Raw genomic sequence first — 57,562 nt, 5'->3', positions numbered from 1 at the left:
TCAACTTCTTGGCGCAGCCCTCGACAAAAGTCTCAGTTTCTCATGTGCCCCTTTGGGAATATTTCCCACCCCGGCTCTACAGCGTTCACTCACACAGGCAAAAAATGCTGAGATTAGTTTTAATACTTTGTCCCTCCTAAAATTAACCCCTATGGAAATCTTAACCTGAAAACAAAGTACTTGCCCTCAGACAGCTGAAGCTGTCTCAGGATGACCCAGCGTCACAAACAGGGCCGGCCCGTGGCATAGGCCGTATAGGCAAATGCTAAGGGCGCCGTCCATCAGGGGGCGCCACGCCAGGGCCACAAATGTTGAAAAAAAAAAAAGTTGGTACTATTATTTCTAAATACAAAAAATAATCCCACGTTAATTAAAATGCAAAGTAAAGCTTATTTAATAGAAATATTATTTGTTACAACATTACACTACACTGCTGATGTAGGGGGGCGCCACCTAAAATCTTGCCTAGGGCGCCAGATTGGTTAGGGCCGTTTCTGGTCACAAATATGATATTCCACAGGATGTCCCAGACATAGAGCCTTGTACTGATGGCAGTGAATAATAAGATGGCACACGAGTGAAGCAACTAATCATTTCTCAAAGAGGAGCATGTTTTCTGTCTCATTACTAACTTCTTTTTTTGGTTTTGTAAGCACATCCTTAGCAATAATGAACCGTTGATGCTACTGCAATATACAGCTTAATGCACAGGACATTAAAAAAAAGACTTTCTCTATAATTTTAGTCGGACAAACTAAGATAAAAACAGTACAGTAACTCTGGGGGGAGTATTATGCAGGGCTGAAGAGTTTTTGTTTTTTTTTACATGTCTGCAGCAACACACACACACACTTTGTCATATACAGTTTGCGCACATTGTGAGGCTTGAATATGTTAACAAATCCCTTCTCCTCTTCAAGTTTCAATAATTTACTTTTGTCCCTACATATTTTATAACTTCAATCTCAATTGAACCTGGATCTATCAAAACGTATTAAAATTCAAGCAGGCTGAACGAATCCTTTCCATCTTTGTCGACGTCCTCCTTAAAAAATTAATATGCAAACAAAGAGAAGAAGAAGAAGATTACCTTTTTTATAGTCTAACTGACCTGGGTACAGGTGATGCAAACACGGCTGGAGTGTTTGGTTTAAAAGGTGCAGCCATGGTTCACAGTTTATAACAGAAGAGATGCTAAATTTAAAACACACACACACACACACTGGCCAAGCCTTTAAACAAATGATGAAAGACCATCTGTTTGTCACTCAATGTAACAGCACCCCTAATCAGCCAAGTCTCAGTAGAATTTAAGGTAGCACTTCCGTGCTACCTTCACTTTTCAATTGCAGAGGTTTTCACTGGTGCAGAACAAATTAAATTTCACAAAACTGATTTTTGTGAAATTTAATTTATGACCAGGCTGAATGTTGGAAAATGTTTTTGTAGACATGGAATCACTGAATATAAAACAAATAATGAAGCAGTCTAAAAGTTTCAGATGTTCAATTTTACTGATGAGTAATAATTTTAAAAAATGTTGTTATTTGGTGCTTCGGTTTCCAAATGTCTCTTGTCATTTTCAGGTTACATTCATTCACATTTCCTGAACAGCAGATGAGTGTGTGTCATTTTATCTATCTTAGCATTGATTACTTTGCGTCCAAACAGCAAGTTGCCTTCATTTGCGGCTATAAGAACAGTAGACTTTAGTACTATTTTGACATGCTGAATAACGAGAAAAACAATATTTCTCTCAATGGAGGTTGGAACTTTTAGAGGTGGCAACAATAACATGAACCAAAATTTTGTATTTAAACAGGAGCTTGGAAGGTTGTGTCCGCCCTTGAAAAAAAAGTAACTTTTTTTTTGGAGTGGGGCAGAAGTCAAACTTTCGGGTTATTATCTCTTTGTTTTTTTCATGGCGGAAAGATGCTTCCCTACTAAAGTGACTGTTTTTAAAAAGGGAACGATAAACACAATGGAAAATATATTCTAGAACTAGCTGCTTCTCCCATTTCAATATTAAAATGAAGCAGAAGAGAACAAGATCAGTGTTTGCTGTGTTGGTGTACCCGAGAACATCGACTAGGATAATAAAAACACACCTTAGTGAGGAACATTTGACAAATTTTAAACAAAACAGCTGATACAGTCACCACAAAGATACTTTTTTTTTTAAAATCAGGGATTGAGTTATGATATATTTTCATCTCTTACAGTGTATTTGTTTAATTTAGGTGTAACAAAACTGGTATTAATCTGCTGTGTTGTTTCCAAATGATGCTTATGATTCATCTCATTCTCATTAAAGAAACAGCTGGACAATGTAGGAAGGATTCTGTTCTTTTTTTAATAATCAGAGTGTGTATGATAAGGGTTGTTTAACAATTTGCCAACACAGACACACACAAACACACTACATAAACTGCTTATGCCCGTACACAGTTGGCACACTACAGTATCACGGTTTACACATGTATTCAATGAATGAACACATTTTCAATAAACTTGAGTGAATTTCATACTCATGCATGTGTGCACTCCTACTGTACACACACACACACAACCTGTCTCCCTCACTGACTACCACTGAGCCCTCCCTGCTCCACTTTTTTTGTATCTGTCATCCAGGAGCATGTCAGTGTTTAACCCCCTCCCACGCTGTGACACACACACACATATGCACACATGCAGCCATTTTCCTTTACAAAAAAAAACTGCACAAAGTCACTCAAACATTTTTTTTTACCCTTCTTTCTGTGTTAAAACACACATACACAAACCAGGACACTAGTTTAGACAGACACAGACAGCTGGAGCAGGTATTATAAGTACCTTTCCATTCCTTCTCTTTCCCTTGTTATGCCATTACTGAAGCTGATAGAGTCGGAGCTGTCGTTTTCAGCTTGTGTGTGTGGCCACGTATATGTGTGTGCATGTGTTGAGAGGTGTCACAGGCTCGCTGCATATTTGCTTTTGGCTCGCAGAAATCATTTAGTTGTCTGGTCAAAAAGGGCATCTGCCATCCAGCCACTCTCCTTTTCTCCGCAGGAGAGCACTCACAACAGTTTAAGAGGCTGCGGGGTTTCTTCCTCATGACTGCATCCAGCATTTAGGCTGCTCTTGGATATTTAAATACTAGAGTGTTGCAACCATAGCTCAAAATAAGAAGGTTTAAAAATTTTAAGCCTAAACTTGCACTTTCCTTGTGAGTTGGGCTGAGGAGATGCTCAGGCTTTTTTTTAATCCCTGTGGTGTTTATGGAAGAAATAGTGATGTGGTCTAGCAAGTGGCGAAACTAGAGTGTCAGCTGCAGTCAGCGATTATCTCTCAGTAATCACTGCTCTGTTATATTTCAAAGTATCAAGTCATGTGTTTTCTTTGTCCTTTTGTTGTGTCAGGATGTGTAAGATATATTTATGTTGCAAAGATGTGAAGAAAACAAATCAACTCTACTCTGCAGGTGATTGAAAAAATAAATAACACGAATTTTTCTCTATGCATTCACACTTAAAAAATCAACATGTCCTTGGTGTGTCCTTCAAATCCTTCACTTTGACACATCCAAAATGTGTTAATTTTCACAGTTGAATGTTGGTTAAGGTAACATAAAATGCTTTGGACCATGATGAAAATGGCAGGCATCTCACATGTGTAATAGCTTTATGGGGCATGTGATAGTCTGCATGCACGGGGGCCAAGGTGCCTGCAATAGGGACAAGTGCTTGGCCAATTTGCAGCGTGTTTATTTATGTGTGTGGGTGTAAGAGTAAATATCAGTACACCTTCCTAAACCAAGACTGGCCATAGAACAATCAAATAAGCTCACAGTTGTCTGGGGGAATTAAAAATGCGCTATGCGTAAAAGAATTAGCGGAACATATATGATAAGGACGCAGAAACATGGCACTAGACAGATTAGGAATAAGACGCACAGGAGCCAGTGGAGATAATCCCGTTATCTCGTTGAACGTAAAATGCCAATGTGAAGCATCCTCGGAGATCAGGATGAACTGAACATGAACTAATGCTGCGGATATACGGCAGGAGGAGTGGGGGCAATCAATACTGGGAAACTGAGGTAAACACTGTTATTCCTGACCTTAAGGAACATCCACGCAGTTTACCGCAATGTCACTGACGGTCTCCGTACTCCACTCATTGCGTGTTCCGTTTGACACCAGTTCGATGTCCCCCCCGCTAATGACATTGTTTCACCTTTGAGAATTCCCCATCAGTACCAAGAGCGCGTCTCCAATACATAAGAGATTATTGATGAATGGTCCCTGTCAAGTTGAGGAGAAAGGAAGCCGGGATTCTGCTCATTAAAGGCTCGGGATAACCGGGTGCCTGTGGAGACGCACGCCGGTCATCACCTTTTAACCAGAGCGCATTTAACATTACGCGCGACAGGAATGCGCGCGTGTACACACGCAGACACGGACACAAGAGATACACAGATAACCACGAATTAAAAAAGCAAAAATACAACACGAGTATAACTCAAATGACAAAAAGGAAGACAAGCAGACTTACAAAATGACCCTGGGCTCTGTTGGTTCCTCTGTGCGACCCATTGTGATATTTCCGTTACTCCGTTTTAACGGAATCCTCAAATGCCGTGGTCGCAGTCCACGTCTCTGCAAATGTACCAAAGGATCACATAGAGAATGAGGAGAATGGCGAAGATGAAGAGCGCTACTAGGATGGCCTTGGTCACCGGAGAGATGAACGACTGCATGTCAGGAGCAGAGCCGGGCAGAGCGGCGTGGAGCTCCGCGTCCGTCCGTACTCAGTCTGCTATCTCTCTCGCTCTCCTCCTCTCCTCTCCGCCGCTCGGGTGGCAACTGTTGAGGATGGAGCCTGGGGCTTTGCCGTGCTCAAGTACACACATTTATAACCTGACGCGCATGCACACGCACTCCGCCACGCGAATAGCCTCTCTACCGGCGATCTGGGCGCGCAACGCGTGGGGGCTTCCCTTGCTAGAAGCGGCACAGCAGTGGGTTGTATTTCCCCGGATCTACACTCCCTCACTGCCTGTCGCACATCAGAAGACGCAGCGACAGGTGAGACTGGACTGATAACACCCGCGCTTCCTGCAAAGAGGACGGCAAAAAACAACAACAAAAACAAAAACACTTGAAATTCACCAATACAATACAATAAAATAAAAGCCCGCACAGATGTTTCCAGACACAGAATGGAAAAGTGCTAAGTTGCGCGTCGAGCTGCTGCACTTGTCGGCAAACAGGTTGATTAGTATTCCTCACAGCGGCGTGTGTGAGTGTGCATGCGTATGTGTGAGATGGCTGGGGATGACAGGCTATCATCTTATCACGACCCTTCGAACCCCCTTTTTGGCCAAGCTGTCAGTCCAAGGATTAAAATATAATTCTACATTTTTAATGTTTCCATTTCCACCTGATGCGCGCTTTATTCCTATTTTGTTGTATTACTAATCAGACTAGCCTAAGCGGTTGGTACCTCTTGCGCATCTTTTTATAAGTATTAATCCTATAATAAAAAGAAGATGGTGTGCAAATGCCATCAAAAACTCTTGTCACGTATACTCCATCTGGGCTAATTAAGACAAGGTCGTAACTGATAAGGCTAGAGGATATGCGCCTTTCCTCACATAAAATGCAAGATATCCATGTTTAAACCTATATGACCGATATACGTTAAGAAATTGGGAATCTGTTTTATTCAGAAAATACAAACACTACATGACAGAAGAGATGACTGCATTAAACAGCTTTTTAATGTGAGCAACAGTTAATAACCCCCGAAAAAGGTCGTGTATTTCTGCATGATATTCCTATCAGATCAGCACGGTTACCCACCACCCAAGCGATTCAAAGACATTAAATCACTGAAAAAAACGCGCGCTTATTTTAAGTTGCCATTTCCAAAAACGGTGCAAAACAATAATGGGATCAAAGTCTAGAAATAACTGGGCTATTAAGGCACCACTGATGAACATTTAGGCTGCAGAAGTAGGGCACCGAAAGGACGTTATCAGTTGCATGATGAGAAGCGCAGCGTTCACCTCGAATACCACCGTGCACCACTAGATGGCGACAGATTTAAATTTCCATGTCCTGATGATGGTGTATTTGATTATTCCGCACACCATCACTGCACTGTAGTCTTGGATAAGAATCATGACAGCTAAACGGGCTTAATACGCGTAGGTAAGGAGAAATAAAATTAAGTTTTCAATTATTTTCATATCAAATATGCACTACTCACGCGTATTATTGTTTGTCGTGGTAGAGAACAAGGTGGTTAGCGAACGTTAGCTTGTGAAGATTGTGGCCTATTTAGCAGAGTGGCTGAGGAAGCTAAAGCCAGTTATCACTGCTAATAAGTAAGGGAAAGTTGTGTTATGTGTCACATGTGTCGTTTAGTGTGAGCTTAAATTTGCTGTTGAATGCCACATATAAGGAGGTACCGCAGCTGTGAAGATGCAGTTGCAAACGAATGTTATATCAAAAGAGAAAGACCAATGTTTGCAGCACATTGCTAGTGGTTAGCTCACTAGCTTCAAATAGGCCGTAAATGCTCGCGAAGTAGGTGCGTGCATATTGGAACTTCCGTTCTGGGCCTTCAAAGTAAAGTCCCAAGTAATGCGCTTTATATTGCAAGGTTGCGGAAAAATACGAGTTCGTAAGGTTCAGACGAACTACACGGTTTGTTTTTCAATGAGAATGGTAAATACTTAAAAGCCTGTTCCGGTATTGTTTACTTAAAGCGGTGAGGAAGCTTTTAATTTGAAGACGCCGTCGCCTGTCTTCCTGTGTTTTCTCCTGCTGTTGTTATGAATGTTTTTGAGGTTTGACGAGCGTAGCAAGCTAGCTTGCAGCCTATCTAGTAAGCGACTTAAAGCCATTTAACCAAAGCGACACAGAGGGTGCGTTTGCATATGGTACTAAGTGGCTGTCAGCGTGTGTTAAAACCCTGACAGATATTTACCGGCCCCGCTGTTTCATTGTTCAGTTTGTGTTAGGAACAGCGTCAAACCTGTAACCAAAGTGCAGCGGTAGCTAGCTTTTTGCCAGGTTGAGCTCAAGTGATTGTCACGTTAGTCAGCCATCTAATCAGAGTGCAATGTAACTCCGAATATAGGCAACATCGGCGTAATACAACAGTATAATGTACTGTGGTGGCTGATTGAAATAATCTATTCTCGATATGTAGCTGTGTTTGTAAGAAATATGCCTATCTTATGGTTTGACGGTGTAGGTTTATCACTTTACATATACTTGTAGTTCTTTTAAAACATTAGAAAACAGAGTTTAGAGTATATTAGAATATATACAATCATAACTGCTACACTTGCATGAAGGCAAAAAAAAAAATGGAGGAAGAAGGGCAGAATGCAAGCGTACCTGTGCACGTCAAAACACAAGCATGTAAACATACAGACGGCGGCATGCTTCATGTGTTCACATGCTCAGAAACAAAAGAGACTGAAAATAAGCACAACAACTTTGAACTGAGACGCCAAACTGGCCAATTTCTACAGATCAGTAAAGATACAGCTTATCTGACTTGGTATGCAAGACTTTTCTTTATGTTTTTAGATTTAAATAGTCTATTGTTCGTGGTGTAGTGTAAATCTCTCTTCTCATGGTTTCATAGTTTCACTCCGCAATTGGTAATCGTTTTTTAAGGTAGTCAGACCCCGACCCCCCCCCCCCACACACACACACACACACACACACACACACACACACACCAGAGGTGTGGACTCGAGTCACATGACTTGGACTCGAGTCAGACTCGAGTCATTAATTTTATGACTTTAGACTTGACTTGAAAAAATGTTCTAAGACTTGTGACTTGACTTGGACTTTTACACCAATGACTTGGGACTTGAATTGGACTTGAACCGGTTTACTTGAAAAGACTTGATATTTTACCCCAAATATAAAATTTAACATGCATATTATATAGAGATTGAAAATGTGACGTCATTCACGGGTAGAACCGCAAAGGATTCTGGGAACTCGTGGCAAGCGGTACTAGCGCACGCAGGCTTTCAATTAAAATCAGTTATACAGCGATAAAAAGAAACACAAAAATGTCAAGAAGCTGTTGTATTATTAACTGCAATAGCCGGTCGCATGACAGCCACGGGAAGCCGACGGGTAAAGAGATCGGTTGTTATCGGATTACGTCGTTGAAGAGAAATTGTTCAAGCCATGTTTCCGAAGTAACAAAGATGCGACGGATGGCCTGGATTGCAGCCATTCAAAGATCAAATATAACGTCCCAGAACACTCCAGCTCACAGGTTAGTCTGCTCCAAGCATTTACACGAAGGTCAGTGTTTTTTAGTAGTTAATACGTCATTTTCATAACATAATTGGTGATATAGGTTACAAGCAAGTCTGGCGCTGAACAGAAATTGTCGCGCTATGCTCCTTTATTTATTGTGCATAAATAGTGAATTGTCCTGACACAATATTGCGTTTCGCTTCTGTTATTATGGTACATTGACAAAAACATATGCTTTTATTCACAGGATAAAACAGGTTTTTTGTATCACTAATTGCCCAGTACGATTACAGCATACAATATTATTGTCACTGCTACATTTCTGTGATGCTACCAGAAATTATTTCCACTACTAATTAATTACCGTTGAGCTCAAAGGTCCTATTAATAAACGGTTAAGGAATGTATATTTATGACGACGATTTGTGAGACTGGTAAACTTATGATACTTACGATGGTCTTTCGTTCGACACGGTGCGTTTCAAGGTCCTGCACCCATCTGTCGGTAAACTGTACCTGGGCTTGTTGCAGTGACCGGAAGTTACTAAACTTCATGAGTGTGTGCACTCACTCCAAGAACCGTATGATTATAAATATGCATATAAATATGCTAAGATGAGATAGCTGACTTCATCTAACTAGCAAATGTTGTCCAGGCTATGTTGGTGATACAGTTTTTTTTAAATGTGTATGATATTTTTGTCATGCGATTTTAAAGCCGGTCCTACAACCGCATCCAAGAATAACATGCAGCTTATCTCAGAACTGTCGGTGAAAATTATTCTTGGAGCTAGGTTTAATTGAGCTGCATTTTAAAGAGGTGCAATTTCACAATTTGTGTATATTTTCTAAGTTCACTATTTTGTCATGTGTTGAGAAAAACACAGATTTTAAAATTACATGGTCTAATATTTACATTTAGCATATAACTGCAACATTATTTTTTCGTTTTTGTTTTTTTTTTAAAGACTCGAAAGGACTTGAAATTCAAAGTTTCAGACTTGTGACTTGACTCGGACTTTTACACCAGTGACTTGAGACTCGACTCTGACTTGCCTGACATTACTTGAGACTTGACTTGAGACTTGAGGATAAAGACTTGAGACTTACTTGAGACTTGCAAAACAATGACTTGGTCCCACCTCTGACACACACACACAATCACAATCGCTCTTCTTAATTAAATTTAAGGTCATAAGTCTTAAATTTGGTGAGGTAGCTGTTACTTTTAAAGAGCTTGGTTAGGCGTGTGTGTGTTTTTTAGTGAATAAAAACCAGTGGGATCTGAAATATAAGTGACTATGTAGAACAACAGTCTTGCTACCTATCCTCAGGCTTAATATGCAAAAATGTTTTTTAAATTAATGTTGATTTTTTTTGGATCATTCCTAATAGTGAACTTATGTCTGATTCATAAAAGATGCTTAACACAAAAAGCCTTGCTTAAGCAGTTTCTAATAAACCCATAAATAACTCATTTTCTTCTGTAATCTATGAAACTGAAGTCAGCTTAAATTACCAGCAGTGGCCTGGGGGGGTCTCCTATTACAAATATCAGAGATAGCCGTGAAGCAAAAGGTAAAAGCAAACTCTTTGGAGAACAGGCTCATAGTGGTGGTTAAGGAGAGTGAATCCAGACAACAAATATTATCCAGTGGACTAAATAGCAGGTGGAGGAATCCAAACAAGCAGCCTGGAAATGTGTTGCTCCTGCACTGACTGGGGTTGGATAGAATTACAGAACTGTAAAGTACACCAGTGGCTTTGAAAATCGCTCCAGTCTAGACTTAAGATTTGAGATATGGTCACTTCTGTGCGTGGTAAGGTTTTGTTTTTAACAGGTTTTTCTCTTTAAGCATACTTAAGATAGTTTTATATGTTTTATAAATGGGGCCCTAAAGCTCGTTTTGTTGGTTGCCAGGCTTCATACCACCATGGGTGTTTATTTTTATATTCTTTCATATTTATTTTTGGTTCAGTGTTGTGGGGATTGAAAAGAGCTGCCGATTTGCTCGTTTAAAAATAAGTAACTATGACTTATGGGAAACTCAGTTAAAAGTTACTCACATGCAGCAAGTTCTAATCTGTAAATAGACTTAATCCATGCTTGGGAAAGTGAGCCTTCATGGCCACAAAAGGGATCTTGGTGAATATAATTATTTCATCCATGATAGTTTACAGTTGTATTATGTCCCTTTTTGGGGGAGTTTAAATACATTTTACTCAATTTGTACATTTTACATTTGTTTTTTTGTAACAGTGTTTCTTTGTTTTTATGTTATAGACTCAAGAGCTACTCTATGTAAGATGAACACTGAGGACAAACTGGAAGGCATGCTGCTGAAGTGCAGCAGCGGAGGAATAGACGGAGGAGGGAGAGTTGGCCTGGGCAGCGGAGGAGGACTGGTGGTGATGACACTCGGGGAACGATCGCTGGCTAACCACCCTCTGCTGGCCGAGGATGACGACGACGAAGACGACGACGAGGACTTGACTCGAAGCTCGCTGGTCACTCACGACCTGGTCCCTCCAGAGCAGCTGATGATGCAGGAGGAGATGACGAAGAATAGCGGTGGAGGAGAAGAGGAGGGAGGAGCCGAGGTGGGAGAGCATTTCCCCCTAAAACTCACGAATAAGTTTCCCTGCTTGCTTCATATGCCAGTGAGTTCACGCTGGTTTAGAAGTAGATCAGATTTTGATAAGCTCATTTCTGTGAGTGCATCTACAGTCTCCACTTGATCAGAGTGAGTTTGCTTTTATGCATGTTATGTTGACTTAGCCTGACATTTTGGACTGTTCAGTGCAATCAGTTCTTTTAACACACAAAAAGTACTGTTAGGTAGCTGCTAATACTGCAAACTACTTTCACACTAGTTATTTTTAGGTGCCGGAATTTTCTTAAAAATTGGTCAAAAATAGGGAGCTCGCATTAGTGTTTTGTTTTTTTAATGAATGACAGAGATTTTAATTAAAAATTTTTCTGTCACTTTGACCCACTTGTTCATATTCAGAAACAATATATTTGTACACTCTGATCTTCTGAATCAGAATAAACTTGCAGCAAATGTGAACTTTAAAATAGTAATTTCTATTCTAAGAATACAGCATAATGAGGATAATCTGAATTCACCCTCAGGGACAGGTTTAAAGCATTGCTTCTCCTTGGGAACTTTAAGAGCTGGAATTGTATGGTTTGTGTTGTTTGTCTGTCTGTAGTTATTACAGACAGGTTATTTTCAGAAAGCTGAAAAGTGGCTACATACATTTTAAAATGCCAGTCAGAGGATTTGAAAACGCTGTCCCTGGCCACCTGGCAGATGTAATCTCTCAGCCTGTTCTGGGTTGTAAGGGGCTGAGGCTTCCCTCTGGTATTTTATGCCTGAGGCAACTGTATGGTGAGATGCCCTCACATTGGTTGATTATGCTCTGCTTGCCCAGTTGCACCTGTCTGACCTGGATAAAGTGGTAGCTGGCTGGGTGGCCCTTAAAGTAGGTCATGTGCGATATTCAATGTATAAATGACTATGGTCCTACTTTTACAGTTGAGCATCAAGCAGGAGCTGAAGTTGTCTGAGCCAGCGGTCTATATAAAGAAAGACAAAAAGGCAATCAAGGATCTGACAATGTGTCCCAAGAAGAAAAAAAGGAAGCAGCGATCACCAGCAAAGGTGAATTCCATCTGTGGAATTTTTATATTTTTAAAATACCAGGGACAGTTGTGAAAATTCAACACTACATGTGTTCTTTTTTACCCCCTTTGTAGATTCTCAGCATCAATGACGATGGCTCATTGGGCATACCAAACCCCAAGTGTCACGTCTGTACTCACTGTAATGCTGCGTTCAGAACCAACTACCATCTACAGAGGCATGTCTTCATTCACACTGGTATGAATAAGCCTGGCATGTATACAAATATGTAAAACATGTTGCTGTGAAATTAGATATGTTGACAGTAGGGGATCTTTTAGTCATCAAAGGAAGCTAAAAACTAAAAACAACTGGTTTTCATATATGTTACTGAAAACCTAGGTGAGAAGCCGTTTCAGTGCAGCCAGTGTGACATGCGCTTTATTCAGAAGTATCTTCTCCAGAGACATGAGAAGATCCACACCGGTGAGTAACAAACAGTTTGGCAAAATTCTCAATTGTTTTTATAATTATTGCTATGTTAGCCTGAACTTTTTTCTTTTTAAATACTTGTCTCTAGGTGAGAAGCCTTTTCGCTGTGATGAGTGTGGGATGAGGTTCATCCAGAAGTACCACATGGAGAGGCACAAAAGGACTCACAGTGGAGAGAAGCCCTACCAATGTGACTATTGTCACCAGGTACTATTCTTTTGATTGCTTGTAAATTAGTGTATTCGTAAGGTCCAAAATTGGTAAATATTTTAATTAGAAAGACATGAAAGGTCTATTTCAAACCTTTAGTTCAGTCATTTTGGTTCGGACAAAGGGGAATTAAAATGTGTTGGGGTTTTTTGGTCTTCTGTTCACTAACTTTGAAAAATAAATTTGTGAACTAGTTTTCTTTGGGTTATTTCACAACGACACTGTGGTCCCTTTAAATTGAGCTCTGGCTCATTTTCCCCCTTAGTGCGGTTCATTTGTGCAGATGTCAAGATGTGTGCTCGGCTGCTGACAACCACACCGAGACCCTTTGAAAAGGGTGGTCAGTGGGAGGTTCTAGCTAAATACATTCTTGCATTCTGGGATGTGGCAGAGTACACAATCTGTACAATATTGCCATTTCCATGCAACCCAAACTTCAGGTGGATTTCAAAACAGTATAATAGGGATGACAACTTGACCATCTCGTATAATCATGGCTTTAGGAGTAAATTTTCAGTGTAGTCCAGTTGTCCAGACCTTAAGCACCTTCCTGTGTTTCTGGCCAGTAAGTGGACTGATCATTCTCACGTAGTTTTTAGTATCGCGTTTTAGTTAATTTGGAGCTAGCTTGTAATTTTCTTTGAAAAGAAAGCAGAATATGTGAACATATCAAACTCATCAGTTGAACAGATGAACTACAAGTGTGAAGATCTCCTGTGTGTGGATGTATTTGTGTATTTGAATAGTTTGTGGTACAGTGGTTGGCTGTAATATAAAACATGTACGAATATGTGTTGAAAAAGGATGAGGATTGTAAAGCGCTTTCAGTGGTCAGTAAGACTATAAATGCACTGTGTAAACGCCACCCTATTTCAAGAAAACACAGGTAGAGACAGGATGATCTTCTGTCTTTTATTTTGACTCTGTGAACTGACTTATCACAAAAGAATACAAACACTAAATATTGCAGTGTAAACTGTCATTGATTGCTTAGTCAGGCTAAAATTATTTGCTGACATGTTAACAATTTGCTTATAATGATAGGAATGCCTGCTAAACAGTTATTACACAAGATATTTTTTAAGTAGTTCAGCTTCTGTGAATTTGTTGAGTGCATTAAACCTCTAAATACTGTGTTTAAGACCTTTAGACTAAAAAGAGTCTGCTTAAAACTTAGTCTGGTTAAATGGTGTTTTTGGCATTCAGCTTTTTTTGCCGTCCTAAAAAGATTGTGTGATTAAAAACACATTTGGTGTGAAAACACTGTCACTAGTGCTCATATTAAAGATCGTTATGGCTGTAGAGAGTAGACAGGAAGCGTAAAATTGTGAACTCAATATTAGAGCCAGTAATGAAGGTTCATGTATAAAATAAATGCATTGTGTCCTCTTTCTGCAGTACTTTTCCAGAACAGACCGGGTTTTAAAGCACAGAAGAATGTGTCACGAGAACAGAGAGCGAAAGGCGAACAAGACTGCCGGTAAAGTCGGACCTTTACGTGAAGCAGACTCTTTAGGGCCCCCCTTTGTTGCCAAAGAGTGCTCACTGCCCAAGAAAAAGCGCCAAAAGTGTACAGACAAGAGTTCAGGAGCTTCCACTACTGCCCAGACAGAAGGGCACACTTTTACCGTGGTAGAAACAGAAGAGAAAGAGGAGCAAAAGGGAAGTCTTTCTCTATATGCTGTGTCCTCCAAAGTCAAACATGAGTACGTGATTGCTGACTACTCTGTGGACCTTCCTGAAGAAACGGCTAACCAACACCAAGATGGCGACGTCTCTTCGGAAGAAACAACTTCTCCTAAGCTACTTCTGAAGAAAGTCCGCAAGCGGAGTCTTAAGCAGTCGACTGAACAAACTCCTCCTTGCTTGTCCACTTTACCCTCCTTTGAGGAAAATACTAAGGTGGCACAGTACACCTTTGAGATCGTGGACAAGCAAGGCCTCTTAGACGTAGAAGGCAACAGTGAACTCGAATCAGTTGAAACTCTTCAAGGAGGACAAACAAAACCAGCAGCCAGCAGCACAAACTATGACGACGCGATGCAGTTTCTCAAGAAGAAACGTTACCTTCAAGCTGCAATGGCTAACAACAGCCGGGATTATGGCCTGAACACGAGCAGCATCTCCTCTCAGCCACCTGTTACACAAACTGTGGTGTCAACAGTCATCGACGAAACTGTTCCCGCCACCATCCTGGAGCCCCAACCCATGAACACAGAGATTAAGACTCCTCATGACAAGAATGTTTTGCCTGATGAGGTTCTTCAGACACTGTTGGACCACTACTCCAACAAAGCCAATGGGCAATCAGACATTTCTTTCAGTGTGGCTGACACAGAGGTTACCTCAAGTATATCTATCAATTCCTCCGATGTTTCTGACAGCAGTCCGGTCGAGAGCCTCGGAACATCCAGCGCTCAGGCTCAGCCGCCTGCAGAGAAAGTGAGTCTCTTGCAAGAATACTCCAAATTTCTCCAGCAAGCACTGGAGAGGACCAGCCAGAATGACAGCTACCTGACCAGCCAGAGCCTCAGCTTGGTCTCTGAAAACCCCACATTAGCTGGACAGCCTCTGTTCTCCACAGAGAAACAGTTTCCTTCCCCCAGCAGGTTCAAATCAGGGATGAGCTCTCCACTAAGGTCCACCTTAGAGAAACCTCACTATGGGTTGCTGGTCGGGGACTCCCAGCACTCGTTTTCCTTTTCAGGCGACGAGACCACCCCTCCCTCTGCGGTGTCCCCAGCTGAGGAGGACTTTCTGGAGCAGGTCTCTCCCTCAAAAAAGACTGACTCTTCACAAGGGATACTACAGACTTTTCAAATAAGCTCCTTTGAACAGAACTTCAAATCTCATTTCCAGACGTCAAGATCTGCAGCCTCCTCGCAGTTTACGGTTGCCAACGGACAAGTGAGTGTTCGAGGACACAGCACAGAATTCTCAGAGTTCCCTTTAGTCCGAGTCACTGAGACCAGGTCTCAACTGAACTCATCCCCTGACGTTTCGACCAGTGAATCGTTTGGCTGAAGAAATGGAGGCGGGAGCGTTCATTTCTGTTCATCATTTCTGTGGCACTTTATCTCGTCTTTCCTGTGTTTTTGCCAAATCAAATCCCACTGCAAACGAGGGGTCTTTCTTTTTTTTTTTCTTTGTGTAAAGCAGTTATAATTTTGTGCTTTTACGTTCTAAACTTCTTAAACAGGAATACTGAAAAATGATAATCATACTATAATTAGCATTTCCCCTTTTGGAAAAAAAAGTCAAACTTCCTCCAGAATGTACATTATGAGATTAAGCGACCAAAGTGTAATGCAGGAGATTAATATTCTCTAATTCCATTGCCATTATTTTTAATGTTTGTGTCAATCATTTCGCCTTGCACACTTAATGATCAAGTCACACTTGCTGCTTAATGCAATATTTAGACTTATTAAAATGTAGTTTGCATCTATGTACACTCCCCCCCTGAGTTTTTCAACTGCACTGGGGGTTGGGTGGTCCAGAGCTGCACAAACCTACTGTTATTGATACTTTTTCCTTATGAACGCGTTAATTTTTTTCTGCATTTTAAGATCAAAATCTGTGATTCAACTGAGCTGAAATGAATTGGGGCCACATAAGTTTGTCCTGCTCCCGAAAATCATGCCCCCTTCCCCCATGGCGGTGGTAGATTTTTTATTTTCATTTTTAAATTTTTTTTTTCTTTAGCTACTTCCCCTTGCTCTTTGTTTAGTTTTTTTTTTTTTCAAAAAATATCACTTAGAGCTTTTTTCTTTATTCCAGCGGTTAAACTGTCTGCTGACATGCACGGTGACACAAAGTTGTGTTACCTATTAAGGGTATTTCTGCAGGATTTATATTAGATTATCACAGTATGTATAAGTCACCTTTTGTTAAGAGATTAGTGAGACTAACCACTTAATTAGTTTAAGTAGAAATTCAAACTAATTCACTTTTTCTTTGATCACTTAAAAGGACGTAGCTCTTATAAGGGAAACAAAATTAAAGTTCATGATCCCTTGTATTCAAGAGAATTTGATTAAAATGAGCAGTTTATTATTTTGTGCCTTCTTTTAAAAGAAATATTACAATTTCCTTTAGTCATTCCTGCACAATGCATTTATTTCTACTTGGTCTACGCTCTAAGGCTACTAGTTCCACTTGCACAATACAGACAAGCACATAAGCTATCAACGTGTTCACACCTTCATACGTTAAGAACTGGGAGCTTTATTTAGTTTTGCCTTTTAATATTGTATCATTTTTAAAATTTTAGCAGAGACATATCACCAAACTTAATAATCAACATATTATCTGTAGTTGGGAGGAGTTAACGTGTCATGGACTCTTCTCCAGTATGTGTGTAAGTGCAGATTTAAGTTGTAGATGTCTAGATTTGCTGATAATCACTGATTTGCTGGAATTTTCTGGTCAGACTCATCTGTACGGGCCTTGTTGAAACCATGCAGTTTTAAACGGGAGTGGCAATGAGTTAAGTCTTTTCTGTACTTCATTACACTGTTGATTGTCGTTCACGTCTTAGGTGCTGTTGTGTTAAACGATGTTTTTATCTTTTTGTTTTTCGTGCACCATCCAGTTTAGGTTTGAAACCAATGTTGAGCTCCCTCTTGTTACAGCTCCTCTGACAATCAGGGACACACAGAACCACGTTAATCATCGAATACTTTATTCTTCCTCAATGATCATTCCCTCTAGAATGTATAGAAGATATCCTGCTGTAAATACATTGTATATTTTTCTGCTCTGAGAAGTACTGTTAGGTTTTATTTTGGTCCATAGAAAGACAAGGCGTGTGCAAGAAACACTTTTGTCAGTGAATTTGGCAAGTTAATTTGTTTTTAAGCATTTATGAGATTCAATAATGAAACGGTCCATCTTCCTGAGAAAATGTGGCTTTTGCAGAAATCTCACCACTGTATCAATATTATATTTTCAGTTTAATTGGTGATTGATCAAAGTGAATTTAGATTTTTGTGAATGTTCATTATGATGGGTTTTACTGTATAACTATCATCCGTATGATATATTAAAATAAAATTCCTTTTCAACATATTTAAAGTAAAAGAAAAATGTTCTTAGTGGTGGAAACAATCCTCCATTCAACAGCTATTAGAGTCTTGAATTTGTGTTAAAATATCACTTAAAAGTTATAGTGTGGTTGAAATACCTCACTAGCTGCCCTTTTTTTTTTTTATTGTAAGCAATCTTTAAAAGCACAGTGCAGATAGAAACGATGGTTTTGTAAATTGTACCCCATTTAGTTCTTTGAATTTTGAATTCAGTTAAAGTGGAAACCTATTGGAAATTAATGAAGTATGTGAGCAGTACGATGAATATTTCCTTTTAATTAACTATTGTCAGTAACCTGACCATAAGTGTCCTTGTATAAGCTAGAGAAATCTCATTTGTGTGCGTGTGTGTGTAAAAAGATCAGAATTTTTTGATAAAAAGCTATTTTTGAAACGTCATTTAAAGCACTGATATGTACAGTATATCATATGCAGTCATTCTCGCTACCCTCATTTATCTCTGTATAAGTCGTTTGTGTCAAGGTTTTTCAAATACAGATGGGAATCTGAATTTTTTCTTGATTTTAAAGAATTTGCTTCACAGTAAGGTTGGTCTTACGTTAGGTTTATTCTGCATGGTCTCTGACTTGTTGGGTCAAGTGAACTTGTTTTATGGATAATGTGCAGCTTTAATTGTAGCTGATTATTTTCAGTCAAGTAACCCATATGATTAGACTTTTGCAATATACAATGATTTGTAAGCAATCTGATTAAATTGTTTTTGATTGTTGTGTGTCATGTCCTTATAAATAAATAATTCACAGCATGTGATCTTGAATTGTTGTTGATGTACAGAAGGCGTGCAGCTGCTGGTGAAACTGAGTGTGGGTGGGTAAATGTGTTTCCTGATGGAAAGCAGCCAGAAAAGACATAAAGAGACGCTGGGATATTTGTTATGGTGTGTTAGGGGAATTCGAGGAGAGTAGAAGTGCTGCAGAAGACTGTTTTCATAGGTACACACTCGTACAGTAACAAATTGAAAATCTTTCACCATATCGTGGTACACGGTGACATCTTTTTCAGCAGGTCCAAAACCTGAAGATATATTCAGTTTACAGTGATATAAAAGTGCAAAGCATAGAATTCTCACATTGGAGAGCGTTGGAAAAAGAACTATTGATGTTTATCATGGAAAAATATGTGGAAAAACGTATATCAGAATAGTTCTGTCTTAATTTTCTGACAAACTGTTTGTCCAAGCACTGTAAGCCTTTATCACAGCCCAGTAAACCATGAAGGTCAACCAGCATGCACAACAACAGGACCTCCCCCCACGTGAAATGCAGCTATCAAATACACCTGTGCTTTCCTGCTACCATACAGTACTGTGGGAAAACCTTCAGCTACCCCTCGTTTCGTTATATTTTGCTTCCATTTAGCCTGTCTTTCTTGTAATTTTCAAAGTGGTGTTTAGCGGGTGTTCTCCAGACTTTCTGAAAGTTCTCTGGACATAGCTACTTTTATACTCTATTTAAGCATAAAAAGGCACCTAACTCAAAGGATGAACCAGTGTTGTGTCTACATATAACAGAAAACTGAGCAAAGAAGTGTGTTTAAATTGTATCTTTAGGCACTTTAATATTAGCAGTCTGTCCCAAAAACATTTCTTTAGCCAAATCTACTAAAAATTCCAAAGCTAACACAGACTGGCATAAAAAACAGCAAGAATGTTATTCCTTAAAATATGGGATCCAGAAAAGATCTGAGAGATTCATCTGGTCCTTCAGCTGAATTTCAGTTGTTCACTGAGGCCTCATTAGACATTGTCTCGGTGGAAGGGTGGCTGTCAGGAAGCCATTTTTTAAGGAAGAGGAAACTGGAGGGAAAGGGTGATGTAGTGATGAACCCAGATATTCAATTTTTGGTTCAAATCATCGTCAGTATGTGTAGAGAGGGCCAGGAGAAAGGTAAAACAGTGTATATAGCCATCTGTGAGATGCAATGGAGTCTCTGCCCTGGCAGGATTTCAGCCAGTGGGGACTTTGATCTTTAATGGGAAACAGCTGATTGGTAATGACTTTATTTCTCCCCATGGCAATGATCCAAAACACAGTCTTCATGCAGTAAAAGAATACTTGGATGACAAATCGGACTGGCCTCCCCAGATCACAGAGAGCCAGCCAACATCCAAAAAGAGCGTTTAATGTCCTTTAAGAATCCCAGAGAACTATTCCTGAAGGTTATTAAAAGAAATTACAACAAAGTTTGCCTAAGAGAGTTCAGACTGTGATGAAAGATGGCCATACCAATGCTTGACATAATCATCTTAAACCATGAAAATGTAAAATATTTTCATTGTGTCATTGTACAGGGAAACTCTTCCAAGTTTTGTTTTCTCTTATTTATTTTTGAATATGTGTTTAGACTGATGTGTTTTCTGATCTGATTGGTAACTTATTGACTGGAATAAGACTCAGAAAACATCCCCACAGTCTGAAATTCAAACGTGTTTCAGGAAATAACTCCATAAAAAGGATCAAATCCATGTGGATGCATTTTTCAGCTAATCATTACTAGCATTACCTGCTGCAGGACTTGCCAAAGCAAACACGAGATCCTTGTGCAAATGCTCCAACACATCCCGGAAAGGTGAGCAGTAACCGCATGCCTAAGTTGCCTGCTGGCAGCTGACGTATCCATATGACGAACACGTTGTAATACTGAGAGGATTTAAAGAAAAGTGGGAAAGTGGAATGGATTTATTTTTTCTTTAATTTTTTAAAAAAAAAATTACAAGCAGTGGATGAAATGAGATTGTGAAAGGTAAGGTGTCGCTGAGTTAATCTAGCTAAGAAGCTGTTTGAAAGAAGACCGCCACTCACACCAAACTCTATTGAGAAAACTGCCAATTTTAAGACTAGAGCACATCTCGGTTTTCATAATAGCGTATATCACCAGGAGCTTATTTTGAAATTGATTACACTTTCTGATATGCTGTCTTTCCATAAACATAACTATTATTATTGTTATCATTCATTTCAACATTTTGTTTTCTAACTAGGAAACAATGAATTCACATGTTTGTTATAATTCTTCGTTTATTTATCTGGAAACAGAAGCCTCTGAGGTAAAAGCAGTGACGCTAACAACTATTTACTGTTTGTCGCATCGCAGAGGAGCACACCCTGCTGCATCCGGGTGTCCTCAAGCTGCACCTGTTGCTGTTTAACCAGGATAAACAGTGCTATTCTTTCCAAGACGACCGCTACAAATGCCTGTGCTACCGTACTGTTTACTATGCCAGGAAAAACCGTATGCTCCAATCATAGATTATATATCTTCACAATTATGAGTGTTTTGAATGCGGCATGCCAGAATTACCCAGTAACATGCTGTGATATTTCAATTTCTCAGTAGTTTCTGAACGGAAATGTATTAGACTAGTAAGTAAGAAGGAAATCCAGTTTTATCGGATGTTTTAATTGGGATATTATACATGTTTTATCCTCTTATTCCTTTTTCTAGTTTTAAGTCTACACTTTACGATATTTGCCGAGGAAAAATCATATACATGATAGTACATCATTATGTAAAATATGTTTGGGGGTATTTTCTGTTTTGGGGTGGGTTTTTTGTCTTCTCGGGGGATTACTTCTTATAAAATACACGTTTAAGACAGAAATGTTCTAAAATATAAATTAGAATATTTGACAAATCTGTCACAAACGTGTTTAAATTTAAAAATATATTGTTATTTAAAACAAACTGTATTGACTTTTTTCCCCCCAGATGTGAAATCCTGGACTTTAAACCTCTAAAACTTTTTTTTTATTCAGGAGTGCCGGGAATTAACTGTAAGTTGGAAAATTTGTAAATTTCAAAACTCATAGATAACATTATAATGATATTTTAGCTTTAAAAATGCGGATGGGTTAACCATTATTGAAACTGATTTTTGGTTCTTACCAATATTGTTATTTTAGGGCACAGACCTTACATTGGGTGGTGATGTAATACATTTGTTAAGCACTGTACCTCTAGCATCCAGTAACTCACTAAGACCATTATTTTGGTACACTATATGTCTTTTAGAGTGAATCTAGTAGTATGTGATCAAAAAAGTTTTTCAATATTAAAATGCAGATTTTATTTTGTTGTTTTACATCCAGCCTGTAAATATAAACACTGTAACTCTCCAGGCTGCAATGGAAACCCTGCCAGCCGGTTGGACGGTGTACACCTGTGAGCAGGAAAGAGCTGAGACAGGCCTGTTGAAGGGAGAATCTGATGATACTAAAGAAAACACACATATTCAAGATCTGTTCCATGAAGATGCAAAGGCAAGATGTTCAGTGTGTCAGCTCAAATGAAACAATTTGTAGGATCATTGCAGGCTGTTGTTAAAGTGACTTCAGATAAGCCAGTGCTGCTACGGTTGTATTTCTGTGTTTAGGGTTTTCAGCAGTCTAATCAGCCATGGTGGAGGATCAAAGTATTTGTGTGGGAGCCGGTGCTTTTTGGCACCTGGGATGGAGTCTTCACCACCTGCATGATCAACATCTTTGGTGTGGTTCTGTTCCTGCGTACTGGCTACCTGGTGGTTAGTAAACAGACTATCTTTCACTTTGTGTATTGTAGGTAATAGAACAGCTAATCCACTTTAAACTCTCCCCACGCTAATAAGATGCTAAAAGGCTGAATTCTGTTAAATGCAACTGCCATAATGGGGCTTTAAATATGAGTCTAATAACCGTGCATGGTGGATACACTGCAGTGGAAAAGGATTTTTCACTTCTTGATTTCTTATTTTTGCGTATTTGTCATGTTTAAATATTTCAGCTCAGACAAAATACCTGAGTGAAAATAAATGCAGTTCTTAAGGGTTTTTTTTTTCTCATGGCCCTTTGTGATAAATAATAATAATAATAATAATAATGGATACTTTATTGATCCCCATGGGGAAATTACTTGTTTTTTCTCTGCATTTGACCCATTCACTCAGGGCTCTAATGACTATGCAAATGTAATGCTGTACTGTTCAAACACCTGGTATATAGTGCTCTATGTTTTTCCTTTCTGTATGCTGTGATTTCTTATACAGTTGATCTAATTTTCTGCACAAAGCGTAGCTTAAAAAGTCAGGAAAAGGCCAAATATGGTGACTGCTTATTAATCTAAGAACACATTATTAATCAATTTGTGAGAGTGATGTGTTTTAAAATCATAAGGTAACTGCTGGCCCTATGTAGCAGCTACAAACATTTTAAGATTGGACTAGACTGCAACATTTGTTGGGTTGTATTAATAGGAAGTGAGAAATAGAAACTCATTATTATAATTGTTCCTTAAACATGTTAAAGAAGCAAATGTTTCTTCTTCTTTATTTTTAAACCAGTTTATTCCCTTATGCACTAGAGAAATAACCATCATTATTCCAGGTGGAGCTGCTATGTGTCCCTTCATGAACTGATTTCAAACAGATGAATGTTACATAAGATAGAAAGTTAAGTATTGGAGACGACGAGGGAGACGACGGAGCAGTTCAGGAGGCCGGCCGCGCGGAAGGCAGCGGCGGCGGCGAGGGAGACGACGGAGCAGTTCAGGAGGCCGGCCGCGCGGAAGGCAGCGGCGGCGGCGAGGGAGACGACGGAGCAGTTCAGGAGGCCGGCCGCGCGGAAGGCAGCGGCGGCCCTCCAGTCCCAGGCGTGCCGGCCATGGCCTGGTGGGCACAGGACCAGACGAGGCAGGACCAGACGAGGCAGGACCAGACGAGGACGGACCAGACGAGGACGGACCAGACGAGGACGAAGACTCTGAGGCCGGACCAGACGAGGACGAAGACTCTGAGGCCGGACCAGGCGGAGCTGCAGAGGCTGAGGCCGGACCGGGCGGAGCTGCAGAGGCTGAGGCCGGACCGGGCGGAGCTGCAGAGGCTGAGGCCGGACCGGGCGGAGCTGCAGAGGCTGAGGCTGGACCGGGCGGAGCTGCAGAGGCTGAGGCTAGACCGGGCGGAGCTGCAGAGGCTGGCCCAGGCGTAGCAGAAGCACAGGCAGAGGCTGGCCCAGGCGTAGCAGAAGCACAGGCGGATGCAGCCGGACCAGGCGACGACGAGGCGGTCGCAGATGGCGGCTGGACAGGCTCCTCGGGCCCTCCAGCTGATGCGGCGTGAGGCTGAACGGGCCCCTCGGACCCTCCAGCGGAGACAGGAGGCTGAACGGGCCCCTCGGACCCTCCAGCGGAGACAGGTGGCTGAACGGGCCCCTCGGACCCTCCAGCGGAGACAGGTGGCTGAACGGGCCCCTCGGACCCTCCAGCGGAGACAGGGAGGTGCTGGCCGGGCTCACTGGAACCCCCAGCGGACGAGGTAGATGGCGGCGTGGGAGCCGCAGAGTCCTGGATGAGCTCATCCGAGCTTCCAGCAGGAGCTGATGTAGAGCCAGAGAGGTTTGGGACCCCTGGCTGAATGTTAAGCCGAACAGAAGACCGTATTGCTATCGGGGACTGGGCCAATGGTTCAGGTGCGAGCTGAGCTACTGGAGATGCGGATGAGAGTGGGAGCCGAGCTACTGATGGTGGTGAAGTAGATAACTGCACGGGAGACTGAACTGAGGGCGTCTGCACTGGCACAGGGGACTGAACTGATGTCTGTTGTAACGGAGGTGGTGAGAGTGGAGTAGGCAGTGGAGTTGATGACTTCACAGGAGAATGAACCAGAGGTGAGTGCACAGGAGACTGAGCTAGAGGTGGTAGTGGTAGTTGAGGGGAAAGTGGAGCTGGTGATTGAGTGGATGACTGTGCTAAGGGATGCTGCACTGGGGACACTGGAGACTGCACTGGGGACACTGGAGACTGCACTGGGGACACTGGAGACTGCACTGGGGAAAGCAGAGCTGCAGGAGACTGCGCTAGAGACTGCAGTGATGGTTGTAGTGGAGGTGTAACGGGTGGAGGAGTGGCTGAAGTGGCTGTGGGTCGGGCGGCTAGTAGCTCAGCTACAGAGTATAGTAACGGCAGGGCTATGGGTTGAATGTCTGACTGAGTAGCAGCCTGAATGGCTGGGTGTAGTGATGGTTGGGGTGGAAGGGAAACAGGTGGTAGTGTGGATGACGGAACTAAGGGCGACTGAGTGGCAGACCGAACTGATGACTGAAGCGATGGTAGAGGTGAAAATGGAGCGTGTGGTGGAGTTAATGGCTGAGCTAGCGGGGACACAGGAGACTGAACTGAGGGGGACACTGGAAACTGAACTGAGGGGGACACTGGAAACTGAACTGAGGGGGACACTGGAAACTGAACTGAGGGTGGCTGCGAGGGAGCTGACTGAGCTGGGAAGGGCTGCGAGGGAGCTGACTGAGCTGGGAAGGGCTGCGAGGGAGCTGACTGAGCTGGGAAGGGCTGCGAGGGAGCTGACTGAGCTGGGAAGGGCTGCGAGGGAGCTGACTGAGCTGGGAAGGGCTGCGAGGGAGCTGACTGAGCTGGAAGTAGCTGCGAGGGAGCTGACCGAGCTGGAAGTAGCTGCGAGGGAGCCGACTGAGCTTCTGGTAGCACAGCAGGTGAATTAGAAGGCCGAATGTCCGGCTGTGGGGTGGCGCGTCGGCGGCGTGAATGCCGTTTTCTTCGGGAAGCCGAAGGTGCGGTGATGGAGGAAACCGGCAACGACGGAGAGATCACGGCCGGCTCCTCATCCTCCGACCACATTGCTGCGAGAAAGGCAGCGGGTGAGTGACAGTCAGAGTGGAGGGTGGATGGAGAGGAGTCCAGTGGCAGCAGCGTGGAAACGTTTCCCGATTGTGGCGGTCACTGTTGCGGTATGACGAGCTCGCGAACTTGTACTGTCTCCTTGGCTTTCTGCAGATTGGACAGTAGGCCCGAAAATCCTGAGAGCTCGTGAAGATGGGGATTCCCCTTGAGAATTGCCTCGATGGCGTTTATCCCAATGGACATCGCTTTAATGTCCGAGGCGTGGGAAACTCGCTCCCACAGGCTGAAGATGCGGGCCAAATCGCTTTCCCGGGAGGAGCCTGCTGGGTCCATGTCTGGTGACGTCGTACTGTCAGGAATCGCTGTGCGGCAGGCAGGAGTAGGACCCAAAATGCAGGACTCACAGGCACGAGGGAATGAACTCAAAAGGCAGCTTTATTGCGTAACAGAAGATGATAGGCGATACAAAACTAGACTGGGAAAAACTAACATAAAGCTCACCAAGGAACACAGGGAAATCCACACAGCATGAGGGACGACGTCACGCTGAACAGAGGGAGACGCAGACAGAAATACACAGAGGGTTAACGAGGAAAGTGGGAACACACGGGGAACACAGGTGACACTGATAATCATAACGAGACAGGGCGGGGTGAACTGAACATGACATGTACGGGCGTGAGAGTCACAAAGTAAACAGGAAGTGCACAGAGGTTCAGACAGGAGGAGAGAGAGCACGGGGAAAACACAGACATAACGGGCTGGGGAAACATGAAACAACCACAAAGGGAGACGAGGGCTCATAAATACACAGAGGGGCACACAGGGGGTAAAAGCCATGAAGGGAAAACACTTAGGGAACAACACAACAGGGCAACTCAGAAAACATGGCCTAAGCAAGGAACAAAATACAAACATACAAGGAAACTAAGAACACTGGGCCAACATGGCCCAGGACCATGACAAGTATTCTTGTTATGAGTCATTTACAGCCTGGGATTGTGTGTTTGTTGCCTAAAATATTGATACATAAGTAAAAGCCTAACAGAGAGCTGACTTTTCATGTCTAAAGAAAGACCTGAAACTAATTTTCATACCTCTAGCTAATGGAGTTTGCATAGTTTCTTCCTCCTTCATCATCATTTAATGTTCACAACTGTTTACTCAGTGAAGAAATGCTGGTAATTCTCACATGCCTTTCTGTATTGATGTGCTTTATGTGAGTTTGTCTCCACTTTCAGAGCACGGTTTCATTGGTTATTCAGCTGGGCTGCTCAGTAGCAACACTATGCCAGATTATACCACTGGGGAAAACTTCTTTACAGTATTTGGGGTTTTCTTCCCTGCTGCTACAGGTGAGTAGATCCTCAACAACTTCTTTTAGATTTCTGTATTTCACACAAAAAGAAAATCCCAGAATAGGAAAAGCATGCAAACATTCAAATCCTGCTTATCATTCTTTGCTTCATATGCAATGTAAAAATGAAGTTTGCGTTGACAAGCACCTTGTGTACATTTTGTGGTTTGCCCATCTTTGTGTGTGTTGTAGGGGTTATGGCAGGCTTCAACATGAGCTCAGACCTTCAGCGACCTGAGCACAACATCCCCGTGGGAACACTAGCAGCTGTCTTCACCTCGTACGACAACCCCCCAAATCCACTAAAACATACACATATCTATACAGTGCTGTCAAACAGTATTTACCCTCTGCACAAGTTCTTGTTTTTTCCATATCTATCAAATTCACATTTAAATGTTTCAGATCATCAAACAAAGTTTAACATTAGGCAAAAATAGCCTGAGTAAATATACATGCAGTTCAATCCTACCTGCCCTGTGTGAAAAAGTAATTTCCCAATAAACCCAGTAGTTGGTTGTGTCATCCTTAGTTGCAATAACTGCAATCAAGCATTTGTGATAACTGGCAGAACTTGCAGAACTGCTGTGATTCAACAACATTGGAGGGTTTTTGGGGTACAAATGGATTGTATAAGGTTATGTCAAAGCATTTCAATTGGATATAAGTCAAAACTTTGGGTAGACCTCTCCACAACTTTCATTTTTGTCTTGTGAGACATTAAGAAGGTGGACTTGCTGGTGTGTTTTGGATCATTGTCCTGCTGCCTAACACAAGTGTGTGTGCGCTTTAGTGCACGAACTGACGAACTGATGGCCGGACATTCTCCTTCAGGATTTTCTGGTAGAGAGCACAATTCATAGAGTGATGAACTACAGAAGCCATCGAGGTCCTGAAACAACAAAGCAGCCCCAAACCATCACACTACCACCACCGTGTTTGGCTGTTGTTCATGGGAAAGGCGACTCAAACCTTCCAAAATATTATACTTTTGTTTTCATCACTCCACAGAAAATTTTCTCCAAAGTCTTGGAGATCATGATTTTTGGCAAATGTGAGACAAGCCTTTGTGTTCTATTTGGCCAGCAGTGGTGTTCTTATTGTTGAATCATAAACACTGACCATGACTAGGCGAGTGAGGCCTGAAGTTTTTTAGATGTTGTTCTGGGTTGTTTTATGACCACCTGGATGAGTCGTTGATGAGATCTCAGAGTAATTGTAGTAAGTCCGCCTCTTCTGGGAAGATGCACCACTGTTCTCAGTTTTCTGCAGTTGTGGATAACGGCTCTCTCTGTGGTTCACCGGAGAACCACAGACAGTCTTAGAAAATGACTTTGAAACTCTTTCTGGATGAACAGATGTCGCCGACTTCGTTTCTCATTTGTTCTTGAGTTTCTTTAGCTCGTGGCATGATGTGCTGCTTTTTGAGATCTTTTAATCTAATTCATTTTGCCTATTGAATTTGATCTCAACTTTCCAAAAAATGTGGTTAATCACAGGTAATTCTTGATTTAAGAGGGGGGACAATTATTTTTGCACACACAGCCAGGTAGGTTTGGCTTGCTTTTTCTTCTTAATAAATAAAATCATCATTTAAAAACTGCAATTTGTATTTACTTTGATTATCTTTTTCTAATATTAAAACTTGTTTGATGATCTGAAACACTGAGATTTGATAAATGTGAAAAAGCAACAACTCAGGAAGGGGTGAGAAATACTCTTTAGTGGCACTGTATACTTACATACAAAAACAATGGAAAAATTTACACACCACAGTACGCAATACTTAAACTAGATTAACTATGACTACAGTGATTGTACATTAAGAAATAGAAAGTACAGGAAAACCCTTTGATAGATTCGGTGGATTGATCTTTCAGAAAGGTTTAATCCTATAAGTTTAGATTTTACTCTTGTGGTTTTCTCAGTACACTGAGTGGGTTTTTCTTTTCCATTCACTGGAAAACAAAAGTAACCCGCTCTAAAAACACATCGCTATCAGACATTCACTTGTTGTGACTCAATAGTTGTTAGTAATTCTGCGCTGTACTTTTGGTGACCCACAGGTGGTTCCTGTATCTGGTCTTTGTCTTTCTCCTGGGGGCCATCTGCACCAGAGAAGCTCTACGCTGTGACTTCTTGATAGCTGAAAAGGTAAACTCCTCTCTGTGTTTCCATTCGGCTTTGTGAGGGGGGGCCTTCCAACAAAAGGGGAGAGGTAAGGGGACTTCCCATGGTGTCTCACTATGTTAGTGGTGTGGTTAGTTTGTGTTCTGACTATATAATACTGCATAGCAACATTATATTCATATTATATTCAAATGTGGAAATAATTATCAATTTTAGACTTAGAAGTGGGGATTTTTGGGAGGGGGGGTGGCAGCAATAATTTTCAAAAGTTGGGGGAGGATTACCACTGTGTCGTCTAGTCTATCAACCATAAGTGTTTCAGAACTGGGAGGACCACTTGCTATAGTGCTAAAAGATTTAGTCTTATTTTTGCTTAATGTAGAAAATGTGCAGCTTAATATTTCAGGTTTTTCAGGATAGGAATATGTTGGGCATGCAGATCCCCCCGTTTAGCACCTCTTTTTCCACAGAGCCATGCCACCGTCACATGTGCAGTTGGTGGTTCGGCATTGTCTGACCAAAAAAAGCAAAGTCTTCTCTTGCCTTCCCTGTTGCAATAACATGTGTTTCGCCAAAGCCTCCACTATACAGCTTTAATAGGCCTTTGATGCCTTGTGCACTGTGCACTTCTAACAAATCGGTCATATACAGTGTTTTGTTTTGAGGACAGGGAATGAGAAATCAATGCATAAATTGTCTTCAGAAAGTGTTGCCCAGCTCCAAACAAATAAACTGATCATTTGTCTCTTGGTGTAGCAAACATTCAGCATAGCATTACTGCAAAATGGTAAAAATCTCAAATTCATTATAAAATGATCGCACATGAGTTAGACGTTTTAATAAAATACGACCATTAGATGTTGCTTTGACCAAGTCCTTGACTTGCCCATCAGTGGTGATTTCTCATTGTTTTTATAAGGGGCTGGCTGTAGCGGAACTGGATTGGGCGTAACTGTTGTGAGCTCTCATCCCCACCCATCCTTTTTCACCCTCTGTTTGTTTTCCTTCTTCCTCCAGGTCTCCTTGGTGGGTTTCCTCTTTCTGCTGGGCCTCTACATCTCCTCCCTGGCTTCCTGCATGGGCGGCCTGTATGGAGCACCCAGGATCCTTCAGTGCATCGCCCAGGAGAGGGTCATTCCCTGTCTGGCCTTTTTGGGAAGAGGGGTGGGTGGATAGAGCCATGAAGGGAGGAATGTGTGAACTGAAAACTATTAGCTAGAGTGTTTTTGATGTCAATTGATATTACTGAGGTGTATTCATCAGCTACTAAATTCCCTTACATGCAGAATAACGTCCAATACTATGACATCTAAAACTGATGCTTGCCTTACTTGGAATGAAAAAGGATTCACCAAAAAGACTCATTATTAAAGGATGATTTATGAGTCTAAGGATTGGTTTTCAGTGTCAGTGTGCATATCGTGGGGGAGGATGAACTTGAGAGTAGCTTGAAGTCACCATAACTAGTCAAAGATTAATTTCAGGGTGCTAGTTGATTAAAACAGATATCTGCAGACTGAATTAAAATGAGGGCATCATCATTCTGTATATCTTCACACCACATGTAGACACAAAATGACTGTGAATAAGTTTGACACAGTGAAATTCCCCTAGAACTGAACTATAACAAATTGCATTTTGACTGCAGTACTCTGTAACTGCATGCTTACTGTATTATTCTGTGAATCAAATACAAGTTGTATAGAGTAATTGGGATTGAAGTTGGTTTCTCTGATTGCCCAAAGTAACACACACATACATTGTAAATGAATAAGTGTGCTAAGTCTGGCTCTAAAGGGGGCTGTGGTGTATGGATTCAGAAGGACACGGTCACAGGTCTGCCTAATTATAGAGCAAGCACTCCACAGAAGTGAGTGGACTGACTTTATTGCATCAAAGAGTTACGACACATTGCTGCAAAACACATGCACACATAGTCACGTTAACAACCTGACCTCTTCCACCCCAGTTTTCCTCAGACTTCTCTGGATGGCAGCAGTATCTGACCTCTCTCAGCAGGCTGGAATGAGGCCCTAGACATCTTGGCCCAAATCAAAGCCCCAGAACAAACGCAGGAAGGGAGACGGGCAGGGCCCTGCTCCGCTGTATGCTCTGGAGGCCCTCCAGCACACAGCAGTGCTCCTTAAACAGTGAGATAGGACCTGGGAAATAAAAGCAAACTAGTTAACAAACCACATGTTAAAGCCATTTTTCCATTTTGAGAAAAGCAATTATTGTTGGGGGCATTGTTTTATTCCATTCATTTAATTGTGAATGCTGAACACTATTTAAGTTGTAAACACAAACGTATTCTTTATTTATGCAGTGTGTGTTTGATTTAATTAAATGTAATGTAGGCATACTCATGGAAAAATAGCACCAGAACCTTTCTAAAAGTCGAAATAGCTTTCTCACAGCTATCTCATGTCAGACTGGCCAGAAGAAGTCCAGATGAAGTCATAGGAAGATTTTGTGTAATGGATTTTTTTTTATTTACTCAATACGACCCACTTTTTTCAAGCTATAAAGCTTACATTTGTCAGCAACATGAATAAGTAATCTGATTGTTACTTGTTGGTAAATCAAACACTGAACATGAACTTTTGAAAACTCAGTGGACAACAGCAGGAAAAGATCACTCATCGGTGTTTTATTTAACTCAGATTCAGCTTTATGTTCGTTTTCATTGTGTCTCTGTTCCTCTGGATTGGTGTTTTCCCCCCTTTGCTCAAAACTAACATCGATTTTACTTGGCAAAGGGTTAGCTGTGGCAAATGTACAAAATCCCAGGAAGAATAAGACATTTTTCTTTGTCACACAAATTGTGTTGAGTTAGAGGCACACAATACGTGCATTTGGTACATTGTAACAGGAATCGCTAATATCGTGTGACCTTTTCTCCCTGACAGAAAGGCCCAAACAAGACCCCGGTGGCGGCTATCTTTCTGACGAGCCTGGTGACAATGGCCTTCATTTTCATCGGCCAAGTCAACGTACTGGCGCCCATCGTCACCATCAACTTCATGCTCACCTACAGCTTTGTCGACTACTCCTACTTCAGCGTGGCCATGACCTCCCACCTTCAGAATAAAGATAAGAGGGACACCGCCATAGTGGGCAAAAGAAACCAGCGCAGGTCCACCAGGCACAGCAGCACGTCACTGATTCAAGCCAATCTTCCAAACTATGGCAGTGATGGCGGGAGTCCGCAGAGTAAAGGCACTCTGCTGGAGTTCACTAGGGACATGGACCAGATATTTCCACCTGTTTCAAATGTGGACTCTGCAGCTGAGAAGACCTCCTGCATGCAAGACATGTACAACACATCCAAGAACAGAAAGGCTACTGCTAAGCAGAAGCTAATGGACAGCTTTGGTTTGGACTCGAACTCCAGTGTTTCCTCAGAAGAGAAAGAAGAGGGGACAAGTTCTGCTTCACTAGCAGAGGAAGACCAGGGGCCGGGTGGAGGAGGAGAGCTCAAGGCTGGAGAGGAGCCTCAAATCACGGGCTATAAAGATATTGGTCACGTTGAGCAGGATTTGCCTGCTGAGACTCACAATTACAGCACAGGTGATCAGATTTACCTATCAAACATTAGAATAGATTAAGGTATATACTGTATCATAGAAGCTACCTACCTGTTTGACCCTTTCTTAAATCTTTCAGGCACTGGAGATAAAGCAGAACACCAAAGCTTTGAAATCCAACCCAAGCACAATTCCTTCTATGCAAAGTTGTGTAACCGCTGGATCGCTCTCATTGGGGTATGACAGACATTTGCTGTACAATATTTTGATTTTGTTCTCATGGCTTTCTTGATAGTTTTGGAATAATGTGAACGTATCCTTTGTTTTCTTTCAGGCATTGAGCTCCATATTGATTATGTTTGTTATTCAATGGGTTTATGCCTTAACAAACATAATATTTGCCTTGCTGCTCTTCTTCTACATCGGGAAAACAAGTCCTGGACTACCAAGAGGTGATTTCCACATGTTTATTTTCTTTTTAGAAGAACTAAGTGGATTCAGGATAAATTCATCTCCACTTAATATTTGTACTTGATCTTGAAACTTCAGAGATTAAAGTGCTTTTTTGAGCGCTTCATAGACTAAAATTATAAATTATTGTATTATTAAAAAATAAACATGAATACAAGCATAATGAGTCGTATGAGGAAAACAAAGCACAAAAAGAACAAAAGACACCAAAGTGGGGAAAAAAGGATTTAATCTTGATACCTAATGGCAGTTAGGGTGACAATGCTAGCGTGTAGACATTTGTGTGTTCCTCCAGGGACATACTTCCCTAGACTATCACTGACCCACCATCCAACCCCTCAGGCTAAATGATGCTACAGGCAAACATAATGTTCTCCACAACTTCTCCAGAGTCTTTCACGTCTGTCACATGTGTTCAGGCAGAATTTGCTCGATTGGTGGTTCTGCCAATTCTGGTATTCTATGGCAATTGCTAATTGGTCTCCAGAGTGCCAGACACTGAACACAGGGTACACTAGATGATGTCGACCCCTTAGGCCACCCTCATAAAGTCTCTTTCTGATTGTTTGGTCAGAAACATTCACAATACTGGCCTGCTGGAGGTAATTTTGTAGGGCTCTGGCAGTGCTCATCTTGGTCCTCCTTGCACAAAAAAATACATGCGTCCTACTGATTGGTTAAGGATCTTTTACAGCCCTGTTCAGCTCTCCTATAGTAACTGCCTGTCTTCTGAAATCTCCTTCATGCTCTTGAGACTGTGCTGGGAAACAGTGGACTGGACAATCTCTCCAGGTATCACCTCATGCTGTCAGTGGTGACAAATTCAAAACGTGGAAAAAAAAACCCTCCTTTTAATTTCATTAACACCAAAGCAGCTGAAACTGGTTAACAACACCCTCTGCTACTTAACTGACCTGATCAATATCCCAGACGTTTAGCAGACTTGATGCTATACTCAGATTAAAAAGTGTTCCTTTAATTTTTTTTTGAGCAGTGTACATACTGGAAGAATAGTAAGAATAGCTGATTTAAAGGGAACCAAATAACTTTTCCTGTATCTTGAGTTGTTTAATAAGGCCTTTGAAATATTTTTTAAAAATATTTTAAAGCTGTAGTCTTATTTAAAGACTTATGTCACTCTTTAAAGGAAGTGAAGCACTGAAATAATTTCCATTCATCATTTATCTAAAGTAAAAGCAATCTATAAGTAATGTGTTACAAAACTGAACTTGCTGATCCTGTATTTATTTAATTATTTTGGGGGGGATTGTGTGTCATTCGATCGTTGACTTTTATTTCATTATGTGCAACCAAATCCTTCCTAAACTGCAATCTCACATTTACTGATTTAGATTTGTTTTTGTTTTTTTTTGTTTTTTTGTTTTTTTTTTGTTTTTTTAAATGACATCAGAAACAGCAGTATGCGACATTACGTGATGGCAGAGCTTCAGTTCATCCTTTGTCATTTTTTTTTTTTTTTTTTTTTTTTTTAAATAAATAGGACAGGGGGAATGAATGAGAGAAAGAGGGGGAGAGAAAGAAAGAAAACCAAAGGGGAGAAGAGACGGTGAGAAGGGGGGGGAAGAGAGAGGAAAAAAAAAAAAAAGAACTCCTGGGTCACCTGTATGGAGAAAAAAAAAAAAGAAAAAAAAAAAAAACAAACAAACAAAAAAAACAAACAGAGGAGACAGCAAACAACAAAGAGCAACATAATAATAGAGAAAACAAAGCACCATCACAATAAACTAGCTAGTCATAGATATCAATATTTACTAAATAATAAACGATATTGTGCAGCACGCAAGATAGACAGCGCACAGTGTGCTTTGAGGCAGCAGCCAAGAAAGCTTTAGTCCGCGTCTGTGAATACCCATGTGTGCATACCTGTGTGGATCAGCATGCTTGCATTCCAAAGGTTTCTCCATGTAATGATCTGCTAGGGAGTGTGGGGGGGCCACAGCCCCGTCCTCCAGGGTGTGAAGCGGGTATGGAGGAGATCAAAACTCCAGACATCCAGAGGCACCCAGAACACAAGAGACCATGGAAGACCAACAGAGGGGCAGCCGCGCCACTGTTCCAGTAAGAGCTGAGGAGAGTCCCAGATGAGGGCTCGCCCAGCAGCCGCGGAGCAGAAGTCAGGGGGAGTTGCAGTGACGCGCCCGTGAGCTCCGCCGGCCCCCAGCTGTGCCTGAGTGACCGAGCCCCAGGCCGAGAGGCCGGGGGCACCCCACCTCCAAAGGGGCCCGAGCGAGCCCCAGGCCCCAGGCCCCGACAAGCGGCCGCCAAGGAGTGAGCCGGTGTGTACCCGGACGCCCACCCCCAGACACAAAGAACCACCAACACACCGACACCTGAGGGAGTCCGCCACCGGCAGGGGAAGTGGTGGTGGGTGGAGATAGGCCTCCAAACCTTGGAGGGCCTGAGGTGTCCCCAGAGAGGTGGCGTCTGATACCCAACCTGACATATAGACACAGACATACAGGCACCCACAGACACAAACATCCATTCCCACCCTCATGCTCTCATATGCACTCACTCCACACTCAACCAACGTGGAGACAGACATAAAGAGACGCTGTACACACAATCACACTCCCCAAGCGTACTCTACAAACCGGGTCTAGGTACCCTTGCCCCTGGAGGGGGGAATTGCACCCAGACCCAGGTGGTGTTACCCTTTTCCCTGCGGTGGGGAGAGGCAGACCACCCCGACTCCGCAGCAGCAGGGAGGCCCCACACCCCAGACCGCAGTCGGACGGCCAACTCCTCCTACTAGCCCTCCCGCTCCAGCAGGCCGCAGAGAATGGGGGTGGGAGAAGACTCCAAACCTCCCTCCACCCGCTCATTGTAGTGTTGATGCATATGTGTTCTAAGGTGCAATTAAAACCCAGGAGGGCTTGGAGCTACCTGCCAAGGAGCAGCAGGTAAGCGCATAGTCCCTCCTGCTAGCCCTCAATGACTAAGTGTATTTAAAATTGAGAGGTGGGCAACGACGTCAGGGGTGAGGTATACACCCTGATGGTGATTTGGACTCCGTGATTGTGCCCACCCCCAAGATCCTATATGTATGTGTAATGAGAGTGTGAATAATGTGAATGTCTAAGTTGTGGGATAAAATTGAGGCAGAGGCAGCCAGAAGGGGACAGGGGGGGGTAGCCTCCTCTGCACCCTGGTGACATACCCCCACTCCAAGGCCCTACATGTGTGGGTGGTTGTGGAGGAGCGGGAAGAGGGAGGCAGCTGGAGATGGGGAGGGAAGGAAGGGAGGGGCAGGTAACCCCTCCCTGGGGCCAGCTCCCCCGCTGACCCCAGTAGGCACTCCCACCCTCCGCGACCCGCCAGGGAAGGGGGGCCCAGGCCCATCAGACCGGGGCCCAGTGCAGTAGCGCCCCCCGGCTCCACAGAGCCCTGGACAGTCCACCCAACCCCACCACAGAGAAAACTGCACCCACCCCACCATCCACACATCTTCCAGACTACATAAGACGGTAAACGCCCAGGCTGAGATCTTCCTCCACCTCTCCTGTATCTCCCCCTCCTGCAGAGAGTTCCTGAAGAGAAGAAAGCTCCTGCAAGATGATTTACTGATTTAGATTTGGTTACCATACCATATGTCGTTACGTGACCCAGTAGCATAGTCGGCTGGGAGGTTCACTTGCAGCCTCTTTGCCTGGCAGCTGTTGTGGCTTAGGATTTCTTGAATAGCTGGATGTGACACCCTGCATCTGTGCAATAAACTCACCACATCAGTACGTGCCTCAGCCGTCTGACTCACGACATTTTTGAACACAAGCGTCAAACAAGTGTCAGACATTTGTTCCACAAATGGAGATGTTGCCAATGGCACAGCGCAGTTACTACCTCCTGTGTAGTGGCAGAGCTTCAGATACTCACAGCAGAAAAAGGTGTAAAATTTTAGCAACATTGAATGCAAAATTATTACAGCAGAAAATTATGTATTTCTTCCTGGTAGAAACGTAACGGTCTGGATTTTGATTAATTTGCAGGAATTGCAGCTCAGTTCAGCTTTTTCACATGGTTCAAATCAACACTGAGTAGCATTTGCAGGTATTTATGATTTTATTTATGCACTGAAAAATCTTGCATCATTGATGTCTATTAAATAATGAAGAAGCCAATTTGAGTTTTATATGTGAGTTTAATTTGCTAAGAGTTATTTCTATGGCTGAACCATAATCTGACAGTGCTTTTATTATAAAATTGCAATGAAATCGAAAACCTCATAAGTTTTAAACTGTAAATGGTGTTGATTTCAGTTTTTGATTATTTTCTACATCGTTACGCCTGAAATTAATTTTTCTGTGTATTCTTCTCTTTCAGTAGAAAAGCATCACCCCGGGATGAGATCGTAGTGACGCCCTCTTTGTCTGGGACTCTGGGGCTGAAAACCAAGCAGCTGACGGAGGAAAATGCTGACTTTGCCTCTCGTCACCGCTGTCATCAATCGTCGTTCATCAGGGCCGACAATATGGTCCAACCACCATTTCACTGACCGAATTAAACACTGCCTCAGTTATGCGTCGCAGCTGACAGCCTGAATACCACATTTTCTGCCTCAAACGGTGTCTCATGTTGCACTACGGGCAGAATACTGCTCACATGTTAAGAATCTCAGTGGCTCGAATTGTTTTCCTGTGGTGGTTCAAGGAAATCAAAGCTTTGCACAAAGGTTATGTGGAAGAATAAGATACATCAGAGAAAGGCGATAGCTAAAATGTGCAGGTTTTCATGCAAACAGACAAATGCAGAGATTTATTATTTCCTCTTAATATAAACTTCAACTTTAACTCTTTCATTTTCAACTGGGTTTTTTTTTGTTTGTTTTTTTTTGCCGTTCCATTACTCTAAAATGGCCTTTTAAAATGCAAAACTTTTAAAACATAGTGTATAGTTTATAGATGACAAATACTTTATCTTATATATGGGACTTTTTTTTGTCACAGCTGTTGAAATAATAATAATAGCAATAATGAAAAGCTAATCTCTGCCCCAATAACCTGTCCAGTTAGTGGTCCAGAGGTTGGTGAGGATGATTGATAATCCACAATCACTTTATTCAGTATGTTGCTGTCACAAACTCTGGTGCTGCTAACCCAGCAGAGCACAGCAAAGTACTTTACACTCACTACAGCTCATTGATAGAATATCTCTATCATTTTGCTGCATACACAGAACAAGGAGCTGTGTGGGCTGTAAAACTGCAAAAGTCTTCTATAAATGCCGATCTATTTCCAATCAAACCTAAAGCTAATTTCAGCTGCTCCCTTCTCATAAGGGATTGCCATAGTGATTAGCTCCATGTGTTTTTATTTGACAGTTTTACGCTGGATGCTCTTCCTGCCAGGATCTTGATCGGCCTTAGTAACCCATGCCACGAAGCTCTCGGTGGACAGTTTTTGTGCTGATGTTAAGAAGTTTGGAGCTCTGCAGTCACTGAGTCTGTAAGGCGTCAGCGACTTTCATGCCCTTCACACCTCAGAACGCAGTAACCCTGCTCTTACCTTGCATGGTCTACCACTATGTGCCTGAATTGTTTTAGCTCCTAAATGCTTTTGCTTTGCAATAATAATATTGAGACATTTTACAAAGTACTTGTTGTGATAGTGATATCTATTACGCTACCATACTCAAATTCAGAGAGCTCTTTACAATCAGTTTTTTTGAAAAAAATGTTTTTAAAGGTAGACTGCATGGATAGGTGCTTGGTGTTATACACCTGTGACAATGGGACTAAAAATACTTGAATTCCAAGTCTGTATAATGTGTTCATAGCAAGTATCAAATAATGAGGGTTTTTTTCCCCATGTGTGTAAAGCACTTTAACAGCTCTCCTGGTTAAAAAAAGAAAGAAACAAAAACCTTTGAAGACACTATATGGTGTGAATTAAATGCATGCTAAATGTTTTTGGGGTGTGTTTTTTTTTCAGTTACAAGTATGATCTGGAAGTATCACAAAGTTCAAGAGTCAGTGTTTGAGCAAAGCTGTGAAAACCACTTCCTCTTATCCTGTTTCTGTGAAAGCAACGGCCCGCCAGCAGGCACACAAGCCTGTAAACCTACTGATTACTTATTTTCTTATCACTGGGCTGAGCTGTAGAAGGGTTGGTGTGCTTTGTGCCTTTGCAGTGACTAAGAAGAAACCCTGTGCGGTTGGAAAAGTTAGTGACTTTCAGTTGATGCACAATGGCTTGAAATGTGAGCAGTGGGAATTAAATACACGATGGAGACAGGACTAAACTCTACTCACTTTTGGACCTACAGGATGTTTGGGCTTTGTGTCATGCAGGAATGAGATTAGAGCATAATGTCTGCAGAAGATAAAAAAAATAATAATAATATTGTGGTTTGGTGAAAGTGCATTAAATTACAATCTTTCATTTGTTTGCTTGCTTTGTTTGCACCAACCACCAAAGTCACTGAAGCAAAAGTTCCAACAATGTGTGTTGCACAGCACTGGTTTGAGAGGCTGATTATGTTTACAATCAGTTATGTGTCAAGACAAATTTATGCATGTTTCTCTCTTTTTTTTTTTTTGTTGCTTAATAGCCTAAAAATGAACAAATGAACTGCAGAATAGTACATATTAATTACAGTTTCCCTTGGAATAAAATGTGCTATAAATAATGTTTGTCACCTAAAGAGTTATCTGTTATTCTACCCATAAAACGAACTCCAATTCCCCCAGATGTTCCTCTGATCCCAACCAGAGCACATGAACGTCTGCCCGGTAGTTCAGTCTGGCTCTACCTAAAATAGAAATATTTAATGTCTGGAAAAGTGGAATGTGCTGTGGATATGTATATACAAGCTCATTCTAAAGCTTGACAATGACTACAAACATACAGTCTGAGTCACAAAAGAGTAACTAAGCAGTAAACATGAAGACCAAGGATTCTTGCAGCAGATGGACTGACCTACTGAGAGAATTCCACGTGATTTTTTCACTTTTTTAAAACCTGCTGTGACGTGATTGCACTAACAGAAAACTGGAAAGCCAACATATGAGGGTTTTGAATGATGAAAAGAAAAGTTCCGTGGGGAAATAAATCGCAAGATACGAACTAATAAACAATAAAATAATATTTTAAAAAATAGAGAGAGAGATGGGTGTCTTTGTGGTTAAGACTCTATATAACAACAGAAGTGATTTTTACAACTATAGCCTGTGATTACAGGTTATTATCAGCAGGTAATGATAGGCTACCGTAACACTCAGAGTAGAGGGATTATTCGGTGATGTGAGTAACTAACAGCTCTTAAAAACTTCACGTCTTCTGTGGCTTGAAAAGGAAAGTATTTATGGGCAAAGCTTCCGACACCTGCAGACAACACAGGCGCTACTGGGCTCAGTAACGGGACTCTCAGTGTGTGTGTGTGTGTGTGTGTGTGTGTGTGTGTGTGTGTGTGTGTGTGTGCGCGTGCGGGGAGGAGGAGGAGCCCGGGCTGAGATAACAGGCTGCTGCCTCGGCTCTGTTATCTTCCGCTCCCCGCCGTCTGAGCTGCGGATCTCCTCCGGACCTTTACCAGGATTTATTCATTTCCCATTAAAACTTCACTAAACGCCGAAGCGCTCCTCCCATGGTGTCCCCGGGAGACTCTCCGACATTCACTCGACTTCACGGAAACTATCGGCGACCGTTTTGGGGGGTCTTGAAAAAATCATGGAAACGTGGTTTTTGAATCACGTCCTCGGTTTGTCTCTTCTGGTCCTTCATCTGGGTCTGCCGGGGCCCCTCCGGGCTGGGACCCCCAGTAACAACAGCACGAATACGGCAACTCCAGCACTGGATGACTCGGTGGCCACGGATGAAGTCAGAAGCATGGAAAACAGCGCAACTTCAAATTCATACTCCAGCGAGACTTTAACACCATCACAGAGAAACCTCCTGCTCAGGCACGCTGCAGAAACTCACGCTGCTACTGCTGGAAACTTCGGTAAGAGCTCCGAGTGTGAGGCCTGCAGTGGCAAGTGCTGCACAATGATTGAAAAGATCTCCTTTTCATTTCGGCCTGTTGAAGTGAGGTAACAAAAAAGGATCCATAAAAGTTCATTTGAGATCCTCCAACATTATTTTGTAAGTTAGTGGTCTTCTATTATTGACAAGTATGATTTTAAAAGAAAAATGTCTAAACACAAAGTTTCCATTTCGGTTATTTGTGACTGTGTTGTGTATTGTTTTATTTTTGAAAATGAAATAATAACACGTGCTTAGTTTCATCGTGCATGTGTGCCAGGTTTAGCCAGGTGTGCAGTATTCCAGAAATATGCCTCACTATAACTGTCCCAAAGCCTATTTTCTAATCCCATCCTGAAATGGCTCTTGTAGATGTGTTTATGACCATCAAAACTTTTACACACATGCAAGTTAGATGCTTTTCCCACTTTAAGAAATGGTATTTGGTAAATAGTAAATGGCCTGTATTTGTATAGCGCTTTACTTAGTCCCTATGGACCCCAAAGCACTTTACACTACATTCAGTCATCCACCCATTCAAACACACATTCACACACTTATATTTATATGTATTTTGTGAAATTGTGTTTAGAAAGGCTGCTAGAATTAATTTTCATAAGCTGCTTTGCCAACGGCAAACAGTATAGAGCTGAAGTAATGTATATCTATTGACTGGTGTTATAACGGTTTAAAAAACAAAAACAATTTTACCACATTTACTTTCATTTCAAGTTCCCTGTTGTGTACAACCACTGGTTCAAAACCCAAAGATCTTGAGATTAGTGTTATCAGGAATGAGGCCCTAAAGCTAATAGTTTGGGGCTCATATTCAACTCCTGGAGCTCCTTCAGACCATTACACAAGTTCAAGTCTCACCACTGTAGGTAAACAGAGTATTTGCCATGAACTGTGACAGCTTTAAAAATTGACGAGGTTATCAGAACAGATGCATTCGCTCAATGCTTAGTAAACACTGGATAATCTACTGACGAGGTTATCACTCGTCACATCTTATCTGCATTCGAACTTGATGCTGGCTTCCTGTTTAGCAGGAGGTGTTGAAAGCCGTAACATTTGTTCATCGGCTTATACCCACCTGGACCCGAGCATCCAGTGGTTAAACTGCTGTATGACACTCATTTATGCTGCAGTATTAAACAATCCTAAACATGCAGTTCGTCTGGACAGGAATGAGAGCATGAGAGCTGAAGCGTGCTACTTTTTGCTTGGGAGAGACGTTACTAATACAGAGGAACCTGCAGTTGAAGTATTTAGAGCATTTGGTGCAAGAGGAGGAGGGAATCCACATCCTAAGCACTCCATGACTACCTTCAGAAGTTTGGATGAAAGAACTAGAATTTGGGTCTGATTTCCTGTGCACAAAGCCAAACATCATCCATCGTACTATAAGAAGAAAAGCATGCCTCATAAAATTCCTGAATTATTGCCATACTGACTCAAAGCAATAAAAGATAGAGAAAGGACTTTAACTTCTGATATTTCTACTTTGCAGAGCCGATAATACTCTTATCCCTTAAATGAAGGGTTTAGGCATAACGCTGCTGTGCTGGAAGAACATTTCTTCTCTACCACAGCTGGTTTAAGCTACACTCCTGCCAGCAGGAAGAAGGAGGGTTTTGATGCTGGGCCATATGTGAAAATAATATTTAATATCACAGCCAGTATCACGCATAATAATGTACCATAAAACATCCAGTAATGGCTGGACCGATGACTACGTCATTTTATTTTGATAGTTTTGCCCTTAAACTTCAACAAACTTTCAACTTTACAACTACAAATGCAACTTTTGCTTAATTACTATATAAACTACTATATATAGTGTACAAAGTAAGAATCAGAAATTACACACTATGTAATAAACACTTAAAAGATTTGTCTCCATGGTAATAGGATACCTCAAATGTTGCACTATAGCGCACGTGCTTCTTTGAATTTAAGAGATATTTTTAATCATTATGTTGATAAAATTCTTGATTCTTAAAGTTGCACACACTTCCATTTTGCAGTATAAATAAAGTTCAGGATTTTCGTAGATGCTGCAAAGGAAAGATGAGGCTGAAATGATTCACTTTCCTCACTTAATGTTTATTCAATGACCCTAGCAAGATCATCTTGGCTGCCCTCTTTGGCCTGCATAATGAGTATAAGCCAGTCTATTCAAAGCACTACTGTGGTGTCATCTGAGGGTCTTTAATATGCAAAAGGCATTTCATTTGCTTGAATTAATATGCGAGCCATAGAGCTTCTGAAGTGGAACAGATGTTAAAAGACTGCAGTTACAACTGTGTTAACAGTTAAGAGATAGATAGTAGCTGAGGATCTGGGAGTGTCTGTCATTTGCTGCCAACACCACGTTCCTGTCTGAGTTTTGTTGCCCAGACGGTATCCAGAGAGAGAAAATGAAATAATAAGAGAGACACATGCAGAGGAAGTGAGAGGGAAAAATAGAGTCTGGTGGCCCAGTTCTCCCCTTAGACTCCCAGTGGACTGGCTGTTTAGCTGTTGAACCCTCCCTTTCATTGGTTCTGGATGTTGTCTGCTGGTGGCACTGACACTCATCTCAAGAGTGGTGTTGTTCCAGTCCAGGACAGCAGCCAGATAAGCTGTAAGACAGCACTGCACAAAGATAGGCAAAAAAAGACCTCTCTCACTCTTTATCCCTATCTGTCTCACATTGCTTAAGTACTTCTGATGCTTTAACTCTTCTATCCATCTTTGGGATTCAAGTTGAGCAACTCTAAGCTTTTCAGAATCAAAACATTCTCAAATGGGGGGAAAAAACCTACCTGCTCCCAAAATAGGCAATCCTTTGAGTGTATTTTCTGCAAGGGAAACAAAGGTTTAACCGCTGCCAAGCAGCAGGCAAAGTCAGTAACAAACATGGAAACCCAGTTCAGCCGTCATCTTATCAAGCAGTTGGTGCTAAAAATAATTTTAAGCCCCCGTGTGTTGGATGTGTAAATAGATAACTGAATGCTGAAATGTTTGACATGTGTTGAACATGAATTATTTACATGTGGCCAGAGGTGCTGGACAAGCTCAGATTATCTTGGATGTTTGGAAACTGTAACCTTGCGAGAATTATTCAAGCTGGAGACTTTGCTGGATGTCATCCCGCTTGCTCTCTGCTGTTGGTTCCTTTCTAGCTCTACTGTCAGCTGTAAAAAGGACATGCCTGGGGGGAAAAAAAGTGTTTAAAACAACAGTCACTACTTTAAAAGTCATTCTCTTCCCCTTTAGTGGTAGTGTTTTGGGAGTTTTTATGACTTAACAGTTTTCACACAGACTAAAAAAGACTGAATATGAGCACACACCCAGATCCACTGTGACAGCTTTCTGCCAGTTCCTTGTGCTCGCTCAGCTTTAGGAAGGAAATGGCTGATTCCCAACAGAGACAGTCCCCACCATATTTAGGACTTCAAGCCATTGTTAGAGTAGACAAGTTGGCTGCCAGTTGTTCTCCACCCAAAAGCATTGCCCATGCTGCAAGTTAAATTCTGACAGCATTTTGTCTCTGACTATAGACTGTACAGGCGAGACGGGGATAACACCCTCTGGTGGAGGTAAAGTACAACATATAGGCGAGTACAGCAACACTCTTTTGAGTCTAGTGATGAAGGATGCTGGTATATATTTAAAAAAAGATTGCCTTTAAATTTTTAGGTGGCTGCAGCAGTGCAAAGCCAAATTTCATGAAGTTACCAGCTGTATATGGTAGAAAAGGAGAAAGCCAGTGCATATTCATTTCTCAAGAGTTGGCGTATGTGGCACAACAGACTTCATTTTGTCCAGTGACTACCAATAAATCACTACCAGATCATTTAAAACAGGGATGTCAAACTCATTTTACATGGTGGGCTGCATACAGCCCAGGAATTTCAATAGTTATTGGTGAAAAAATAACTTTTTGTAATTTTATTGTCCTAATTTTAACTGTAGTAATTAATTACTTTGTTGTTGGGATAGGTTTTTATCAGTAGGAAAAGCTGTAAAACTTGTACAAATACAGTCAAAAGTCCAAGGTTTATGCCAAATTGAAGTCATTCTGGCCCCCAGGCCTTATATTTAACACCCCTGATTTAACCTCCTAAGACCCGAACTCTTCCACGGCATGCATTTTTACTTTCTCTTTGATATTTGGGCATATTGGGACCTGATGAATGTAAAAACAAAGAATTACCAGATTTTTTTTTTTACCTGATTTTTGTTTCTAAGAAAAATGAGAGCCACATATGAGGATATTCGTTTAAAATTTCGATAGAACAGTTACAGTATAATGTCCTCGTAAGTGGATATCAGGCCCTTGTAGAGCAAAATTGAGTATTTTAGTCTAAATAACCCAAAATGTGATGTTCACATATGTGGACACCAGGTCCTAGGAGGTTAAAGTAACATTTTAACATGCCTTAACTGGACCTCCTTAATGATAGAAAATCTTTAAAAATGTTCATAACTGATTCAAAAGTGTATGATTTTATATTGGTGAATATTTACTAATGTGATCTTTTTCTCTATTCCTAGGCACAGACCAGACACAGTCCATTACAGAAACAAGCAGTGGGTCTATAGAGACTGCAAATCCACTGTCTACTGAGCCACTTACCTCCAACTTTGTAACTGCCACTGAGGCCAGCAGCAGCAGCAACAGCAGGGACTGGAAGGACAGCAGCATCAGCAGCAGCATCAGCAGCAGCAGCAGCAGCAGCGACAGCAACAGCAGGGACTGGAAGGACAGCAGCAGCAGCAGCAGCAGCACCAGCAGCAGCACCAGCAGCAGCAGCAGCAGCAACAGCAGGGACTGGAAGGACAGCAGCAGCAGCAGCAGCACCAGCAGCAGCACCAGCAGCAGCAGCAGCAGCAGCAACAGCAGGGACTGGAAGGACAGCAGCAGCAGCAGCAGCACCAGCAGCAGCACCAGCAGCAGCACCACCAGCAGCAGCAGCAGCAACAGCAGGGACTGGAAGGACAGCAGCATCAGCAGCAGCAGCGACAGCAACAGCAGGGACTGGAAGGACAGCAGCAGCAGCAGCAGGGACTGGAAGGACATGACTTACACAGACAAGACGTCAGGTATCTCTTATGTTGTGTCAGAGGAGGATAGGCCCCAGGTGTTTACAGAGGAGGGCCACCTACTCCAAGACAACCCAGACACTACTCTCCAAATGGGGGATGCCACAGCCTCCCACACAGACGTCCTCACCGACAGCACCTACACCACCACCAGCCGAGCTGGGGAGAGGACCTTGCTGTCTGTTACCTCCTCCTCCAGCAACACCACCTCATCTGCCTTTACAGAAGACTCCAACTCCCGTCAGCCTCCTTCCACTTGGGGTATTTCTCCTAAGTCAACAGAGACTGAGAACTACACCCACAGTGCCCCGTCCACAGGGATTACTGGAAGGGACGTGACCGACTCGTTCAAAGGAGTGTTTTCAGAAACTGGGAGCCCAGCAAGTTCCAGTGGAACCCAGAGTATTACTGGACATCCCAATGCCACCGAACAACAGCACACGTCGACATCAGAAGAGCCGTCTGACTCAACGTCATCTATCAGGGTGACAGAGCCCAGCACTGACCAATCTCAAATGTCATTTTCCTCTACGCCTCCTTTCACCTCACCTGCAGGAGGTCCCACCAATATTTCAGGAACAGAGCAAGGCTTGGGCTCTAGTTCTGGAGCGTCTACAGAGTTTTCAACTGGAGACCACAGTTCTAGCACTCAGAGTGGCACTGAGGGGCTTTCATCGCAGACCAGAGAGGGAAATGTCGACTTGGGTCTGACTGCAGTGCCCTCTACTGTCAGTAGTAGTACGTCTGAAACAAATCAGTCTCTGACAGATATGCCACCACTGGGTACTAACGTCTTCCTCACCACCTCACCTGCCACTGTTACAGAAAGGTATGCTAAAAAAAAGAATATTGATGAATATTAATAATAATTTGAAGTTTTTAAAGTCTGTACCTTTAAAGAAGGTAGAAGCAGAACTTGATTTAATTTGACTTGAGGTTTAATTTTTCTCTTCGTCAGATCGCAGATAACAGAAGAAAACCCTATCATATCAACCGCTTTCAGCACCACCACCAGCACCACAACCTCCACTGAGGCTATTACCACACCTCCTCTAGTTCCAACTTCATCCGCAAGGTTGACTAGCACCGTGACTAGCTCTCCTCTACAGTCCCCTACCAGTGCCACTGTCCTATACAGTTCGTCCTCCACGGTAGCCTCCACTCTGGCAGCGCAACCGACCCAACGTGCGCCACCCAGGCACACGGAGGGCCCCGTGACTGGGATGTCTGACCCCACTAATGTCACCACCCTGCAGATCGAAACAAGCACGGGAACTAGCAGAGTCACCACAGCTCACAGCAAGTCCATCACTACAACCTACACCCACAGTACCCCAACCAAGAGTACGGAAGCTCTGCACACCACTAGGAATCAGACAGACAGAGGTCCTACAGAGCTGGTGGTCACAACACCACCCCCTGATTTTCAGCACACCAGTCCACCACCACCACTTCCACCTCCAAGTGAGTTAGTCAGCTTCTTTCTCTTCAAATGACGGGACTTATTATTCAGTTTTCAGAGCAGAAATGTGTGTTTATCGTGTTCTTGTATGAGTTGCTCTTCATATTTGCATGTTTTCTTCTTACTATAACTAATAGAGGATTGTGCAATAACGATTCAGCGTATCACAGGTTCTAATATTCCCCAAACACTGTGCTTCCTGGTCATGAACGTGACTAATAATCTGAGTAGATGGCATTAGCTGATTTCTTGCATGTTGCAATAAAGCAAAAAAGAGTTCAACCTTAATTTATTGACAGATTAATTTACTGAAAAGCAGTCTTTACCTTTCTGTGGTGGCAGTTAGAGGATTGCAGCCGTCCTAAGCAATAAAATAAAAAGTACCACTGACATAACAATGATGAATACACATAACTTGGACTCTTCTTCACAATGAGATGCTGTTAAACGGATTTGTTCTCTCTTGTCTCAAGAATTTGCTGATGAATTTTCAAGTGATGCACTTGTGTGAAATGCTTTTAACGTGCCGCTCCCAGTGAATGGGTCTGGTATTCTGCACTGATCTTTCTTTCTGATTGGATGAATTCACTACTTGGAACAATGAATCTTTTACAGAAGCAGAAAAATATGGAAATTAGTTGTAGAAGTCTCAAAAAATCATCTATCAAATATAATAGACTTTGCATAACAGAGATAAAACTGCACATAGGAGGATGGATGACAGGTCAGAGTGAAACCGCATGCCCTAAAAGGTCAAACCGAAGCTTTTTTAAGGATGCTATTTTCCCTGATTAATGCTAACACACCCTCTATCTACTCGTAAATTTTAGGAAACCCCTGTGTGTCCAACCCTTGTAACAATGAAGGGATTTGTATGGGTGATGAACCGGATGCGTTCAGGTGTAGCTGTCAGCAAGGATGGACGGGACGGACCTGCAACAAGGGTGAGCTCTTCTGCTCTTCGACCCAACAGTTTAAAAACAATATTGGTACTATGTGTGTTTTTCCATGTTTTGTCTTTCAAAAAACAAAATGCATGAAATGTTGCATCAACCCCTTTTTAGAGAGTGTGATAAGGGTGTAAAAGTTTGGTGAAATCCTTCCCAAATATAATATTGTTACACCTGTGTGTTTAGATATTGATGAGTGTAAGCAAAAGCAAGAACCCTGCCCCAAAGGCTCCACGTGCGTTAACACGAATGGCTCATTCAGCTGTGAATGCCCGCTGGGCTTTGACCTTGAAGATGGACGCACATGCAGCCGAGGTAAAGAAAAAGGACATTAGAGTTTGTTTTTTTCTCCAGTCAAAGTTATTTTCTCAGAGGCCTTTTATGTTTTTTAATTCACACTGTTTCCCCCCCTTAATAGCTAAGACATTTCTCTGCACTATCAGTGCCAACGGATCACTACATAACTCTGATATCCAAAGACAGATCATCAAGCTGGTGAGAGGCAGTTCGCGTCACTGCATATTCTGTGCTTCACTAAGCTTACGTGCATTATATCTTATACATGCTCCTGTTTTTGTCTTTCCTGCAGTTCAATGTTTCACTCTCTGACTACCCAGGTTACAGGCGCTCAACAGTGACCAAGCAGTACGTTTTTGCATTGAATTTCTGCACATTTTCTGTATTTTTTGATATATATTTAAAATATGCAATTAAAGAAAGTGGTTGTAATTATTGTTAGTAACCTCAGAAAAAACGAATCTTTCAATTACAATCCTATAAGGTAATGTTTCCAGTGCAAGTCTACTTGTTTCTCAGTTTTTCGTCATTCTACTTCAAAGATCTGCATTTTTGACATTTCTTCTTCTTCTTCTTTTGATGATGCTAAAACTTAGCTAGTTAAAAGGGATCTCTCTTATCTATTAGAACCTTGTTTTCTTGTTATTTACAACACCAACAAATTCTCCATATTGACCTCAGATCTCCTCCCCATAGAGAGAAGGATGGTGTTAGTGTCATGGTTGCTAACACGTTTTCCACCTCCGCTAATGTGACAACCACTGAGGTCAACAACAGAATCCAGATGTCTCTCAAAACCTGCAGCTCCGCATTAGCCCACTGCCAGGTGGTCCTGAAATACAAGCTCACTTACCACGGTGAGTGTGATAGCCAGAAATCTCAGTGGAAATCATTAACTGTGTTTGTTTTAATTAATTAAATCGTTTTTCCAACTGCTCTTCAAATCAAATCAAATCAAAATTTATTTATATAGCACATATTAAAAACAACAGTGTTGACCATAGTGCTTCACAGTCAATAAAAACATGAGACAGTTAAAACAAACAATAGAAGAGGACAACAAACAATAGGTAACAACGCAACAAGCTAAAACAGCCAACTAGACAGAATCAAAAGCCAAAGTAAAAAAACAAGTTTTAAGACGTAATTTAAAAGACTGGATAGACTCGGCAGTGCGAATATGAACGGGGAGGTTATTCCAGAGTCTGGGTGCCACGGATGCAAAGGCCCGGTCGCCTCTCGACTTCATTCGAGTCCTAGGTTGTGCTAGGAGCCTATGGTTGGATGATCTAAGTGCCCTGTCGTGTAAAACTTTGTTAACATCAAAGTAACTTTACAAAGTCTGCAACATCTGCAACTTCAGCTGCCTCAAAACGAAGTTCTATTGATGCAACAGAAACACAATAATGATGTTTACAATAAGACGTGTGAACACGTCTTATTGTAAACTTTATTTAGGGCAGTCTCATTTCAACCACCAGAGGGCAGAATTTAGCCATAAAAACATTTAATGAACTGTGGCGTGATATGTAAAAAGCTTTGCATGTGTATAAGCCAGAAACTTCAAAGCATCATATAACAGCTTCATTTCACAACATGACACTACCGGTAATTGTATAATCATGTCACAGGACACTGGTGCTGTGCCTCTAAATGCTAAAATATACTGTACAAGCTCTGCATGTCAAAATTATTCATTTTTCAATGAAACAAAGGGGAACTATTAACAAAAATTGTGTTTTATGATCAGATTTTTATAGCTGAGATTAATTCTGCCCGCACTGTGTTCCAGCGGAGAGTCTTTGTGCGGCTCAGAAAACCCAGTGTGATGAAGAGCGCTCCAGCTGCACGGACACCAGTGGTATCGCGTGCTGCCAGTGCCGTGAGGGATACTACAAACACAATCCTGACGATTTGTACTGCTTAGGTAAGCTCTTCTTTATTTACATGTTGCCACATGTGCATTTTTGTTTGAGTCACCAACCTGAGAGAAGTCAAATGAAAAGGTTAAATCAAGGAAATTAATGTCTCAAAATATCTCCAGTTTCCCCTAAAATTTGACTGCTACACGTTATATGAGAATTTGACTGAGGAAGCCAAAAATGAATAAAACAGCACTGGCCAGGCCTTTGAAACCTACTTACCAAACTGTGTTCTTTCAAGTCACTGAACAAAATGTCTTGTTTCAGAATGTGGAGATGGCTTAAAACTAGAAAATGGCACCTGTGTCCCGTAAGTTTGCTTCCTTTTGTTTCTTGTCAGTACTGTTTTCTGAAAATATTCAAGGCAACTGAAGGTTCCATTTCTTTATTTCAGATGCATGTTTGGTTTTGGAGGATTCAACTGTGGAAATTGTAAGTGAAGCCCACCGATCATATTCATCTTAAATAGAATTTCTTATATCTTTAAATGTGCTAAATTTCTTAAGTGTAATTTTGTGTTATTTTTTAACTGTAATAAGAATAATATTTACGGTGTTTCTATTTGCAATTGCAGTTTACAAGCTGATTGCAGTGGTAGTGTCACCTGCAGGGGGCGCCCTGCTCCTCATCCTTGTCATTGCTCTCATTGTCACTTGCTGCAAGTAAGTTTGCTTTATTGTTAATTCAAGAAAGTAAATGTAATGAATATTGCCCGATAATATTATTTTATATTATAAACCCAATCTGTATGTAAAAGATGGGCTTAATGTGGAAGTGCCATAAAATAACACTCTTTTAATGATTAATAGGAGGTGAGGCCTCCTATTGCAAAAAGTCTGTAGAAGTCAAAAGGTCTTTCTGCTCAATTTATAACCTCAGCAGGTATATTCTTGATGAATTTGTGGTGAAGACATCTAAATGGCCCCATTTAGAGTCAGAAAAGCACAAAATTCAGGGAATACTAGATCCTCATGACATCTGAGTTTAAAAAAAAAAAGGAAAAATACTCAAGTAGAGACTTCCATCATGGTGGCTACATCCATCTTTTATATACAGGCTATATTTATAAACAAAAACCCATCAAGTTTAAGTTTTTTCAATGTGGAATCTTTCAGGAAAGACAAAAATGACATCAATAAGATCATCTTTAAAAGTGGAGACTTGCAGATGTCCCCGTACGCAGACTTCCCTAAAAATAACCGGATATCCATGGAGTGGGGGAGAGAGACAATAGAGATGCAAGAGAACGGCAGCACAAAAAACCTGCTACAGATGACTGATATCTACTACTCTGTAAGGGAACATGTCATTTCTCGCTTCTCACATATCTCTGTCTCTTGTTTAAGTTAAGGCTTCGTTTCTCTGTGTGTGTGGTTGATGATAAAGTCCTTTTTTTGTTTCTTCTGTTATTTCCCTCAGCCTGCCTTGCGTAACTCAGACCTGGACAGAAATGGCCTGTACCCCTTCCCGGGTCTCCCAGGCTCTCGCCATTCATGCATCTACCCAGCCCAGTGGAACCCATCTTTCATCAGTGATGATTCAAGGAGAAGAGACTACTTCTGAGTGGGCCACTGTGAACACGCAAACTATTAGAAACGTACCATTTTTTTCATACTAACAGTTGGGATTTGTCAGGATGGGTTTTCTGTCACTGTGTGCAAACCCTATTTGCACACTAAATACGTGTTTGTGTGTGTCAGCACATTATAAACGTACACATTTTCTCGAGTAAAATGTGTTTCAGTGTTTTTGCATGGCCCATTCACGTTAACACGTGCATTTTCCACCGTGCTGATGTTGTATTTAATGTGTTTTTCCTGCCTTACATACAACCACCAATACTAATTTGCTCCAGTGTGTAGGTCGGTGATCCATTACAGTTAGCATCGTGTCTGCCTCTCTTGCTGCCAGAGTTATGCTGTTGCTGGCTGGTAATGCATTGCAGCTTTGCTTGAACAAAATTGCTTAATGATAAATAAAAGCATTCACGATGTTTCCATTGTGCTCACCAGATATGGGGAAAAACGCAATAAAAAAAATAATGCAGCATCCTTTGGAGGGATAAACCACAAATAAAATGTAGCAAGCAGACATGCAAAAACACAGATAATGTCGTTTCTGTAAGTGAACGTTTAACATGTGTGTGCCAATGCTGTGATCTTCTTACGTAAAGTATTGATTCAACATGACAACAGCAAACCACTGAAGGGTGAACGAAGTTTAGCTTCATGCCAGTAGAAACTTAGGAATGACTTTGTAGTCTGTTGCCAACATTTATGTCCAAATCAATGACATGTAGCATAACATCTCGTATGCTACATGTCATTGACTTTAGAGGGATAAACCTGTGGCTTTAAATAAGTATGTGTGTGTGTGCCTGTGTGTGTGTGTGTATGCCTGTGTATGTTAAAGAATGAAAGTGTGTGAGGAATAATAATCTGTATCGTTACTGTTGTTAAATATTTGAATGTAAAGATGTATCATGATTAGCTATTTCTGTCGTGGATTATTTTTTTTATTTGAATGTTTTCTAACTTGGTGTTGATTCTGGCGTTTTAGTCAGATGAGCTTATTTAAATAAAAATGTTACAAAGCATTTTCTCTGGGACTCCATTCTTTAAACCTTTAAATCCTATATGTTCGGGATAAATGGCACACTTTATATTACTCAACTGTAGGTTAATTTCTGTTTCTTATGCTGCCAAAAAGTAATGATCATTGCATCGTTTTAGTACAATATTGTGCCATGAACCAAGAAGAACAAATTAGCAATTTAAACTTGAAAGAAATGGGATGATTGGAAATTCAATACTAAAACAGTACATTTAACACTGGCTGATATTGTCATGCATACCTTCATTTTTACCTTCAAGTCACTGTCCTGTTATTTGCACTAAACTTTTTGGTGCTTAAACCTTTATCATGTAAAACTCAGAAGTTTACATACACTCATTATGGGCATAGATGTCATAATACCTTAAGGTGAAGATCTAACAAGCAGAATTGTAGATTTACACAAGTTGGGAAGGTGTCTTGGAGCCATTTCTAGTTCAAACAACTGCACATAAATACGAGTGTTTTGAATGTGTCTCCACTTTGCCAAGGTCTGGTAGACTGTCAGCCTCAAATGATTTTCAGGAACCACCAATGCTTAACCCTGCCACGAAATGCTGGAACACCAATGTCACTGTCCGCAGCAAGTGATTTTTCACCATGGACAAAAGGGTGGCGACCAAGAAAGTAACCCTTGCTCCAAAACTGACACTTTCAAATTTGACTGAAACTGCGTCTAAATTCAGATAAAAAGTGAGATTACTGTAATCAGCCCCAAAAACTGTGTCAAACCAGTTACCTTGGATGACACGACCTTGGCCCCCAGTAACAATGTGAGGAATCCTGGAGTTATTTTTGACCAGAATACAGTTCAATGTGCATATTAAACAAATATTAGGACTGCTTTCTTGCATTTGTGCAATATCTCCAAAATTAGAAACATCCTGAATCAGAGTGATGCTGAAAAATTGGTTCATGCATTTATTACTTCTAAGCTAGACTGCTATGGACCATTATTATCGGGCTGTTCTAAAAGCCTTCAGTTCATCCAAAATGTGTACAGAAAGGGTACTGGAAAGAGAACATATTTCTCCCAGTTTGGGTTCCAGAGACAAAAATTTGCTCTACTTTTAAGGTTAGGCTTAAGACTTTTCTTTTTGCTGAAGCATATAGTTACAGTTGGATCAGGTTACCCTGAATCCCCCTTTAGTTACGCTGCAGTAGGCCTAGACTGCTTGGGGGAGTGAGTGTTTCCTCTTAATTCACCTTTTTCTTTCACTATGTGTTTATAAACCACTCTGCATTTATTCATTAGTAATGAATTTATTAATTTGCATACGGTGCAATTTTACCAATACATCTGAATTTAACCTCAAAATCAAAATTTTAGCTATATGAGCATTTGAAAAACATGTAAATTCTGAGAATGTAATTTAGAACATCTTCTAAGAATGTATGAATCTGGTGCTTCTTATGAAGAAGGTCAAAAACAGAGACTGATCTGCTGCCTCCACTATGAATGTTTTCATTAAGATCATTTTTCTAATAATGATTAATGGACCTTTTTGCTGTTTTCAGCATTGCAAGAAATGTAACTGGTTTGTTTGCTTTGTATAGATCATAGAGAAAAGATCAAAAAGCTTCTCAGGCTTCAAGTAACAACTTGAGTTTCATAATAGCCTTGATTTTGGTGTTTGCTTGAAGATTTTCTGTTACGTTTGGCAGCATCAGTTACAACCTCACAATATGTCATGACATTTTTACCACCATCTCTGCGCAAGTTGCAAAGTACTATGTATACCATTGCAGTTTCCATAATTCAGTTGTTATTCCAGTGGTACTGCCATGCAAACACATAAGGAAAATAGCAGCAAATGGAAATTTCCCTCTCCTTTCAAAGGTCCAGCAGTTAGGTGAGAGTCACTGGCTTCGCTAAAGGAGTCCTTTATGTGTTCTGTGCTGTGTGGTCTGCACATGTTTTTCTTAGCACATACTCATTTCTGGATGTCGTTGACTTACATATAGCTGGGAGCACATTAAACTTAGTAGCTTGTCAGGCTTAAATTGTGAACTTTGTAAACAAACTGCTGTCAATCTTTACTATTTTTATATGTATATATATATATATATATATATATATATATATATATATATATATATATATATATATATATATATATATATATTATTATTATTATTGTTAAATTGTTGAATTTTCGAAATGTCTAAAAAAACTGTGTATGAGGGTGTAGTTTTTAATCTCACATGTTAACAGAACTGTGTTTTACAATGCTATGGTGAAATATTTGCTGAGAGGATATCTTTCCATATTTAAACTTACCTCTCTTTAGCATTTGTAAGCAGCAAACTAAATGCGTTTAACACTCTAGCAGGTACACAGGTATCTGGCATTTGTTGATGTATTTCTTTATGATAATTTTCTAGTGGGAACCTATAAAGTGAGGCTGGTTTATGAAATGAACAACAATATAATAAGACTTGCTGTTAATAATATATATTTGTAATAGAGAAGTTAGCTGTAAAACATCAAGTACAAAAATTGCCTTTGCTGTGATTGATTTTTGCCCTTTGATGCAAGCCGAGGTTAAATAATCTCAGAAGTCACCTTCAGGTCCTGTCGGAAATTTGGGAAAGGTATAATGGTAGGCATAATAATCATCAAATAATAACATTGATTAATAAATTATGACTACTACACCTATAACTAAATCACGTTCTAATCTTCGAATCATACAAATATATATGTATATAGACATGGTATGTACAGGAATGTTGCATCTTATAATGAGAAGGGAACTTGATTAGCCTACAATACATCAGGAATAATGGACGTTATAAAATGGAAATCCTTTATCTTATATTTAGAATATTATAAATAAGAGATGTTTTTACAGTAGTGTAAAGTCTGAATTAATATTCAACGCTACAATAAGTATTATAAGCAATACATGTTTTTTTTTCAATTGATGATCAAATGTAACTTTTCTTAAAGTGTTTGCCACATTTTTCTTAATACATTTGATCATCAATGAAAAACTGCATTTTGTATTTATTCAGGTTTTTATTGTCCAATATGAAAATTTGTTTGATGATCTGGAAGGAGGAAAACACTTTCTCATGGCACTGTATGTGCAAGTTTTCACTTTGAGTTGTGAGAGATCTGAGCTTCTTAGATGACCATGAAGGCATCAGGTCCAGCCCCTTCTCTCAGGATCGTTCAGATGTGTTTCGTCCTCTCGGCAGTTGGTGAAGGAGGAGGAGAAGGAGCTGAACGGTTAATGTACAGGAGAACCACCGCGCCGAAAGTCTGGGAAAAGACAAGTGCCACCGTTTGATAAGCTGTTGGAAAGCCATAGAAGCTCGCCTGATTAGATTTTTCTGCTTTCTAAATGCTCAGAAAGATCAGATGTCATTTTCCGAAGCACATAAGCGATGTTAAAGTCAACGGTTTACCTTGTGTTCAGGTGAGTGTAGATCCACCTCAAAGAGACTTCATGGAGTGTTAACGTTACCGTTATAGCTCAGCTAGCTTTGGTGGTTACAGTCCGCCGTTATATTTGTATGTTTACCGTTACCTTTGACCTGTGATGGACGAGTACAAGGACCGGGGGCTCACACTTCGTAACTTCGTACTGGGTTGGTATTTTTTCTGTATTTTCTTCCAATCACGTCCGCGGCAGGACTTTTCGTTTGGTCGTCATAAGTGGAAAACGCGGAAAGAGGCTGTAAAGGAATCATGCGACCAAAATTATGAGTCGATCATCCCAAATGTGTCTGGCACTGCTATTACTACCATATTCTATATATATATATATATATATATATATATATATATATATATATATATATATATATATATATATATTACCCCTTAATTATAAAAATGTAACGTAAACGTAAACTAGAAGTGCATTTTATTTGGTGTCTGCGCTTTCAGTTTATCCCTTATTATCTAAAAAAGTGACTTTTTTTTTAGCGATACTGTGGCTTTTGTGATCTCAGTGTTGTCAGTTGCCAACATGTGTTTTTGCTGCTGTCAGGTCATTTCAGGCACAGCCTGTGAAGTCTGCACCCTTGGCTTTCTAGCGCATCAGTGGTTCAGAGAAGGGTATGGCCCCAGCTCTGACAAAAATCCTTAAAAATGGCCACGGGATCCACTTGTCCTCACCCCCTGCCACTGTCAGAACTGACTCAGATGGGAGAGCCATGTGCAGTATAGAGCTACAGCCTCACATGAGACCCATAGATGATGATGACAATGACCTCCAGCAGAAGATGTGGAACCTTTCTTCATTTCACTTCCTGGACTCCTGCCTACCTTTCAGCCTCTTGGACGCTTCTTCCAACCCTCCGCTTTCGCCATGCCCGCAGACATCCGACAGCCAGTGTGAGACGATGTCCCTGCCCAGTCCAAACTCCCTTGTCAACCTCCTGTCCTTCAATAAAGGCTCCAGA

The 57,562-nt window shown here is 41.4% G+C and overlaps 4 protein-coding genes across 5 annotated transcripts in view; all 4 read left to right on the top strand.

Moving 5' to 3' along the window:
- Positions 1–6,118: 6,118 nt before the first annotated feature.
- znf148 (zinc finger protein 148) lies at positions 6,119–17,542 on the top strand. The gene is made up of 7 exons (XM_085374193.1): positions 6,119–6,200; positions 10,573–10,889; positions 11,831–11,956; positions 12,052–12,175; positions 12,320–12,403; positions 12,498–12,616; positions 14,018–17,542. Exons 2-7 carry the CDS (start codon positions 10,596–10,598, stop codon positions 15,641–15,643), a joined length of 2,373 nt encoding a protein of 790 aa, XP_085230319.1. The 5' UTR covers positions 6,119–6,200; positions 10,573–10,595; the 3' UTR covers positions 15,644–17,542.
- Positions 17,543–21,457: 3,915 nt separating this feature from the next.
- slc12a8 (solute carrier family 12 member 8) lies at positions 21,458–37,461 on the top strand. The gene is made up of 12 exons (XM_085374302.1): positions 21,458–21,500; positions 21,846–21,986; positions 22,100–22,250; positions 26,589–26,702; positions 26,897–26,984; positions 28,771–28,858; positions 29,852–29,998; positions 31,744–32,404; positions 32,501–32,598; positions 32,696–32,813; positions 36,840–36,900; positions 37,174–37,461. Exons 2-12 carry the CDS (start codon positions 21,852–21,854, stop codon positions 37,343–37,345), a joined length of 1,833 nt encoding a protein of 610 aa, XP_085230428.1. The 5' UTR covers positions 21,458–21,500; positions 21,846–21,851; the 3' UTR covers positions 37,346–37,461.
- Positions 37,462–40,350: 2,889 nt separating this feature from the next.
- Positions 40,351–52,805, top strand: heg1 (heart development protein with EGF-like domains 1). 2 transcript variants are annotated; one of them, XM_085374024.1, is made up of 14 exons: positions 40,351–40,788; positions 45,354–46,731; positions 46,861–47,366; positions 48,195–48,308; positions 48,501–48,629; positions 48,733–48,809; positions 48,904–48,959; positions 49,308–49,468; positions 50,404–50,538; positions 50,801–50,843; positions 50,928–50,965; positions 51,108–51,195; positions 51,649–51,826; positions 51,953–52,805. In XM_085374024.1, exons 1-14 carry the CDS (start codon positions 40,515–40,517, stop codon positions 52,094–52,096), a joined length of 3,321 nt encoding a protein of 1,106 aa, XP_085230150.1. In that variant the 5' UTR covers positions 40,351–40,514; the 3' UTR covers positions 52,097–52,805. The 2 variants fall into 2 exon arrangements, with proteins under 2 accessions (XP_085230150.1, XP_085230149.1); XM_085374023.1 differs by having other exon boundaries at positions 49,293–49,468.
- Positions 52,806–56,501: 3,696 nt separating this feature from the next.
- The window catches only part of kansl1l (KAT8 regulatory NSL complex subunit 1-like), a 16,566-nt gene continuing 15,505 nt past the window's right edge, over positions 56,502–57,562 (top strand). The window contains exons 1-2 of the mRNA XM_085374511.1: positions 56,502–56,571; positions 57,148–57,562. The exon at positions 57,148–57,562 is cut by the window's right edge and continues 728 nt beyond it. Coding sequence (XP_085230637.1) covers positions 57,218–57,562 — 345 coding nt within the window. The 5' untranslated portion in view covers positions 56,502–56,571; positions 57,148–57,217. The remainder of the gene's footprint in view (positions 56,572–57,147) is intronic.

This window comes from Diplotaxodon limnothrissa, linkage group LG16 (assembly GCF_057381915.1).
Source record: "Diplotaxodon limnothrissa isolate DT_005_m linkage group LG16, D_limnothrissa_male_GT1.1, whole genome shotgun sequence".
Classification (NCBI taxonomy): domain Eukaryota; kingdom Metazoa; phylum Chordata; class Actinopteri; order Cichliformes; family Cichlidae; genus Diplotaxodon; species Diplotaxodon limnothrissa.
The sequence above is the reverse complement of the archived record's forward strand: the minus strand, read 5'-3'. Positions and strand labels throughout refer to the sequence as shown.

What these genes read in the sequence shown, in the direction of transcription:
- znf148 (XM_085374193.1), top strand. Translation starts at nt 10,596, where the DNA reads ATGAACACTGAGGACAAACTGGAAGGCATGCTGCTGAAGTGCAGCAGC. An exon ending in AAGAGGAGGGAGGAGCCGAG is followed by an intron (nt 10,890 to 11,830) that starts GTGGGAGAGCAT and finishes CTACTTTTACAG; the next exon opens with TTGAGCATCAAGCAGGAGCT. An exon ending in ACATGAGAAGATCCACACCG is followed by an intron (nt 12,404 to 12,497) that starts GTGAGTAACAAA and finishes ACTTGTCTCTAG; the next exon opens with GTGAGAAGCCTTTTCGCTGT.
- heg1 (XM_085374023.1), top strand. Translation starts at nt 40,515, where the DNA reads ATGGAAACGTGGTTTTTGAATCACGTCCTCGGTTTGTCTCTTCTGGTC. An exon ending in CCTGCCACTGTTACAGAAAG is followed by an intron (nt 46,732 to 46,860) that starts GTATGCTAAAAA and finishes TCTCTTCGTCAG; the next exon opens with ATCGCAGATAACAGAAGAAA. An exon ending in TGACGATTTGTACTGCTTAG is followed by an intron (nt 50,539 to 50,800) that starts GTAAGCTCTTCT and finishes GTCTTGTTTCAG; the next exon opens with AATGTGGAGATGGCTTAAAA.
- slc12a8 (XM_085374302.1), top strand. Translation starts at nt 21,852, where the DNA reads ATGGAAACCCTGCCAGCCGGTTGGACGGTGTACACCTGTGAGCAGGAA. An exon ending in TTTCTTCCCTGCTGCTACAG is followed by an intron (nt 26,703 to 26,896) that starts GTGAGTAGATCC and finishes TGTGTGTTGTAG; the next exon opens with GGGTTATGGCAGGCTTCAAC. An exon ending in ACTTCTTGATAGCTGAAAAG is followed by an intron (nt 28,859 to 29,851) that starts GTAAACTCCTCT and finishes TTCTTCCTCCAG; the next exon opens with GTCTCCTTGGTGGGTTTCCT.